This window comes from Lolium rigidum, chromosome 2 (assembly GCF_022539505.1).
Source record: "Lolium rigidum isolate FL_2022 chromosome 2, APGP_CSIRO_Lrig_0.1, whole genome shotgun sequence".
Taxonomy (NCBI): Eukaryota; Viridiplantae; Streptophyta; class Magnoliopsida; order Poales; family Poaceae; genus Lolium; species Lolium rigidum.
This window is the reverse complement of record NC_061509.1, coordinates 280,928,296-280,990,286: the sequence shown is the minus strand read 5'-3', so window position 1 is coordinate 280,990,286 and position 61,991 is coordinate 280,928,296. Positions and strand designations below refer to the sequence as shown.

General features: G+C 44.5%; 1 protein-coding gene across 1 annotated transcript; it reads right to left on the bottom strand.

Moving 5' to 3' along the window:
- Positions 1–18,086: 18,086 nt before the first annotated feature.
- Positions 18,087–20,203, bottom strand: LOC124688937 (protein CUP-SHAPED COTYLEDON 1-like). The gene is made up of 3 exons (XM_047222554.1): positions 20,011–20,203; positions 18,752–19,038; positions 18,087–18,633 (listed from the first exon to the last, which is right to left on the bottom strand). The coding sequence occupies exons 1-3, from the start codon at positions 20,201–20,203 to the stop codon at positions 18,214–18,216; spliced, it is 900 nt and encodes a 299-aa protein (XP_047078510.1). The 3' UTR covers positions 18,087–18,213.
- Between the last annotated feature and the right edge of the window lie 41,788 nt (positions 20,204–61,991).

Below are 61,991 nucleotides of genomic sequence, written 5' to 3'. Positions count from 1 at the left end.
AGTTAACTCATAAAGCAATAATTTCATAGTATAGGTATCGAAGCAACACAAAGGAAGATTAATTTTCAGCGGTTGCTTTCAACTTGTAACATGTATATCTCATGGATATTGTCAACATAGAGCAATATAACAAATGCAATATGCAAGTATGTAGGAATCAATGCACAGTTCACACAAGTGTTTGCTTCTTAAGGTGGAGAGAGATAGGTAAACTGACTCAACATAAAGGTAAAAGAATGGTCCTTCAAAGAGGAAAGCATCGATTGCTATATTTGTGCTAGAGCTTTTATTTTGAAAACATAAAGAGAGCATAAAAATAAAGTTTTGAGAGGTGTTTGTTGTTGTCAACGAATGGTAGCGGGTACTCTAACCCCCTTGCCTGACAAACCTTCAAAGAGCGGCTCCCATTTTATTTTATTTTTGGGTGGCACTCCTTCCAACCTTTCTTTCACAAACCATGGCTAACCGAATCCTCGGGTGCCTGCCAACAATCTCATACCATGAAGGAGTGCCTTTTTATTTTAGTTTTATTATGATGACACTCCTCCCCACCTTTGCTTTCTCAAGCATGGCTAACCGAATCCTTCGGGTGCCGTCCAACAATCACATACCATGGAGGAGTGTCTATTTTTGTTAATTAATTTGGGACTGGGAATCCCATTGCCAGCTCTTTTTGTATTGGATAAGCGGATGAAGCCACTAGTCCATTGGTGAAAGTTGCCCAACAAGATTGAAAGATAAACACCACATACTTCCTCATGAGCTATAAAACATTGACACAAATAAGAGGTAATAACTTTTGAATTGTTTAAAGGTAGCACTCAAGCAATTTACTTTGGAATGGCGGAGAAATACCATGTAGTAGGTAGGTATGGTGGACACAAATGGCATAGTAGTTGGCTCAAGGATTTTGGATGCATGAGAAGTATTCCCTCTCGATACAAGGTTTAGGCTAGCAAGGTTATTTGAAACAAACACAAGGATGAACCAGTGCAGCAAAACTTACATAAAAGACATATTGTAAACATTATAAGACTCTACACCGTCTTCCTTGTTGTTCAAAACTCAATACTAGAAATTATCTAGACCTTAGAGAGACCAATTATGCAAACCAAATTTTAGCAAGCTCTATGTATTTCTTCACTAATAGGTGCAAAGTATAGGATGCAAGAGCTTAAACATGAGCACAACAATTGCCAAGTATCACATTACCCAAGACATTATAGCAATTACTACATGTAGCATTTTCCAATTCCAACCATATAACAATTTAACGAAGAGGAAACTTCGCCATGAATATTATGAGCTAAGAACACATGTGTTCATACGAACCAGCGGAGCGTGTCTCTCTCTCACACAAGGATGAACTTATTCAGAGAATGAAAATAACAAAACAAAAATAAAAGCACACACAGACGCTCCAAGTACAGTACATAAGATGTGACCGAATAAAAATATAGTTTCAAGAGAAGGAACCTGATACTTTGTCGATGAAGAAGGGGATGCCTTGGGCATCCCCAAGCTTAGACGCTTGAGTCTTCTTAGAATATGCAGGGGTGAACCACGGGGGCATCCCCAAGCTTAGAGCTTTCACTCCTCTTGATCATAGTATATCATACTCCTCTCTTGACCCTTGAAAACTTCCTTCACACCAAACTTCAAGCAAACTCATTAGAGAGTTAGTGCATAATCAAAAATTCACATGTTCAGAGGTGACACAAACATTCTTTTCACTTTTGGACATTGCACAAAACTTCTGAAAGTTAATAGAACAAAGAAACTCATTCAACTTAACAAAAGCGGCAATGCGAAATAAAAGGCAGAATCTATCAAAAACAGAACAGTCCGTAAAGACGAATTTTAAGATGGCACCAGACTTGCTCAAATGGAAAAACTCAAAACTAATGAAAGTTGCGTACATATCGGAGGATCACGCTCGTAAATTGGCAGATTTTTTCGAATTTTCTACAGAGACTTAGGCCCAGATTCGTGACAGACAGCAATGCTGTTTCTGCGCAGCGATCCCAAATATAACATCAACTTTAGCATAGAAACTTTACTTGGCACAAAAACATGATAAGGAGAGGTTGCTACAGTAGTAAACAACTTCCAAGACACAAATATAAAACAAAGTACTATAGTAAAATAAACACATGGGTTATCTCCCAAGAAGTTCTTTCTTTATAGCCATTAAGATGGGCTCAGCAATTTTAATGATGCACTCGCAAGAAATAGTATTTGAAGCAAAAGAGAGCAGCAAGAGGCAAATTCAAAACACATTTAAGTCTAACATGCTTCCTATGCATAGGAATCTTGTAAATAAACAAGTTCATGAAGAGCAAAGTAACAAGCATAGGAAGATAAAACAAGTGTAGCTTCAAAAATTTCAGCACATAGAGAGGTGTTTTAGTAACATGAAAATTTTTACAACCATATTTTCCTCTCTCATAATAACTTTCAGTAGCAACATGAGCAAACTCAACAATATAACTATCACATAAAGCATTCTTATCATGAGTCTCATGCATAAAATTATTACTCTCCACATAGGCATAATCAATTTTATTAGTTGTAGTGGGAGCAAATTCAACAAAGTAGCTATCAAATATAGGAGGTATATTGTAATCATAATCAAATTTATCCTCCATAACAGGTGGTAACAAAAGACTACTATCATTATAATCATCATAAATAGGAGGCAAAGTATCATCAAAGTAAATTTTCTCCTCAATGCTTGGGGGACTAAAAATATCATGCTCATCAAAGCCAGCTTCCCCAAGCTTAGAATTTTCCATAGCATTAGCAACAATGGTGTTCAAAGCATTCATAGTAATAACATTCCCATTAGCATGCATATAAAGTTCCATGGGTTTCTTAATTCTTTCTTCAAACACATCATGTCCTAATTCAAGATAAAGTTCATAAAGATCTCTCATATTTTTGTTGTTTTCCATTATGCCCAACTAGTGTAAACAAGAAACCAAATGTCGCAATTGCAGAGTCTAAAGGAAATAGCTTCGAGCACACACACAATGGCGCCGAGAAAAGCATGTTACACCGGAACCGGAGTATGAGTGCCTTTTACCTTTCCTCCCGGCAACGGCGCCAGAAAAGTGCTTGGCGCGTAGTTGACGAGGGAGGAAAAGTGCTTAGTTGCCGGGCTTGCCAATGTGTGAGTGCCGTTTACCTTCCCTCCCCGGCAACGGCGCCAGAAAAGTGCTTGATGTCTACGTGTGCTTCTATTCTTGTAGACAGTGTTGGGCCTCCAAGAGCAGAGGTTTGTAGAACAGCAGCAAGTTTCCCTTAAGTGGATCACCCAAGGTTTATCGAACTCAGGGAGGAAGAGGTCAAAGATATCCCTCTCATGCAACCACCGCAACCACAAAGCAAGAAGTCTCTTGTGTCCCCAACACACCTAATAGGTGTACTAGTTCGGCGAAGAGATAGTGAAATACAGGTGGTATGAATAAGTATGAGCAGTAGTACGGCGCCAGAAAAGTGCTTGCTGGCGTGCAGTTGATGGTAGTAATATTGCGGGAAGTAAACATGCAGTAGTAACGCAGTAAAACAGTAACAAGCAACGATAGCAGTATTTAGGAACAAGGCCTAGGGAATAGACTTTCACTAGTGGACACTCTCAACATTGATCACATAACATAATAGATAAATGCATACTCTACACTCTTGTTGGGTGATGAACACATTGCGTAGGATTACACGAACCCTCAATGCCGGAGTTAACAAGCTCCACAATTCAATGTTCATATTTAAATAACCTTAGAGTGCATGAAAGATCGATACGACTAAACCAAGTACTAACATAGCATGCACACTCGTCACCTTCATGCTTATGTAGGAGGAATAATACACATCAATACTATCATAGCAATAGTTAACTTCGCAATCTACAAGAGATCATGATCATAGCATAAACCAAGTACTAACACGGATGCACACACTCGTCACCATTACATCGTGCGGGAGGAATAAAACTACTTTAATAACATTGCTAGAGTAGCACATAGATAAATTGTGATACAAAACACATTGCAATCATAAAGAGATATAAATAAGCACTTCACTATGCCATTCATAACGGTGAATAAGTATTCCGTGAAATATAGCCTAAGAGACCCACACGGTGCACACACTTGTCACCTTTACACACGTGGGACAAGGAGTCTCCGGAGATCACATAAGTAAAACTCACTTGACTAGCATAATGACATCTAGATTACAAGCATCATCATATGAATCTCAATCATGTAAGGCAGCTCATGAGATTATTGTATTGAAGTACATAGGAGAGAGATGAACCACATAGCTACCGGTACAGCCCCGAGCCTCGATGGAGAACTACTCCCTCTTCATGGGAGCAGCAGCGTTGATGAAGATGGCGGTGGAGATGGCAGCGGTGTCGATGGAGAAGCCTTCCGGGGCACTTCCCCGTTCCGGCGAGGTGCCGGAACAGAGACTCCTGTCCCCCAGATCTTGGCTTCGCGATGGCGGCGGCTCTGGAAGGTTTCGCGTACCGTGGCTTCCTCCGTAAGGGTTTTCGACGCAGGGGCTTTATATAGGCGAAAGGGCAGCCTCGGAGGGGGCCTGGGGCCACCACACCATAGGGCGGCGCGCCCCCCTCTGGCCGCGCCAGGGTGTGGTGTGGGGCCCCCAGGGCTTCCCTCTGGCGGCTCTCGGGTGTTCTGGATGGTTCCGGGAAAATAGGAACCTGGGCGTTGATTTCGTCCGATTCCGAGAATATTTCGTTACTAGGATTTCCGAAACAAAAAACAGCAGAAAACAGGAACTGGCACTTTGGCATCTTGTTAATAGGTTAGTTCCAGAAAATGCACGAATATGACATAAAGTGTGCATAAAACATGTAGATATCATCAATAAAGTAGCATGGAACATAATAAATTATCGATACGTCGGAGACGTATCAAAGCTATACCCACAAAAAGTGCTGATGGTGAGACTTCTTTAAAAATGCTTTTAGATATTATTTTTTCCTAGATTTGGAGTACCTAGATATATTATGACTGATGGAGGTTCTCAATTTATTCATGGAGGTTTTAGAAAAACTCTTGCTAAGTATGGTATTAATCATAGAATTGCTTCAGCTTATCACCCTCAAACTAGTGGTCAAGTAGAACTATCAAATAGAGAGATTAAATCTATTTTGGGAAAGAACGTTAATAAATCTAGAAAGAATTGGGCTAGTAAATTGAAGGAAGCACTATGGGCTTATAGAACTGCTTATAAAAATCCCATGGGAATGTCACCTTATAAAATGGTTTATGGAAAAGCTTGTCATTTACCTCTAGAACTAGAGCACAAAGCTTATTGGGCTGTTAGAGAACTAAATAAAGATCCGAAACTAGCCGGTAATAAGAGGTTGCTGCAATTAAGTTCTCTAGATGAATGGAGAAGTGAAGCTTATGAAAATGCTAAACTCTTTAAAGAAAAAGTTAAGAAATGGCACGATAGAAGAATTATTAAAAGAGAATTTAATGTTGGAGATAAAGTTCTATTGTATCGGTCTCGTCTTAGGGTTTAGGGTTTAGCTTTCCGAACAATGTTTCTGCTGTTTTTGGAAAATATAAAAAATTACGGAATCGAAACGGAGTGGAAGAGACGCGCGAGGGCCCGTCACCATAGGCCGGCGCGGGCCCCACCCTGGCCGCGCCGCCCTATGGGGACAGCCCCTCGGCGTCCCGTTTCCACTCGTTTTCGACCTGGAACCTTCCTTTTGTTGTAAAAATATTTGCTATATAATCCCCCGGACCCCTGGAGGTCCGTATATCGTTTTCTCGTCGTGTTTTGTTTCGAGCTGTTTTCTGCCAGGATCTGCTTTGATCTAGAAGCACCATGGTCTCCAACAACAAAGACAAGGAGCCTTGGAAGGAAGAGATGGATGAAAGGATCAATAAGGAGAAGAAGAAGAAGATAGCATCAGCAAAAGGAGAGTGGGAAACTACGGAGAGTAAGCCAATCTTGGTGGGATCGGTTAACACTGGGCGTTCTTTTTCTCATAACTTGCAGGGAGTTCTTCTGCCTGCTCTGGACCTCGACTCTTTCCCTTGTGTGGAGGAAGCAATACGGGTTGCTAATGAGTTTTGTGATCAATATCGTGCTCTAAGAAGGGAAGTGGAGATACTTCAGGAGGAGAACCAGCGACTTCGCGGAATGCTCGGAATATTACTCAATTCCCAGCACAAGGCCGTCACCGCCACATTCAGATAACAATGAGTCTCTTCAAGTTTTGGTACAGAATTGCAAAACTGAGAAGCTGAAGCTGAAGGAGATCCTTAAGAAACGCAAGAAGAATCCATCACCATCACCACCGAAGGAGTAATTCATCATCGGTATTGGCATCCCCTTGGTTTGTTCCAAGCTTGGGGGAGTGCCGCGGTATCACATCATCACTACCTTTATCTATTACTATCAAGTAGTGTCATATCATGAGTAGGGAAGTTATCATATGGAATAGTTTGCAATGTGGAAGTATCTCTCTTAGTTGGTTATCTATGTATCCGTTGGTGTGAGTTATCGTTATGGAATATTAATGAGAAGTCTTATCATTTACTTTTTGCACATCTTATTTTAGTTTGCAATCTCCATTATATGATTACTCTTGACATTAGTATTGATATCACTTTGGGAGCATCAAGTAAATCTATTTGGTTTTGGCAAACTTAGCATTGGTCAATAGCAACAACATCTTGATGTTTAAATAGAAGAGAGAAATACACATAGATATATTACTCTATTATCTCTATGCTAATGAGTTTAGTATTCTGAAGTTAAAATTGCTTGTGCTTATGAGAAAGATGCATGATTGTTTCTATCATATGTATATTTGTTTGTTTCCCTCAACCTCTATGCTTGCTATCAAATCTTGCTAGCCAAAAACCTGTATTGAGAGGGAATGCTTCTCATACATCCATAACCTTAGACCAAACCTATGCCATTTGTGTCCACCATACCTACCTACTACATGGTATTTTCTCGCCATTCCAAGTAAATACTTCATGTGCTACCTTTAAATAATTCAAACTATACTACTCCTTATTTGTGTCAATGTTTTATAGCTCATGAGGAAGTATGTGGTGTTTTATCTTTCCATCTTGTTGGGCGGACTTTCACCAATGGACTAGTGGCACATCCGCTTATCCAATAATTTTGCAATAAGAGCTGGCAACGGGGTTCCCAGCCCCAATTAATAACTTTCATTAATAATTCTCTTCACATGTTTTGCCCTGATTTATTAGTAGGCAACTTAATTTTGCAATAGACACTCCCCCATGGTATGTAAATGTTGGAAGGCACCCGAGGATTCGGTTAGCCATGGATTGAGAAAGCCAAGGTTGGGGGGAGTGTCATCCATAATAAAACTAAAATACATGTGTAAACAAAAGAGAAGGGGGATGATCTACCTTGCTCGGTAGAGATGCCGTCCCTCATGGGAGCCGCTCTTGGAAGGTTCGTTTGGCAAGGGGGTTAGAGTGCCCGCTACCATTCGTTGACAACAACAAACACCGCTCAAAATCTTACTTTTATGCTCTTTATATGATTTCAAAACTTGAAAAGCTCTAGCACATGATTTAATCCCAGCTTCCCTCTGCGAAGAGCCTATCTTTTACTTTTATGTTGAGTCAGTAAACCTATTTCCCTCTGTCTTAAGCAAGCAATTGAGTTGTTGTGAACCAACCATTTATGCTATGATTGAGCTAATTATGTCCTTTATACTTTCGTGTTTAGTACAAATTTTATCTGAATGAATATGACTTTGAAAGTTACCAATGATTATGAGAAGATTGTATGATTGAGAACGAAAGCCATGTTATATAGATTCTAATATGAAAGCTTTGCTTATTAAATAAGAACAATCCGTTAGTAGTTCTCTGACCAAGAACAAAGTTTGCCATAACCATCTATGATTTCCTATGCACCTTTATTTGTGATCTCTCTTTACTTATTTCAAGTTGAGTTATATGAAGAGAATGTATACTAGAATGTCTTGTGTGAATCAATATGATGCTTCTTGTCCGTATTTTATTTATCGACTCTTCACTCCATAAACATGTGGTCTTGTTTATTGAGCTCAGTTTCGCTTGGGGACAAGCGAGGTCTAAGCTTGGGGGAGTTGATACGTCCAATTTGCATCACTATTTTGTATCATAATTTGCTGTTATTCATTGATATATTTCATATTTGGACACAATACTTATGTTATTTCATCTATTTTGCATGTTTCATCATTATTGGAGGATCAAGCACCGGAGCCGGGATTCTCGCTGGAAAAAGCACCGTCGAACGCAATATTTCGGAAGATCAACCGTGGAAGGAAATTACACGTAAATTCCTATTTTTCCAGATGACGAAGGGAGCCAGAAGGGGGAGCCAGCTGGACCCAAGGTGGGCCCAGACAACAGGGCGGCCCGGCCCATGGCCTGGCCGCGCCACCTTGTGGTGTGGGGGCCCCACAGCCCCTTTCGCCTCCTTTTCTTCACGTACTCCTTCGTCCCGAAAACCTAAGCCACAGAGGGTACCTCACGAAGAGTTACAGCCGCCTCTGCGGGGCGGAGAACACCAGAGAGAAAAGAGCTCTCCGGCGGGCAGGAATCCGCCGGGGAAATTCCCTCCCGGAGGGGGAAATCGACGCCATCGCCATCATCATCGAGCTGGACATCATCTCCATCATCATCATCATCATCATCATCTCCACCATCTACACCGCCATCACCATCGCTGCACCTCGTCACCGCTGTAACGATTTGGGTTGGATCTTGATTGTTTGATAGGGGAAACTCTCCCGGTGGTTATTTCTACTTGTTATTGATGCTATTGAGTGAAACCATAGAACCAAGGTTTTATGTTCAGATTGTTATTCATCATCATATCACCTCTGATTGTATTCCATATGATGTCTCGTGAGTAGTTCGTTTAGTTCTTGAGGACATGGGTGAAGTCTAAATGTTAGTAGTGAACTATGGTTGAGTAATATTCAATGTTATGATATTTAAGTTGTGGTGTCATTCTTCTAGTGGTGTCGTGTGAACGTCGACTACACGACACTTCACCATTTATGGGCCTAGGGGAGTGCATCTTGTATTCGGTTGCTAATTGCGGGGTTGCCGGAGTGACGAAACCCGAGCCCCCGTTGGTATATCGATGCAAGAGGGATCGCAGGATCTCGCAGTTTAAGGCTCGTGGTTAGATTTATCTTAATTACTTTCTTGTAGTTGCGGATGCTTGCAAGGGGTATAATCACAAGTATGTATTAGTCCTAGGAAGGGCGGTGCATTAGCATAGGTTCACCCACACAACACTTATCAAAACAATGAAGATTAATTAGCTGTATGAAGCGAAAGCACTAGACTAAAATCCCCGTGTGTCCTCAAGAACGTTTGGTCATTATAAGTAAACAAACCGGCTTGTCCTTTGTGCTAAAAAGGACTGGGACACTCGCTGCAATTATTTCTCTCGCATTTTACTTACTCGTACTTTATTCATCTGTTACATCAAAACCCCTTGAATACTTGTCTGTGAGCATTTACAGTGAATCCTTCATCGAAACTGCTTGTCAACACCTTCTGCTCCTCGTTGGGATCGACATTCTTACTTATCGAAGATACTACGATACACCCCTATACTTGTGGGTCATCAGTGGCCGTTGGAGGTGGGGTTGGAGCCGAAGGCAAATCTTGGACACCCACCATGACTCGATGGCACGGCATGGAAACAACAGAGTCCGAGGAGATCACCTCCCCCACATCAAGGTAACGAGCATCAACCAGGATACCATCATCGTCCAGGAGGGCAAGGATCTTGGCATGAGGGCAGAGGTAGAGGAAGCCCGAATCCAAATCTGCCGAGAGGGGGCGTTGCGAGAGAAAGGAGCAGAATTTTACCTGCCATCTGGCTGGCGCAATCCCCATACCCGCCATGAGGAGTGGCTAGAGGAGAGGAGGACGTAAAGGTCCACCTCACCGGCGGGCGCCACCGACGGAGATCTCAGATCGCCAATCGCTTCTCATCGCCTCTAATAATCTTTGATTGTTGGCAGTCTAGATCTTGAGCCCATGTTTCCCATAAGACCATATTCACATTTTTTTAGATGGCATAGTGGAAATTGTGCTTCTTAATTTCTTGTAGGGCCTCCTTAATTGGTGAGATTCTAAAAGGTTGTAATAGGAAAACAAACAACTACAATATCAGGCGTCACTTCATTTCTAAAGACTTTGTATGTATATCTGTACCAAAAGTTTGTCTGATTGAATTATAGGAAAACAAAGGATTATTTCTAAGCGCTTTGAGTGGGTGGACTTATTTTTTTACGAAATCTATGGCTATAGAACTCTTCGGAAAAAAAACATGCTAACCCTATTACTGAAAAAATCCAGGCAGAAAACATTTCAAAGGATTATAGCAATGCAAAACCTACTGAAATCATATGAATGACCTTAAATCTATTTTTACAATTTACAACGTTTCTGATGAGTCACGAACATCGCACGTTAGTGCAAGTAGTTGCTAGCTTGCATCCGATCAACTAGGGTGTCAAGTGGGATATATTATATTTTACTTTTTCTAGTGTAATTTTGACACAAAATTTTGAACTAAAGAAGACAAAACACAATATAAGGACATCTTAAAAGGGCGTCGCAAACGGACACGACCACCCTATTGAAAAATGCATCCGCACCTAGGCCTAGCGGCCCGACACATAGTGACCGGGCGCGCCGTTCACGGAGACGCAAACGCGGCCTAAATATGCGTCTCGGATGCGTTTCTGCGGACGCTGTGCGGCCGCGTCGCGTGCCCGCTCTCGTCTGGGCGGACGTTTCGTTGGGCCCGCCTGGCAGCACTATCTCAATGCGTCTTCTCAGCAACATGAGTACTGGGGAAGAGGCTTCGCTTCGGCAGTTGATACGTCTCCAACGTATCGATAATTTCTTATGTTCCATGCCACTTTATTGATGATACCTACATGTTTTATGCACATTTTATGTCGTATTTACGCATTTTATGGAACTAACCTATTAACAAGATGCCGAAGTGCCGGTTCCTGTTTTCGCTGTTTTTGGTTTCGAAATCCTAGTAACGAAATATTCTCGGAATTGGACGAAATCAACGCCCGGGTTCCTATTTTGCCCGGAAGCATCCGGAACACCCGAGAGCCGCCGGAGGGGGCCCTGGTGGGCCCAGATGACATGGTGGCGCGGCCCGAGGCCCGGCCGCGCCACCCTATGGTGTCGTCGCCTCGTTGACCCTCCTGCGCCGCCTCTTCGCCTATTTAAAGCCCCCGCATCGAAAACCCTTACGAGAGGAAGCCACGATACGAGAAAAGTTCCGAGCCGCCGCCATCGCGAAGCCAAGATCCGGGGGACAGGAGTCTCTGTTCCGGCACCCTGCCGGAGCGGGGAAGTGCCCCGGAAGGCTTCTCCATCGACACCGCTGCCATCTCCACCGCCATCTTCATCACCGCTGCTGCTCCCATGAGGAGGAGTAGTTCTCCATCGAGGCTCGGGGCTGTACCGGTAGCTATGTGGTTCATCTCTCTCCTATGTAGTTCAATACAATAATCTCATGAGCTGCCTTACATGATTGAGATTCATATGATGATGCTTGTAATCTAGATGTCATTATGCTAGTCAAGTGGGTTTTACTTATGTGATCTCCGGAGACTCCTTGTCCCACGTGTGTAAAGGTGACAGTGTGTGCACCGTGTGGGTCTCTTAGGCTATATTTCACGAAGTACTTATTCACTTGTTGAAGAGCGTAGTGAAGTGCTTATTTATATCTCTTTATGATTGCAATGTGTTTGTATCACAATTTATCTATGTGCTACTCTAGCAAAGTTATTAAAGTAGTTCTATTCCTCCCGCACGTGTGTAAAGGTGACGAGTGTGTGCACCGTGTTAGTACTTGGTTTATGCTATGATCATGATCTCTTGTAGATTGCGAAGTTAACTATTGCTATGATAATATTGATGTGATCTATTCCTCCTACATATGCATGAAGGTGACGAGTGTGCATGCTATGCTAGTACTTGGTTTAGTCTTTTGATCTATCTTACACTAAAGGTTACTAAAATATGAGCATTATTGTGGAGCTTGTTAACTCCGGCATTGAGGGTTCGTGTAATCCTACGCAATGTGTTCATCATCCAACAAAGTGTAGAGTATGCATTTATCTATTCCGTTATGTGATCAAAGTTGAGAGTGTCCACTAGTGAAAGTCTATTCCCTAGGCCTTGTTCCTAAATACGCTATCGCTTGCTTGTTTACTTGTTTCTTGCGTTACTACTCGCTGTGTTACTACTGCTTGCAATACTACCACCATCAACTACACGCCAGCAAGCTATTTTACGGCACCGTTGCTACTGCTCATATATATTCATACCACCTGTATTTCACTATCTCTTCGCCGAACTAGTGCACCTATTAGGTGTGTTGGGGACACAAGAGACTTCTTGCTTTGTGGTTGCAGGGTTGCATGAGAGGGATATCTTTGACCTCTTCCTCCACGAGTTCGATAAACCTTGGGTGATCCACTTAAGGGAAACTTGCTGCTGTTCTACAAACCTCTCGCACTTGGAGGCCCAACACCGTCTACGAGGAAAGGAGGGGAACGTAGACATCAAGCACTTTTCTGGCGCCGTTGCCGGGGAGGGAAGGTAAACGGCACTCACACATTGGCAAGCCCGGCAACTAAGCACTTTTCCTCCCTCGTCAACTACGCGCCAGCAGTCTGCACTACATTAATGGCGATGCCTCGCCTGCCGAGCAACCGCCGCCCACCACTGCCAAGGCACTTAATGTTGATCCACGCGTGCCGCGCCCCTCGGCTGCCTCTGCCATATATGAACAGAGGCGCGTGCTAGGATGCCCAATTTCAGCTCCTCCACACAAACCCGAGCCGCCACACAACGTCTACCATAGCGCCGCCTCGCACTTGTACTTCACCTTTGCCATGAGCAGTGTTGGACTCGCGCAGGCTATTGTGCCTCCACCTCCATCTCCACCTCCGACTCAACCTTCCCTGGCTGACAACTCCGACGAGGATACCGAAGATAGCGCGGACAACGTCATTGACGCGACCGCGCGAAGTTCATGACTGACGCGGATCAGGAGGGAGAGGAGGAGCGGGCGGCCCACGCGCCGTTCAACCCGGAGCAGGAATGCCGCAGGGAGGCGATGGCCACAGAGGACGAGTCCGACGACGACGAGTTCGAGTTCGACTGGAACAGGCTTGACCCGGAGGGGAAGGCGGCGGAGCAGATGGTCTTAGTCGAGTCCTTCGAGACGCTGACGAAGGGCGAGGATGCTGACAACGAGGCGATGCGGCTACTGGAGGACGCGGCAGCCCACTGAGCTCGGGCGACCGCAAAGCGGATGGAGCAGTCGTGCAGCAGAAAAGCTGATGAGGAGGGAGGGGGGCAAAGACGGAGCTGGGCCATCAACCGTCCCATGGGGTGACAAGTAGTCTAGGGCTGTGTTCTTCCTTCTTGTTTTTTCGTATGTACATTATGCATTTGAGCTGAAAGAAAAGTATGTTCGAAAAACAATATGAGTCGCCCCGTTGGAAGCACACCCAGACGCAAACGGACGCGCCGTCAAAAACGAACATTTTCAGATCCGCAGTCCGACGCAAACGGACAAGCGCGATTATTTTAGACGTCCGAAATGCATCAAGCCGTTGGAAATGGTCTAAACTTGCTTGCCGGCTACGGGAGGATGAGCAGCGGCGGCGGGAGGGTGAGCAGCGTCAGCGCCAGTCTAGACTTGTCGGCGGCGGGATGGTGACCATCGGCGGTGCCGGTCACTTGCCGGCGGCGGGAGGGTTAGCAGCGGCGGCGGCGGGAGGGTGAGCAGCGGCGGCGCCGGTCCGGACTTTCCTTGGTCCATGGAAAACATCAATTTCTATGGTTTGTACATCCAAACATGATTTGGAATTAGTACAACTTCATAAATTCTAACAGCAAATTCCAAGCACATCCAAACAACCGAATTGGAATTGGAAGGCAATTCATTTCTATCATAGATTTGGAATTTTAGTCCAATTCAATTCCATGCCAACTTTCTATGCATCCAAACAGGGTAAGTGAAATCCCGGTGGAATCCCACCTTGACACTCACGGTCAACCATAGTTGTCTCTTACTTCCCTTACAAAAGTTACTGGGAGAATCTGGTCGCTGATCTAATTCAGGTCTAGCTGACAGCCGCTAGTGGCACCGTCCATGGATCGATATTGCTCGATGTAGGTATGGCCGGTGCAGAGAGCAAGGAGAGAGCGAGGAAACAAGACACGATCGTCTGGTCAGAGACGAGAAAGAGCCAAGGATGAGGGGCTGGGTATGTGGAGGCGCCCACTCTATCCAGTGACATTCATGCATGGTGGGCTTGCCCTTGCATGCAGACCACCACGGCAGCCGGAACCAGGAAGGCACATGCATATACGCAGCAGTACCAGTGGATGCTTTGCTAGCTAGTATCCACTACTGGGTCGTCGTTAGCCAGGTAAACCTATCCTGTGTACTGTGTTGATATAGTAGTCTCGTACGTTAAGTTAAACTTCCGTGTGGAAAAAAATGACATTCACGCAAGTGTAACGTACTTGCGTATTCTTTAGTTACGACTTGCAGGGCAGTGAGTAGTATATACTACTCCCTTGGGACCTAATACACGTCGCATACTTAAATAAGATGTAGGCTAAAATACGAAAATGCACGTTTGAACTTGGGAGCATATGTTGCTGCTACCATAAGAAAAAAAATTTAAATGTCAAAAAATATGAACAAACATTTGGCGCGTATATATCGATATTACATGTGTGCACGCCAAGTTTCGTGAAAAACTGATATTTTTAATGTTTCGTGTAAAAAAATAAAATCTCACGACAAGCTTTTTTTAGCACCAAAATTAATATTTTTTTTTGCACACGATGTACAATAAGGCCTCACATGCTAAAATATATCTTGATTCATTGAGCGCATGACAAACATATAGGGCCAGAGAAGTACACCCGTTCCAAAATAAATATCACAGTTTTCCTAAATACGACACATTTTAATAAGTCGACACATTTCTATCTAGACAAAACTGCGGCTCTTATTTTGAGGCAGATGGAATACATGGAGAAACACTTGCTGATGCATGCATATGCACGAGGATACAAAATATCAGTTATGGTTATCTACTTTAAATGTGGTGATGTTACCACCTCAAAGCTTACATCACACAAGTAGCACATATAACACACATAATTAATACGCATAGACATGTAACATCAGATTAGGAAGCAGGTTAATACATGCGCCTACAATCAGAGGTTCACACGAAGACCCTTGATCAAAAGCTATGATAATCAGGTGCATCCCATGCCTTTAAAATATCAAGGGTTAAACCCATGATCAAAAGGCAACACACAAGTTCAAAGGTTCATCTGTTCATACATAGAGAGATAAACAAGCAGGCTTTCGCCTAGCCATGGTCAAGGTAGGTGTACTTCCCAACGATGGAGCCACCGGACTTGCAGATAGTCATCTTCAGGCCAAAGGCAGGGATCTTGAACTCCACCGTGTCATTTATTGGATATCATACATGTAGACAATCTACGGCCCAAGTTCCTCCGCATCACCATTTGTCTGTCGTGATAGGCGACTTGTACCCACTCATTGCACTAGCTAGCGGCAGACGGACACCGCCACACTGTAGGGTAGCAGGATCTCAAACCACTACTTCAAAGACATGCTGGAATACTAGTGGAGTGAAGGGCATGTTCCTGTCTTTCGCGTCCAGTTGGACGTAGCACCGACGAGGAATGAGATCCCTAGGGATGTGCCTGAGATTTGACTGATGGCCATGGGTGTGCAGTGGCACCTCCAGTACCTTGCCCAATGCCACCGGCTTCAGCTCATCCATGCAGGGTTCATGGGGAGCTCGTCTTGGTACCCAGGTGGAGGATGCTATCCCCTCCCAACCTTAAGGTCGTCAACTTAACGATCTTGTTAGTACAGAGACAAAGACGTAAGAGCAATGTAGCACTACAACATTGCAAGCGTGTATATAAGTGATGCATGCGGGAAGAGCTAGCGTTGTTATACATACCCCCTAGCCCCCCTATTTAAAAAAAAATCATAAGAATTTTATCAAATTTGAAACAATCTAAACTTTGATGAAGATTTAATTTTTTTTATCAACTTCTAGAATATAAAATCAGTCTTTTTGATACATGATGAAGTACATATTCATTTAAAATATGTGATGCTATTATTTCTAATATTTTCTATAAATTGGGTCAATTTTTTAAAAATGGAGGTAGTACATTCCAAGGATAGCATTGTGATACATAAATAAATAAACTAAACCAGAGAAGATTTTTAGAATCTAGCCTTGCATGATCTTAAAATATCAAATTATGTGTCAGTCGACATTACAACTTTGGAAAACATCTCCTAACCTTTTCAAGTTTACACACTATGCCTACATGTTTAAGAGATTATGCTACAGTGGAGTGATGACTGGACCACTTTGTGATTCGGGCGATTGTATCTTTGGAACATTTTTAGAAAAGGAAACTGGTGGGGGAGACCCTCACATCAAGAGTTTTTTGTAATAAGATCCCAGATTCACGTTTGTGAGGATTTGAATCGGGTGGGTGGTTTCTACATCCACTCCCCTAGACAAGTTAGTTAAGCTCACTTCTTGAATTTTGAAACCTAGCTATGCATCTCCTTTAAATCTTAATCACACTTCACGATTCATACAAGGTGATATATGTAAACCCAGGTGAACCATAACACAATTAGGAACGCATCGCAAAATTTAGAAAATGAGAGTACCTCCTGTAATTATGTTTTGAAACTTAAATTACAGTATTCTCATTTTCTAATTTTTGGAAAACTAAAAAATTGATCATATTGTTCTATAAATCTACTTGAAAAAGCTTTACGAACTCGGTGCATCGGCCCCTATGTACTTTCTTTTGCATGAATCCCTAAATGAGATTGGATTAACGCTGATGATTTTGGCCAAATGTGTGGCTAGGTTTAGATTCATATTTTTCCTAAACAAACATACTTGCTTGTACTTAATACTTAACGTATGATCATAAATGTACGATGTTTCAAGACTACATTAATCATGTTTAAATTTGACCCGTGCACCACTGACCCAAAATTTTGAAGTTTGAATTTTCATATAGTCGTGGCACACCTGTATTTGCTTCGCCAATTGTACGAACGATACCCGTGGCGCACTACATTGAGATGCGCCACGGCTAATATGGTGGGTGGACCTGCCAACCAGGAAATGGAACAGGCGTGGCGCACGGCTATCGCAGATAGCCATGGCACACAAAATTCCCATGCGCCACCGCTAAGTAGTCGTGACGCACCACTCTCTTAATGTGCCATGGGTAGTACAATACTTGTATAGTTATTTTTCTAGTAGTGATTCAAGCATTCATCGCGCAAGCTAAGCTGATACGGTTCAGACACAATGATGAGTGGTGGTTACAAGCATGTGAGTGTTGGTGGATGATATATAAATAATTGGTAAAACAATTTCTTCTCGTGGTGAACTTTTTAGTGGTTGTTCTTGTTCCTCCAACTATTAAAGTTTGCATCTCATGTATGTTGCATCCGTAAAACCCTAAACCTCAGGTTGGGTACATAATACAAGAAAACGTGGGACGATTGAACCTTATATACTCTGAAAACAGGATTGAAGACCTTCCTGTATCATTTAAATCTCATCATGCTCACAATGCAATGCTCACAGGTATAGATTATTATTGGCCATATTATTTTCTCGAACAGCGGCTTGTTGTTTTCTCCATTAAAGAAACCACCCAAACAAAAAGGTTAGCCATCAGAGATATATGAGCAACAATAGAATATGTCCCAAATCGGTTTCATTCTCCAAGCAAAAATAATCGATCCATACATTACATATGTACATGACAACAGCGTCACTCTCTCATATATCCTAATCAATCCAGATCAATTATATAAGCCAATGCAACAGTATATATGTTTTGTATACTTCTACACACTACTACATTTACATGCCCAAACTAAATCTGCACAAGATCGATCATGAACGAATAATGAAAGCCAAGTTATTAATTACTACACACTACCGTGGGATGGATCGCAATAGGAGAAGCTTATGCAGCACCGATCCACATCACATATTAACATCTACATCAGGCTGTTGTAGTTGTACTCCTCCTCCTGCAGCCCTAGGTCCATCAGCACCCCGCCGCACTGATCCCCGCTGCCATCTCTTGAGACCGTGGCTGCACTGCCACCATCGAGTTGCTGGTTGAAATCGAGGATGCTGTCATAGCTAAGCAGCGGCGGCATGCTTGAGAAGGCGTCGATGCTGAGCCGGTGGTGATCCTGGGAAGACAGCGGTAGCTGGTAATGGTGCCCGCCAACGCCAAGGGAGGGGAATGAAGCCGGAGGCGTGTGGTAGTCCGGATCTTGGCACGAGGACGCGCTGCCATAGTCATATCCCTTCATGGTAGCGCTGCCGGTAATGATCTCCTGCTCTCTGTCCATGGCGTACTCCGTCTCGGCCTTTTTCTTGTAGAAAACTCTACATAGCACCCAGTCCTCCTGCTTAAACAAAATTCAGGTAGTACAATCCATGTGAACGTCGAAAATTGGTGTAATACTGCAAGAGATTATTTAGTGACGCATGATTGTTTGCAGATTAGATATTGGCAATTCATACCTTTGGTGGGGAGTGAGGGTTCTCGATGCGGAACTCGTGCATGACCCAGCAGGACTTGGTACCGTTGGGGGCTCGGCCGCGGTAGAAGACGAGGGTCTTGCGCATGCCCACGATTGCGGCACGGTTGGAAGACGACGATGACGACCTGTGGTTGCGGATGACGCGGTCCTTGCCGGTGGCCTTCCAGTAACCGGTCTTGGTGGCGCGGTTCGTGCGCAGCCCCGTCGCATACTTGCGGTCGCGAAAGCTGAAGAAGTACCACTCGTTCGTGCTCAGCTTCGCCACGTCTGCGTGCATACACCACCACCATGTCCGGTTAGATGAGTTAGCAACATAAGCTTCAGTAGTGTATGTTGATTATAAAGGAGTCTCAAAGTGTGTACACAAACGTATATGCTTAAGTAGGCCATGATGCACAATTGGACATGGAAGAGAGAAGTTGAGGGAGCAAAAGAAAGCATGCAATTGCCCTTTTTAATTTAGCAAAATTATGTCTAGGAAATTTCGAGACATTAGTTGTGGAGGTAGACTATACGGGAGTCTCAGAGTGTATACGCAAACGTATAATTATGTGATGTACAATTAGAGATGCGAGAGGGAAGTTGATGGGGGCAAAACAAAGCATGCACTTGTACTTTTTAATTAGGGAACATATGCACGAAATGTCGAAAAGTCAGGAAGTATATATATATTAGTTTATGCTGGTTGAATTGTTGAAAATCTTGTGAAACGCCAATCTCGAAAAAAACTGTGAAACTCCATGGTACCGGCTGGAAATTCTACTGTAAGATAAACAAAGGGACAATGAAAATTAAGCTCCACCTAATATGCTCAAGAAAATACTGATATGAACTGCCATATATGTAAGATCCAAACTATTTCAGGATACAAGTTTCAGCGTTGACAGGTTAATTGTATGGGGGATAATACTTGGCAATGGTAGCCCACTGAAAATCTTAAAGGAAACTTGTGCTAGGAAGCAACACGGTTACAAAGAGAAATAGAAGAGATGAGATATGCATCTGCACATATATATACGTAATCCGTGTCATATTGATTAATTAGTGATTAATGATTACCAATAACCAGAGCGGAGCCAATAAAACGGGGTTGCGTGTCCATGGAATAGAGCTGAGTTAATTAAGCGAGCCAGGCAGTAGCTTGCTGGAGAGGGACTGGTGTACGTACTTACTCGAAGGAGAGAGCAGAGAGATAGATCGAGTACCCAGTGAGTAGAAACTGGGAGTTAATGAACACACCTGGCAGCTCCCATGGCTCGTGGACGTGCAGATCGACCTCGACCATGGTCCCCCCAGCGGCGGGGGCCGCCGCTCCTCCGGCGAAGCGGTGGTTGGCCACCTTGTTGTGGAGGTAGTGGCACACAAGCTCCTCGTCGCTCGGGTAGAACCGGAACCCCGGCGGCAGCGTCATCTCGATGTCCCTGAGCCCCATATGCTATCACCTGATAATCTATGTATATGTCTTCTCCCTCCTCTCTCTTTCTCTCTGCAATTTGTAGCTCGTACTGTGATGATGTGTATGGAAGATATGGAGGATAGATGTCGCTGCCTAGCTATATGAACACACCACCGAGTCCAAAGCTAGCTCGCTAGATGCGAGATCGAATATGAGAAGATGATCGAGAGAGATGAAGCTAGCGCGCTAGTAGGAAGCAAGAATTAGGCAGGGCAGGGGCATATATCTATATCTATGTTGCTGTAGCTTGAGCGGCGTGTGATGGTATATGAGGTTGGGAGGTGGGCAGGAAGGAAATATATATAGCTTGGCGCTGCCGGAACTCGGAAGAATAATTGTATGCAGCTAATAAGAGCCTAGCCGAGCTAGAGAGGAGGAAGTGTAGGGGAGCAAGCAACCAGGCCGGGAGGGCGGGGTGGTAGTACAGGGGGGAAGCGAGCTCTACGGCCGGGCGGGGCCGGGCATGCAGTCTCTATCGCCGTCCCGGGTCCCGGCCTGCGTGCGTGCGCCGGCCTGAGAAGCTGACGAGGATACGCGCGGCCGGCCGGAGAGGACGACAGCAATGGCGAGGCAGCTGCTGTTAACTCGCACCGGTATGATGATTAACCTTTCTCCTCCCCTGTAGCTGCTGCTGTCCCATCACCGGACCGGAGCAGGGGGGAACGGAGGCGGGAGCGGAGGAAGCGGGGGAGGAGAGGACGCGTGCGCGGCCGTCGCATTCACGGCGATGCTTGCGCAGCACGAACTCGACCGATGGATGTCTAGAGGTGGTGGCTGTAGCAGTACCAGGGTATAGCTATAGGCTAGAGAGGAGAGGAGAAGAGAGTGGGGAGGAAGAGGAGATCCAGCCTCGCAAGGAAACGGCTTTGCTAGATCGAAAACCCCAACCGGAGCCCCACTTGATGTGCACTGGCTCGATTATTCGATTTTATGTATGTATGCGGCAACATATGTGCCACCGTCGACGCAGACACATTCAGCAACAGCCAGCCAGGGCTGGGCTAATTATTAATACATCATCATATACTCCATATAGCGCTGTTCATCCATCCATCCATTCGGCCAGCCTCTCGCGCCCTCTCTGGCTCTCTCCGCCCCCCCTACTAATGTAAGAATAATTTGCTTACAAGTAAGTGTATCTGTTGTACACGTGATTACTTAATTAAGCAACCAATGATTCGACCAAAATAGGGTGATTTGTTGGTACACTAATTATAATTTAGCAAGGGACGACGAAGGAGAGAGCTACGGACAGTGTGATTAACTTAAAGCAAGGCACAGTTGTACTATATGGCAAGCTAGATTGCAGCTAATTACGAGTAGTAATCGGGAAGAGCCTATATAGAAATGTAGGTGATCAATTTCCACATGTTTTCATCGCTTCAATAAACACATACTGTTTGGTGTTAATCTCATGTGATAGTACTGTACTGATCTTATTCTTTCTTCTGCTAGGAGAGAAAGGGGGCCAGAGCTAGAGGGAGCTACAGGAGGTAGGGGCGTACGTACGTGCATATTCCCGCGCTAAGGAACTGCGGCGTCAGCAATAATTTCATGGTTTCAGCTAGGCCCAGTCGATCGTCACCTTTTGCTCTCTGCAATGAAGCGGATAACGATATGACGACGGCAGAGACGATCGATCGCCCCAGTTCATCAGTGTGTATGTGTCCATGCTATCGGATTCTCTCCAGGAGAGATAGAAGAGATGGATATGGAACGGCAACCGTCCGTGTAGGTACGTTGATTAGGGCACATGCAGCCACCCTGTTGAACCACAGTGTGTACGATCACGCCAAGGAATAAAAGGGGGGATGTACGTCCCTGTATCGATCATCAGTGATCAGTGCAAATCATGGTACGTACATCAGGTGTACAAATGCAAGTATATATGGCTGTTGGAGCATACACATCCTACATATACAGGTAAATATCCATGTCCCGTTTGGTGATCTTTCTCTAGACCGGTAAGTACACATGTACTACATGCCTACATGTGTACCGTCCTTCGGCATAATGTACCAGCTCGGATTACTATTTTCTTTCTGGAATAAATTAGTGAATAGGCACAACTGTACGGAGGTTTAATTCAAGATGCGTGTCTAATGACTTCACATGCATATGTATGTACGCGCTTGCAAGTTGCATGTACTCACGGACGTACAAATATTGTAAGGCTAAGTACACATGCACATTAGGGAATTGAGTACGCAAAGGGTATGTCCTGATGAACGCGATGCAACTTGGTACATACATACATGAACCTTACATTACATTATTCGCAAAAAAAAAAAACCTTACATTACATTAATGATGTGCTCGATCGATTGATATCGTGCAAGTGCAGCTACAACTACATATATTTAACAACATGCTTTCCAGTTCCGCGGAAAACTAATTAACAACCTTTGCTTTGGTAACTTTAATATTTAACAAGAAACGTATCACGAAGACACGTTCTTATGCACTAGCGGCACCAAGGAAGATGCTCCACAACTCACCACGTAGGAGGCCTAGCGCCGAATAGTGCGCGCGTTATGCAGAATAGGTAGCATACGATTTTCTAACCGAAATGCACAGTTTTTTCTGGAGGGATCCGCCAGGGATTCTCACGACTACGCCTAAGCTAACTCGGCATGACTACCCCGGCCTGTCTCACACTACGGGAGAATTGCCGTACGCCGACGGCCAGGCGATGTGCCGACGGCCAAATGTCGGGGCCGTCGGCACAGGAGCCTCCGGAGCGCGGCGACAAGGATGGCCGTCGGCGTTAAATTGGCCGTCGGTACAGGCAGGAGGTACCGACGGTCACCGTCGGCATAGTTCTGGCCGTCGGCACAGGACCAGTCGAGCCGTCGGCACAACATTTTTTTTCCTTTTTTTTCTACTACAGACCTGTGCCGGCGGTTATACCGTCGGCATAGCTTTTTTCTATTTCTCCACGGCAGTCTTCAAAAAAGCATAACTAAATCATTCTAACCGTGAAAAATAAGTATAATATATCAAATTTTGTAGAAAAACAAGATCTATCATAGAAAAATATTAAAAATGGAATATTTCAAATACCAAAATAAATTTTCTTAGAAATGAGCTATAATGTTTGAGGTTTCATGGCTTTCACACACGCCAAAAATGAAAAAATGGTCGCTTGTGGGTCGGATTAGAAATCCGCGTCCGACGTATTGCTTACCATCATAGGGCCCACACAAGTGCCAACTATGACCTTGTTTCGGCAAACTATGTCATGCCGAGACTGTTTCCCACCTCATTTCCCCTGAAATCCATAGAACTTCGGACGTGATAGCTCTTTTTGTGACGGATTTTTCAAAATAATTGTCATATCCCAGTTTTGACAAACGGAATAGTTAGTATGATATATAAAATGACGCCACACGGCTCCGTGGGATTTTTTGACTTCGTTCAAATTGCCATCTGGCCAAAACAGCCCCCCGGGACATGCGGTATCGCCGTACCGGGCGTGCGGGTGCACCCATTCGCGAACAAAGTGAACGGACAAAAAATAGCACATATAATTATGCGTCGTAGAACTAAAAACATTTTGTTCAGAATTTCTGGAGCGACGGATAGTTGAGCCCTAGTTCAAATCCGGCCAGTTTCTAGCGGATTCAGCGGGACACCGCCGGAAGCCGCATGGGTTCCCAAAAAGCTAACACGTGCACATGTCATGTGATAGGTGGTGCGTAGGTGGTCTACTATCATCGCACAGAGGTTTCACGTCATACTAAAATGCGCCTCATGTAGCTGCTTCATAAATAAAAACCGTTTGGGCACGCTAAAAATGAAAAGATGGTCGCTCGTGGGTCGGATTAGAAATCCGCGTCCAGGGTCTTGCTTCCCATCCTAGGGCCCATACACGTGCCAAATATGACCTCATTTCGGCAAACTATGCCATACCGAGGCCATTTCCCACCTCATTTCCCTTAAAATCCGTAGAACTCTGGACGTGATAGCCCTTTTCGTGAAGAGTTTTTCAAAATAATTGCCGTATCCCAGTTTTGACAAACGGAATAGTTACTATGATATATAAAATGACGCCATGCGGCTCCGTGGTATTTTTTTTGACTTCATTCAAATTGCCATCTGGCCAAAACAGCCCCCCCCCGGGACATGCGGTATCGCCGTACCGGGCGTGCAGATGCACCCATTCGCGAACAAACTGAACGGACAAAAATTAGCATATATAATGAGGTGTCCTAGAACTAAAAATATTTTTTCCGGAATTTTTGGAGCGATGGATAGTTGACCCCTAGTACAAATCCGGTCAGTTTCCAGCGGATTCAGCGGGACACCGCTGGAAGCCGCATGGGTTCCCAAAAAGCTAACGCGTGCACATGTCATGTGATAAGTGGTGCGTAGGTGGTCTACTATCATCACACGGAGGTTTCACGTCATACTAAAATGCGCCCCATGTAGATGCTTCACAAATAAAAACTGTTTGGGCACGCTAAAAATGAAAAGATGGTCGCCCGTGGCTCGGATTAGAAATCCGCGTCCGAGTTCTTGCTTCTCATCCTAGGGCCCACACACGTGCCAAATATGACCTCATTTCGTCAAACTATGCCATGCCGAGGCCGTTTCCCACCTCATTTCCGATAAAGTCAACCAGATTTAAACTAGAGGTACTTGATCTAATGTTCATGATTTTTGGGTAAATTAACTTTGTAGGTTCTAAATATGATATGGATTTCACATTTGTATTCCTCTCATTTTTTTGATCAATTCAGACATATTATTTGCCAAATTCGTATTTACTGATATTAATTATTCCATATTAAATAAAAAAGACAAAAAATAAAATCATATAATTGTTTTTCAAATTCTATAGTATTATTATTTATATATATTCATTGTTGTTTACTTAAGTAATTGTTTAGAATTCAAAAATATAGAGGTGTGGCATCACGGTCAAAGGGTTAATATGATTGATATGGTAGTATTAACAATAAGGTGTCATTTCTTTCATGAAAGCTCATTCGAAGAGAACCAAGAAGTTAAGTGTGCTAGGGCGGGAGTAGTGTGAGGATGGGTGACCAGCTGGAAAGTTTGACTTAAGTGCAATTTGACCTAAGAATAGGTGTACTAAGTGTGATTGTGAAAGATTAACAAGTAAAAAAAGAATAAGAAGAAAATTGAAAAAAATAATTTTTTTTCAAAAAATATAATTTGTATATTTTTTCAAAAAATAATTTGAAAATTTCGAAATACTATGCCGACGGTATAACCGTCGGCACAACAATCTGTGCCGACGGCCAGTCTGTGCCGACGGTGATAGGCCAGTCCCCGACCAAAACTATGCCGACGAAGCTACGCTGACGGTCACCGTCGGCACAGCCTATGCCGACGGCCTTCCGTGCTGTGCCGACGGCTGGCGGCCGTCGGCATACTGCAGCTCTCCCGTAGTGTCAGTTGTGTATTGGACGGACGAAACATGTGTAGAGTACTAGAGTCATCGAAGAAATGGAATAGTGAAATTTCAGGAGATAAAAATAGTTATATTGATAGTTTGATGATACTTTACATAATTTCACTGATCAGCTGTCACCTCTTACATACATATATAAAAGCGGACGGACTTCATGTACATGTTTAGGATCTCTCTACACCTTACAATACATGATTATAAGTCGAATTACTACTAAAACTAGGGCATGTCCTCTATCGGCTTCATACTGGACCAGGGCTACAAGGGTTCGTGCAATTCCTTCCAAAGAGGCTTTGTTTTTCCATATTGAAGTTGATCTCCCCTTGGTTATCGCTTGACTGGTCTACTTCATGGGCTCCTAGGCATAAGCCAAGCCACATCTGGCTTTGTTTGGCGCGGCTTGTAGAATCCCTTTCGTGTAGGACCTTTTTCCTTGACATCTAAGTCAGCCCACCACGCGACTCCTCCTAATTTCAGAGCATGACCAGGCACGCCCGATCCTTAGTCGTCTTCAGATCTTCCTCGTCTTAGCCAGCTACCTACTAGCAAAAATGGTTTCTAACATATGTCCCAACGTTTTCTAGAAGAGCTTGCTCGGTACAAAATAACCACTTAGAATGTTTGTCTAATGACGATGCTTAAACTCACCATTCTTGTTTTAGCTAAAGCCATTATATGCATATCAGCCATAAGCAGTGTGTCTTAAGCGGATTCCTGTACACTTAGGTAGTTAGGTGGATTTTTTTTCACAGAACGTACACTGATGGTTAGGGTCAGCAGACACCCTCTAGTTTGGGTGAAAACGCCTGCGGATTGGGTGTGCGCGGTCTGTTTTGACTTTTGGGCACTGCAAATACTAGTGACATTCTGTAGCCCAGTATTCTGTACACGTCACAAATAATATCAGGCGGTCAATTAGCCCCACTGCTTTCTTCCCCTTCTTGCCTCCGAAAACCACCAAAGCAACGAATCGCCGGTTCATCCCCCACCCAGCAGACGGAGATGAGCCCCCCCCCCGATGTTGTAGCACGACTTATTTATCATCGAACCCGACCTCAACCCCAAGCAGAAACAGAACAATGACAACATCGTCGACTCCGATGAGACCCAACAACAGCAGAAGTAGAAAAGAGACCTGGATTTGGACTGATGTGGCGCATAAGCAGCAGAAGCAACACGACGACCTCGATGTGGAATCCGACATGTCCCATCAACATGAGAAGGAGCACGTCGACCTCGATGTGGACTCCGGCGTGGCCACCAGGCAGCAGCAGCACGACAAAATCGCCGTGGTTTCCAACATGCCCCCAGCCGACACAAGGCATCTGAGGTCAGTATTGCTTGGTCGACTAAATTGGCAATAGTAGATCTACCTCATTAATCCGATGTTTCAAACTTTTAAATCCTAGGATTATTGTTTAGTTATCCGATTTTCATCTACATGATTTAGACATATTTGGATATGTTAAAAATTTCATGTCTGAACCTGGATTCCTTGATTGTTCATATGTAAAGTTGTCTATGATTTATTTTGCTTATAAAGTAGTGGCATTATGTTATGATGATGATATGCATGCCTTATTATTCAATCTATTTACGTAAATTTAGTAGAGATAATTGAATGGTAAATAAGATATACTGTTTGTGCCAAACCTATAGGCCTCTATTAATTTTCTACTAGCTCACTAGTAGAAAAAGGGGCTTCAGGCCCGGTTCATTTGGGGCTATAGGCCCAGTTTTCAAACCGGGACCAACAAGGCGGGACTAAAGGGTCCTCCCTTTAGTCCCGGTTTAAATATGCACCGGTTCCGAAGGCCCCGCCACGTGGTGCAGCCAGGGGGCTCGTGGTTTCCCGGTTCGTGGTACGAACCGGGCCTGGAGACTTTCTGCCGCGGCAGAGAAACGCCCAGTTTCTCTGCCGTGGCACAGGTTTAGGGTGGAGCAGCGTTTCTCTGCCGCGGCAGAGAAACTGGGCGTTCTCTGCCGCGGCTGAGTTTCAGCAATGCATATATACATCATTCAAGAAACCACAAAACATCCTCTTGTATAACAAAACATTGTCATGAAATACAGTACAAGTAATGCATGTTTACAATATATAAAGCCGGGACCAAAGGTATCATATCTATATATTCATATCCCTAATAGTTCATATATATGAACTCCCGATGGTATTCTCTATCTTTGGCAATGGCCTCGTCAAGAAAGAATCTCGCGAGTTCCTCTTGGATTGCTCGTATGTGATCCTCCATTATGAGAGAGTCCCGCAAGCGTAGCATCTATATTAAAAAAAGGAGATTAATATATATGAATGGAACTCAATACAATTGATGGTAATAAAATAAGCTTAATTGTGAATATTTGTTCAGGTACACGAGAGTGGTGTATAGCGTCGTCCGCATCCCTGTGAACAGCCATCTCACGAACAAAGTCGCAGACGTAGTATCCACATAAGTTATTCCCTTGTTCCTGCCTCATACACTTTACGAAAAAATAGTTCGATCAAACTAGTAATCAAGCATCGTATTGAAACTAAATATCAAAGAGATTCACGGACATAGCTATATATATAGTACTACTTACAGGGTAATCTTTAAATGTAAGCTCCAGTTTCCATTGACCCGGAACAATATTGATGAACCGTTTCCAAGCCCTGCCCGGCAAAGAAAAAATGAGTAAATGAGTTATTGATTAGTTGATGATATCGTCGAATGAGAACAGATGAACATGCCGATACGAAATTGATTGAAATTACCTCTGGAGCAGCGCATCCATGTTCGCCCATTCCGCATGTTCTTTGTGTTTCGAGTCCATGACAAGTACGACTCCTTTCTTAAGCTCAATGATTAGGAGAATAAAGTGGAACCTGCACAAGCATAGCTCAATGATTAGCAGAATAAAGTGGAAGCTGCACAAACATAATGTATGTTATAACACTCACTTGAAGTTGTAGGGAAAGAATATATCCTCTTTGTCTGCTTGCTTCTGTAAAAACAATAGCATGTTGTCCTCTGTGTCCTTGTCGTACTGTCGAACCGTAACTTCATGAACTGTGTTTGGGTCAATGAACCCGATATCATGGAGCTTGCCTCTTTTGCATTCGAGCATCTTCATTCTGCATAATTAATATATAGCATACACAAATAATATAGTGAGGATAATTGTTAGTGCAAATGAATGAGCTAAGCTACAGAGTTAATTACATAAATAAATCACTTACAGGCAGTAGCAACTGATGACAGCTTTGTCGAGGGCGTCTTGATTGAATAACTGAAATAGTTCTTCAAGCTCAAGGTTTATCTCCTCCTTCCCCCAGAAGTAATGCTCATCTCTAACTGCGACCGTGAGGTAGCGTTCAGACTTTCGACAGGCTTGCAGGTACCATTCATGCAACCTTCGCATTTGAGACCCTAGACGCGCGAGCTGGCCAGGTTTGACGAGATCATTTCCGTATCTATACGTGTTTACGACTTGAGCCGTTGGATAGTAATCTTCGTACTGAACATCTGCTCCCTGACCTCTAGCCGCCCGTTCGATCATCGATGCCGTCTCTGGATCATCATAGGAATGTACGACGAAGGGGGGTATGGACTGATTTTCTGTTGTCCAAGCTAGGCGACCTTTTTTCGCTTTGCTCGCTCTAGAGGACTGTCCAAGAGAGCAGTCATAATCACTTCTCAGCTCAGCTCTCTTTTTTCTCGTCTCGGCAAAGTGCTTCACTGTATTCGGTGGTATAAAAAACTTTGGAGGCTTCTTCGGCGCAAGAAACGCCTTTTGCTCATCAGTCATCTCATTTGGTAACAACTGTGGAGTCTTGGCCCTCTTCGGAGCTGATGATTTGTTTGGAGCTGATGATCTGTTTGGAGCTTCAATACTTGCCGCGGTACTACTCTTCCTCTTTTGCTTAGGAGACGGCTCATGCATAGGACAATCATCACGCACAGGAGAATCATCATCGTGCAGAGGAGAATCATCACGCGGAGGAGACTGTGGCGGAGTATTCTCATGCGGAGGAGGCTCCGGCGGAGTATTCTCACGTGGAGGAGGCTTAGAACGAGATGGAGGTGGCATGCTTGGCTTCGAACCTGGAAACACAATGTTCTCCTTCCGCCATTGAACGGTGGTTCTACGGGCTTGTCCCAGTTTGATGATTTCCCCTTCTTCACCTGCTGGTTGCTCAAGGACCAACTGCTCATAATCTGCCATCACTTCATCCACCATCACAACAGCAAAGTCGTCTGGGACCGGACGGCAATGGTAACTCCTTGTAGGTAAGAAAATGCCGACCGCCGCCTTGAAGGATAGGTTGAAACATTTAACATGTAGCTCACAAGGACGGCTCTCAGTGAGATCATCCACGGGGGGGGGGGGCGTAGCGAGGAGGCTCGACCACCTCATCATCAATATGATCCTGCTGAGTGGAAGCTACGCTGCTTTTCCGGTGTTGAGATTGCAGCGGAACGATAGCTTCAAGCAATGCAGCATCTACATGTTGCCCCTTGATACGTCTCCAACGTATCTATAATTTCTGATGTTCCATGCTTGTTTTATGACAATACTTACATGTTTTGTTCACACTTTATATCGTTTTGATGCATTTTCCGGAACTAACCTATTAACGAGATGCCGAAGTGCCAGTTCCCATTTTCTGCTGTTTTTGGTTTTAGAAATCCTAGTAAGGAAATATTCTCGGAATTGGATGAAATCAACGCCCAGTATCTTATAATTCCACGAAGCTTCCAGAACACCGGAGAGGGGCCAGAGGAGAGGCCCAGGGCCACCATACATGGTGGCGGCGCGGCCCAAGGGGGGGCGCCCCCCTGGTGTGTGGGTCCCCCAGACCCCTTCCGACTCCGACTTTTCGCCTATAAGATGCCTCGTGACCTAAATCCTCGACACGAAAAAGCCACGATACGAGAAAAGTTCCAGAGCCGCCGCCATCGCGAAGCCAAGATTCGGGGGACAGAATTCTCTGTTCCGGCACGCCGCCGGGACGGGGAAGTGCCCCCGGAAGGCATCTCCATCGACACCACCGCCATCTTCATCGCCATCGCAGTCTCCCTTGATGAGGAGGGAGTAGTTCTCCCCCGGGGCTGAGGGCTGTACCGGTAGCTATGTGGTTAATCTCTCTCTCTCTGTACTCCAATACAATGATCTCATGAATTGTTTTGCATGATTGAGATCCATATGATGAGCTTTGTATCGCTATTAATCTATGTGCTACTCTAGTGATGTTATTAAAGTAGTCTATTCCTCCTTCATGATGTAATGTGGACAGTGTGTGCATCATGTAGTACTTGGCGTAGGTTATGATCGTGATCTCTTGTAGATTGTGAAGTTAACTATTACTATGCACTCTAGAGTTACTTTATATGAACTCCGGAATTACTCTCTATGGTGTGACAGTGACAGTGTTTGCATCTTGTGTGATTCCTTTATGACGTTGTGGAGCTTGTTTACTCCGGCTTGAGGGTGCTCTCGTAGCCCTACACAATGAATGGTATTTGTTATCCAACAATAGAGTCTTTGAAAGTAGTACAAAGGAAGAGAACTTATTTATTATGTGATCAATGTTGAGAGTGTCCACTAGTGAAAGTATGATCCCTAGGCCTTGTTTCCAAGCACTGAAACTCCGTTTATTGACTGTTTTGTTGCATGTTTACTCGCTGCCATCTTTATTTCAGATTGCTATTACCAGTCATATTCATCCATATCACTTGCATCTTACTATCTCTTCGCCGAACTAGTGCACCTATACATCTGACAAGTGTATTAGGTGTGTTGGGACACAAGAGACTTCTTGTATCGTGAGTGCAGGGTTGCTTGAGAGGGATATCTTTGACCTCTACCTCCCTGATTTCGATAAACCTTGGGTGATTCACTTAAGGGAAACTTGCTGCTATTCTACAAACCTCTGCTCTTCTACAAGAATAGAAGCACCCGTAGACATCACCCCTGAGCCATCTGGGATGTAAGTACTTTGGTTACTTTGGCAAATTGGGCTTGCATGACGCTAAAAGAACTCTCTAAGCACGCTATGCGGTCTGTTTCCCTTGCCTTTCTCCTCTCATGGCTTTTATCAGGAAATCTCTTCCTTTCCGGAGCAAAGCCGGCTTCCATGGAACGGAGCCTTCTGTGCCACGTGTTCGTCCGTCGTGTTCTTTGTTACCAAGGGCTCGTGTCAGCTCATCATCTTCTCTATCGGGCCGGAACCTCCCCTCCTACACGTCCTTATGTGCTTTTTCCAGGGCGTCAATGGGGTGCTTCAGATGTGCTTTGTTATAGATACACTTCCCTGTTTCTGGGTGTAACCTTCCCCCAATCCCGTAGAACCACTCCTTCATCCATTCGATCCAACCGTGTGTCCCTAATCGGATCCCTTTCCTGGTCAGTTCCGCCTCAGCTGCCTGCCACTTAGGACGGTTAGCCCTGTAGCCACCTGGACCCAAAATTTGGTGATATTTCTTCAACGCAGCATTTGCCTTATTTGTTTCCGACCTTTTCTTAAATTCTTCTGACTCCGTGTTGTACTTCACGAATTCGTTCCAGTGATCTTTTAACTTCTCACTGTTCGGAGTCTTATTTTCCTTGATAAGGCCGCGCAATCTTTTCTTGTATGCCTTGAATAGTTCGGCCATCTTCTTCAAAGCAAATTTCCTCATTGCCTCCTCCATCTCTGCCTTTTTAGCGGCATCCTCCTCTGCAGGTACTAGGTTGAAATGTGCCATGAGCTTGGTCAGAAGGCTGCGTTTGGCTACATCATCGATATAAAGACCTTGAGCTGCTTCATCTGCAGATAGCCCTAGTCCCTTCGGCTTGTGCCATTCTTGAACGGTGATCGGGATGCAGTCCCTAACAAGCACTCCGCATTGACTTATAAATAACTTTGCATGCTTGTCGGGAGCAATCGGTTTACCATCCACATCGATCTCGGTGATGTCACGCCTAACACCGCCGCTCAACATTTTGGCCGGGCCTCGCTTCGACTTTACAGAAGAAGTGCTCGATCCGGAGGGCTAAAAAATAAATAATTCATTGTCAGTACAAATTAGTTAATGCATCTAGTCAGCAGCGGCTTAATTTATATACCTCGGTGATAACTACGGTTCCATCACCGGTGCCATTATGATATTCTTCCTCACCGGAGCCCTGTTCTCCTCGGTCAATATTCTCCGCTCCCTCACCGGAGTCATTCAAATAAGATGCAGTGATATCGTCACCGCCATCATCCGGAATATCGTCGCCGCTATCATCCAGAGTACCTTTGGCCATGAGGTCAGCCATGAATTCTTCTTGGGCTTCGTCTCTGTGTCCATCCAAGCTTTCTGCAACGACTTGCAAAGTTATAGGCCAGAAGCATCATGTATGATCACATATATAGATATTAAGTAATTAAGGATGATGCAGAAAACTGAAATTGGAGTTACATATATAGTTATTAATTAAGGATCGATAATGTAGTGCTGAAAGCTGATAGTGCAGTTACATGCGTACATAGATCTTATTTAACCCTAATACATCGATCACTACTAGAACCTCTCAACGGCGCCGACCGGGTGCTGAACCGCGCCGGCTGAACACCCAAAGCCACCGAACAGTAACAGAGTCATAGCTAATGTGAGAACCCTGCGTAACTGACCATCCGGTCCTATACATGGTGTCTAACGCATACATGTAACGGCGAACGTGCTCGTCCTCCTCTATAATGCGCTGAGCTACCACCTCCGGCGGGGCCGGCTCCCTCTGAAACGACCGTGGCCCACGCGACCTCCACCAGAGAATATCCGGGTTGACGACGGGACCCGGATTCCGCACCAAGGTGCGCGCCCCGGAAGATAATACCTCCCAGTGCCACCCCGGCGGAGCCCAGTCCCGGACCTCCCCCATCGACAGCATCTGCTCCAGAATGGACCCTCCACGACCCGGCGGCTGGCGTGGCATCATAGCTATGAAACTATTCATATATGTACTAATATAAATAAAAAAACATGATATTATGCTAAACAAAAAAACTTTACTACTTTTTTACTAACAAATATTTCTAACATATAATTTCACTGCTTTTTTACTAACAAATATTTCTAACTAATATAATTTATCTAACAAATATTACTTTATATTCTAACATGTAAATATTTCTAACATATAATTTTCACAACTTTTTAAATTTCAATATTTGAATTTGAATAACTTATTTCTAACAAATATTCTTTTCACAACTTTTTTCTAACTATAATATACTAATTAACAATATAACTAACAATAATATAACTAATTATAACTTTTTTTTAACTTTTTTCTAACTATAACTAACAGTATACTAATTAACATATATACACTAATTAACAAATATAAATAATAATAATACATATGAGAAAAAAGGGGGGGCCAGGGGGCGGCTCACCTTGCCGCGGCGGAGAGGAGAGGCGGCGGTCGAGGGGGCCGACACGGCCGGCGGCGTCGTGTGGTGCGGCGGTGGTCGAGGAGGAAGGGGTCGGCGCGCGTGGACGGTGGCGGTCGAGAGGAGGAAGGCAGCGTCGGCGGGCGGAGAGGAGGGCGCGCGGGCGGTGCGCGACAGAGAGAAGAGGAGGGCGCGCGGGAGGGGCGCGGGCGGCGGCGGCGGGTGGAGAAGACGAGGCGGAGGGCGGCGGCGCACGGCAGCGGCGGTCGGCAGCGCGGCAGCCTGGCGGCGTCTGTGGCGCTCGTCTCCGCGGGATTGATCTCTGCGGAGACGAAGGGGCGACAGTTATACCCCCCCCCCCCTTTGGTCCCGGTTGGTGGCATGAAAGGCCTATTTTCGCGTCCCGGTTGGTGGCACAAACCGGGCGCAAAGGCAAAAAATTTAAATTGTTTTCACTCCCGCCTTATTTCAAATCAAAAAAAGGGCTATGATATATCAAAAAAAGGTCTATACAATAAAGGGATTTCTATTTTCGTGCCCTCGGGTCCTTAGCTGTACTCAGTTTTCCCCAACTCCTTAGTTTTTCCTCAGTTTTCCCCAAGCCCTTGTCTGAACCAGCAGAAGGAGCTCGGACGGAAGGAATCCATTAAGTTGACCGTTCCGTGCTGACGAGTGGGGTCGTGTCGTTTGTGGGGTCGCGTCGTGTGGGACCGCGTCGTGTGGGGCTGGTAGGAAGGGACCGCGTAGGACAGGACGAGACCGTGTTTGTGTGGCCGTAGCGTGTGGTGCCGTAGCGTGTGGGGCCGTAGCATGTGGAGCCGTGTGGGTCCGGGACGGGAGCACGAGTGGTTTCTGTCTCTTTCACCCAGATTAGCAGTTTTCAATGTACCTTTTTCCTCTCTCTCGCTCGATCTCATTTATATTTGATAGCCCAAATTGGTAGCAAATCTAGAGCAGCTTCTCCTTCTATTTTTTAACGCCATTCATTTCTTTATGCCTTCGTTTTTACCCAATCAGGTAGGAAATCTAGGGCACAAATCCAGAGAGAAAATATAGGATAAGTCTGCATACGACAACCAACATAGCATAGATATATTCAGGACAGATCCAAAAGTAGTACCGATAGATCCAACATAAGCTACATTTTACATGAATTTAAGCTGCTCTACAGATAGAGCAGTCACATACAGAGAGTGTAGTAGGCACGTTCAACGTCTCCAGGTAGCGCGTGTGACTCGCTTGGAGGTTGCGCAGGTGAATCCCAAGTGCTTTGTGTTTGGCCATGAACACATGCACATTCACGGTCCTTCCAACTCTAGCGCCACATCTGCCAATGGATTCAGCATGGTTCACCAGGGAGTTGAAGTCGGTGGCGCGGAGCTTCCGTTGCGTAAGGGGCACTTGTAAATGCCTCGAGCAAAGGGGCCATCGTAATGGCCGGACTGCAGCCTCCCGAGGACGTGGCGAGTCTTGGTGTGGAAGGACTCGTCGCCGCTGCCGACGTCGCTGCTCGCACCTCGTCACGTAGCACCAAAGATCGTGCAAAAAACACGGAGTCAATTGCAACGATGATGGAACAGAGAGTGAACAAAAAATCATGCATGATAATATGGGCTCGAAAAAAGAGGTAGCCTCGCTTACATTGAACACACTTATATCCAGGATTTGAGTCAGCAAACCAAAGATCATGCACAACAAATTTGTACACACCAATTGTTTACTGACCAAATCCTGAATCAATTTATGCCCAAATATTCATCATCATCGGCACAAATCTTAAACAAAAGAAAATCAAAAACACTAATAACGCAAGATCTACCACAAAAGGATTGAACTAGGAACAAACGAACATTAATAACGCAAGATCTAACACAAAAGGATTGAACTAGGAACAGACGAATAGTAATAACGCAAGATCTAACACAAAAAGATTGAACTAGGCAGACAGATACAAGACTAACCAAGTAATAACGCAAGATCTAACACAAAAGGATTGAACTAGGAACAGACGAACCCTAATAACGCTAGATCTAACACAAAAGGATTGAAATGAGATAAGAACAAGGGAACAAAGGGTTACCTCCGGCTCGTTGTCGACGATGCTGGTGTCGTAGGGGTTCTCCGGCGCGTCGTTGCTCGCACTCGGTTCGTACCGGTCCCAAGCGACGGGGCCCCGACGGGTGGCGGCGGCCGATGCGCCGGCGCTACGTTGGAAGCAGCCGAGCGGGGCCTGGACGGGGCGGCGGCCGATGCGCCGGCTGCTACGTTGGAAGCAGCGACGGGGCCTGGACGGGGCGGCGGCCGATGCGCCGGCTGCTACGTTGGAAGCAGCGGCAGTGGGCCTGGACGGGGGCGGCGGCTGATGTGCCGACAATGGGCATCTCATTCTTCTCCATCGTCGGCGGTTTTCTTCGGGGTTTTTTCTTTGGTTGTGGAGAAGATGATGGGACAGGAGAGGCGGTTGCAGTGAGCCAGTGAGAACGTGCGTCAAGGGAGAGAAAGAGGGGCTCTATAAAGACGAAGGTGGCATGTACCGCAACACGCGTCCGCTATGCACGGCTGCAGAGTGCACCGCTACACGAGTCTAACCCTGGGACGTTTGGTGTACTCAGTTATAACCTCAGTGCCTTATACGTAAATTTTATCCGTACTCGCTTTTCCCCTCGAGGACTTAGACCGGCAAGTGCAATATACTCAGTTTTACCCTCAAGTAGTTGGTCAACAGAGAGTCAACAAATAAGATTAACATAGCTAATTGAGTCATTTCATGCGCAAAAAAATCCAAAAAAATAAAAACATAGTGGAAACTACTCATGGAGTCTTCCTACGCAACCTGCCACCTAGAAAACCTTAACAAACATATATAAATCAAGTTTTACCACAAATTGCCACTTCTCAGAATCACTAGTGTAGCTATGAAGATGCATGGTTTTCCACCCAAACCCCTTTGCAAAACATCTTTCCCAAAAACATAGTTTGTCTAAATGATGCCATAATTGTCACACTCATGTATATTTGAATTGAAAATAATTTGATGTAGCCCAATATGAATTATATTGTACAAAACACACATTTTTTATTTTGTAATTCTTTTGTTTGAATCCCTTAGTCTATTTACTATTTATGTGCCCTTGGATTCTTAGTACTACTCGGTTTTGCCCTCCAAGCATCGTCACAAATGCTCTGAGAAGCCCAAACTTATCCTGATTGGTTGAGCCGTTGTCACACGGATCGACTCCACGAACCGTTGATCCACTGATCAAACGGGCAGTATACCCCTATCTGTCTCTTTGTGGCAACCTCTCTCTCTCTCTTCATGGCCACCCCTCTCTCTCTCTCTCTGTCGGTGGAGAGTGCCCACCTCTCTATTTATGTGCAATAACGAGTTTGCCACTTAATATAGTTTGGGATATAGTATTGGTATAAACATGATGCATACATATTTGCGGATTTCGGTGATCGCATTATTTGTCACCCCTCTAACAATTATCAACTATCTTTAGCTGTCTTTTTCTTTTAGGGAATATAGTTTGGGATATAGTATTGGTATTTTGAAACGGCCTAAAAGTGGTATAATTTTGGTATAAACATGAGGCATACATATTTGCGGATTTCGGTGATTGCATTATTTGTCACCCCTCTAACAATTATCAACTATCTTTAGCTCTCCTTTTCTTTTAGGGAATATAGTTTGGGATATAGTATTGGTATTTTGAAACGGCCTAAAAGTGGTATAATTTTGGTATAAACATGAGGCATACATATTTGCGGATTTTGGTGATTGCATTATTTGTCACCCCTCTAACAATTATCAACTATCTTTAGCTGTCCTTTTCTTTTAGGGAATATAGTTTGGGATATAGTATTGGTATTTTGAAACGCCCTAAAAGTGGTATAATTTTGGTATAAACATGAGGCATACATATTTGCGGATTTCCGTGATTGCATTATTTGTCACCCCTCTAATAATTATCAACTATCTTTAGCTTTCCTTTTCTTTTAGGGAATATAGTTTGGGATATAATATCGGTATTTTGAAATGGCCTAAAAGTGGTATAATTTTGGTATAAACATGAGGCATACATATTTGCGGATTTCGGTGATTGCATTATTTGTCACCCCTCTAACAATTATCAACTATCATTAGCTTTCCTTTTCTTTTAAGGAATATAGTTTGGGATATAGTATTGGTAATTTGAAACGGCCTAAAAGTGGTATAATTTTGGTATAAACATGAGGCATACATATTTGTGGATTTCGGTGATTGCATTATTTGTCACCCCTCTAACAATTATCAACTATCTTTAGCTTTCCTTTTCTTTTAGGGAATATAGTTGGTAATTTCGGTGAATGCACACACTAACTTTGAAAACAACTACAAGTACATGTAATCGAATAATGGATTTGTAACAAGGTATCCCTTGTAACAACTTCTAGCGCCCGGTGAGCAATGATAAGAATCCGATCGTAATTATACAACAAAAAAACAACCAGCCATTAGATTAGCTTGCTTCTTCAACTCGATCAGCCTGCCTTAACTACTTGTTCATTTTCTTCGCTCTCCCTTCACTTCCACCAGTTCCGCATTGGGAGCATTAGGCATAATCGGAACGGCTCCTCTCTCCGCCGCATTCTCTACAGCAAGTCCCCCCCTCCCAAATTGCGCCCCCAATAGCGCCAATTGATTCCCGCAACCGAAGCCTCCGAACGTACACATCGATCCACTCGAAATGCCCGCATTTCTTCAAGATCCGAAAACAACAACGTGAACCCTAAATCCCAAATTCGAGGGAATAACAAGAAAATCGAGAGAAAACAGAGAAATTGGAGCGAGATCTAACCTTATCCCCCTCTCTATATGGCAAGCTCTCGCATGCAACGAACTCACGTCCACGGTTGCCGTTCTCGTCCGTCTTGCTGCATCGACCGCTTCGAGGCTCCCGGCGTGGGCGGTCGGGGCATCTTGTCAAAGGCACGGGTCCATACTGCGCCCATGAAGAACGGGAGGTCGAAGAGAAACTAGACATCACCCGCCTACCGGAGAAGGGCTGCCGCTGGCGGAGAAGAAGAACAATGGGGTGCGGAGAAAGAAAGGGGAAGCAATGGCACGGGCACGGGCGCGGGGCTGGCTCGGGCTCCCATTTTGCAACGGTCACCTGGGTAAGCTGTGGGTCCGGCGCGCTAACGTGGAAAAGTTGTGGGTCCCACGATGATCTGGATAAGTGGAGACGTGTCCATCGCGGGGCACCAACAGCGGCCCCACTTGCCAGCGACCAACCAACGTCAACTAAACAGGATTCCTTCCGTCCGAGCTCTTCTCGCGGGTTACACACAAGGGATTGGGGAAAACTGAGGAAAAACTAAGGAGCTGGGGAAAACTGAGTACAACTAAGGACCCGAGGGCACGAAAATAGAAATCCCTACAATAAAACTGTAATTTACATATAATTTTGAATATAAATTGACATAATAGATGAATTTGAATTTGAAGCCATGTACTGGCCACCGCCACCGCCGCCGTGCAACACGTGTCCCTTCTCCGTGGCACGTGTCGCTTCCACGTGCCTCGCCCCGCCGCCGCCAGCGTGCGACGTGTAGACGCCGCTTCCACGTGCCATGCCCCGCCGCTTCCCCGCGCCACCTGTCGCCAAACTTGCCGCGTCGCTTCTCGTGCTATAAAGCGCCGCATGCGCAAGAAACCACACGTCGCCGTCGCCTCCGCTCATTCGTCTCCGGGGTGTCTCCGCGCCGTCGCGTCTCGTCCGGTTTCCGTGGCGTCCGAGCGCGTCCGAACGGTAGGTTCTACACCGAGATGCGTGCCGGTGGCTTCCGCCTCACCCTTGGCACGTACAACACAACGGAGCTGGCGGCGCGCGCTTACGACGTGGCCGCGTGGCGATTTCGGCGGCCACGGCGCGACATGAACTTCCCAGACGTCGAATCGCTAGAGGAGGCGGAGTTCCTCGCGCCAACGCCGTGCCTCGTCGACGACGAGGACCGTCGTCACCACTGCCAGGTGCAGCGCTGGATCGCCATCGCCGAGCACGACGAGGAGTTGATGCGCCAGTGGAGGGCACAGTTCCCCAACGATGTCGACAACACCGACGCGTTCTTCGCTGACCTCAGAGCACAGCGCAGGTCTGACAGGCGCCACCGTCGGGCCGTCGCCGAGTTCGATCTCGACAACCCGAATACAACTTGGGCCGACAACGACCCTCGGTGGGAAGACATTTAGACCGAGACAACCTCCGACGACGAGTAGATCGACTAGACTAGTTGTTTATCTATTTTGATTGTATTTTCAATAATGTCGTTGTCGATTGATTTAGTTTAAATTTGATGAGGAAGCTTTCCCAAGTCGGGCTGTAGTCGAGATGCCACTGGGGATTCCTCCGCTGCTCTGGCGTGAGCTCGAAGTAGTAGTGGTTCGTGATGGCCATCTCGCGCGCCACACCTAGAGGGACAGGAGGGACCGGTATGCCTCCGACGCTCATCAACCAGCCGGTCGGGGCACGGTAGCCCGGCGGGCAGGGGTAGTTTGAGGCGCAAAGCGCCTCCGCCTCCCGGGGGGTTAGAGATACGATGGATGCCATGTGATAGAGTGATGAGGTTTGCATATATGAGTCTAGAGATGTGATATGTAAATGGAGGCCAACCCTACATATATATATATACTGAAAAAATGGCGGGAAGACGGAGGTGGGAAGCGGTGGAACGCGCGGGAAGAAAAAGGCGGGAAACTTTCATCCCGGGTGGAGGCTCAAACCGGGACAATAGATGGGAGGCTTCATATGGGGAGGCTTATCTGGTTTTTGCATTATCTGGGGGGGGGGGGCTTACTTGGGGAGGATTAGTCAGGCAAACATTAGTCTCGGCTGGTGGGTACAACCGGGACTAAAGATGTTTTTTTTGTCATCTAACAAAACTGTCGGTGGGATAAGGACGCGTGGATAACCTTTAGTCCCGACTGGTGGGTGCAACCGGGACAAAAGATGTCGGACGGATAAGAACGCATGGGGTTACGCACTGCTCGATGAGATAAAGCATGTAGCGCATGACGCGTTGTCGAAGAACAAGACAAAGTAGAAGCGGTGACGTGCCTATAAAAGGAGCATCGATATGCCTTGCCAAGCAGATCAACAAGCCAAGAAGAGTTTCATTCCCATGGATGAAGGAAAGGGTTGGGAAATCTCCCATGGCACAGCTTCTCGAAGATGTCGTTGGTGCACACGCCCTACGGCATCTTCGGAAGCTGTGCCTCGGAAAAGTTTTCCAGCAAGCCCGTGAACGACTACATCTCCTCTATCAGTGTTGGGGAAAGGGTTGGGAAATCTCCCGTGGCATAGCAGAAATACCTTTTGCACCGGTTCGTGTTACGAACCGGTGCTAAAGGGTAGACCTTTAGCACCGGTTCGTAACACGAACCGGTGCAAAAGGGTTCGCGGCTGACGCCAACCCGTTAGCACCGGTTCGTGTTACGAACCGGTGCAAAAGATAGCTCATTTGCACCGGTTCGTAACACGAACCGGTGCCAAAAGGTCCCTCGAAACACGAAACGGTGCTAATGACCCCCTTTAGCACCGGTTCGTGCCAAATTCGGTTCAAAAGCTCTTTGGGGCGAAAAACCAAAGCCCTTGTTTCTACTAGTGTGTTCATACACGCACATGCATCACCTTTGATAAATGGATCAATTTACCTACCAAAACAATCAGCGACGTCAATTGTAGATCGGTCTATCTGTTAGACGAATTGTAGGTAGTACAAATGTCAAAACTATCGGCGATGTTTGTTCTTGTACCGCTCATCAATAGTAAAATGGAAAGGTAGGTAAATGTGAGATAAAATTAAGTATCAAGTCTTGTAAACGTGTCTTAACCATTGATACGTCTCCAACGTATCTATAATTTCTTATGTTCCATGCTAGTTTTATGAAAATACCTACATGTTTTGTTCACACTTTACAATGTTTTTATGCATTTTCCGGGACTAACCTATTAACAAGATGTCGAAGTGCCAGTTCTTGTTTTCTGCTATTTTGATTTCAGAAAAGTTAGTTTACAAATATTCTCGGAATTGGACGAAACAAAAGCCCACGGCCCTATTTTCCACGGAGTCTTCCAGAACACCGAAGGAGAGACGAAGGGGGCCACGAGGCGGCCACACCATAGGGGGGCGCGGCCCCACCACCTGGCGCGCCGCCCTATGGGGTGGGCCCCTCGGGACTCCACCGACGCCGCCCTTCCGCCTATATATTCTCCCAGAAGTAAAAACCCTAGGGAGATCGGTCTTCCTCCATGAAAAGTTACGTAGCCGCCGACATCGCGAAGCCAAGTTCGGGGGATAGAAGTCTCTGTTCCGGCACGCCGCCGGGACGGGGAAGTGCCCCCGGAATCCATCTCCATCGACACCACCGCCATCTTCATCGTCGTTGCTGTCTCCCATGATGAGGAGGGAGTAGTTCTCCCCCGAGGCTGATGGCTCTACCTGTAGCTATGTTGTTCATCTCTCTCTCCCATGGTGTGATCTTTATGTGATCATGAGCTTTGTAATCTAGTTGAATATGTAGATGTTACTCTTGTCTATTATGCACTCTAGAGGTTACTTTAATATGAACTCCGGAGTCACTCTCCACGGTGTGATGGTGACAGTGTGCGCATCGTGTGTGATTCCTTTATGAAGTTGTGGTGCTTGTTTACTCCGGCTTGAGGTGTGCTTTTGCAGCCCTACACAATGAATGGTGTTTGTTATCCAACAAGAGAGTGTTTGAGAGTAGCATTTATTTAATCAATTATGTGATCATTGTTGAGAGTGTCCACTAGTGAAAGTATGATCCCTAGGCCTTGTTTCTAAGCATTGATACACCGTTTCCAACAAGTTCTGCTACATGCACTACAAGAAAAACCTTCCATAGAGACATTTTACTAGAGACACTTTCTACTTTGTCTTTTTAAAAATCACATTAAGACACTTTTCATGTTGTAGTGGCACTTTTTGAGACACTTCAGAAATAGTCTCATATGTAGAGACGTTAGTTGAGACATTTCTGTAAGGGGTTGCAGTTTTCATTTTATAGACAAATTATGAGACACTCCAAAGTGTCACAGATAAGTTATCAAGAGGCAACCCGTGAGACACTTTGTTGTATGTCTTTAATTTTTATCTAGAGGCAATGTTTGAGGCATTTTGCTTGTTCTCTAGAGACATTTGTTCTATGTTTGGGTCATGGTGGATAATACTAATTAGAAATTTGTTCCAAGTATCAACATATACTTGTGAAAGGGTGAGATGGTTAATGGAATAAGTCTCAATTAATCACTAAGGTCATGAGTTCGAGTATCGCTTTTCACATTGTTTCTTTTCATTTATTTACTCTAGAGACACAATATAATGCCTCTTTTATGTCTTCTAAAATGTAAAGACATTATTACTATTGTCTCTACCACGTAGAGACACCGCCCGTAGTGACAGTTTTGAGACAATATGGAAAGTGCCTCTATAACTATGTAGGAGCAATTTAAGTGTCTCTACGGGACCAAAATAGTGTCTCTACATGCCAATACTCTTGTAGTGATGTTCGCTTGCTGCCATTTTTATTTCAGATTGCAATTACTACTTATAATCATCCATATTACTTGTATTTCACTATCTCTTCGCCGAACTAGTGCACCTATACATCTGACAAGTGTATTAGGTCTGTTGGGGACACAAGAGACTTCTTGTATCTTAATTGCAGGGTTGCTTGAGAGGGATATCTTTGACCTCTACCTCCCTGAGTTCGATAAACCTTGGGTGATTCACTTAAGGGAAACATGCTGCTGTTCTACAAACCTCTGCTCTTGGAGGCCCAACACTGTATACAGGAATAGAAGCGTGCGTAGACATCAACCATCAACAAGTGTTTCCCAAGGTTCGATAAACCTAGGTCTACTAGGAAAAAAGCTGACGAGGTATCGACTCATCAAGCCTACAGATTGTAGACTTAGAGTTTCGTGGAAAATAGAGGGCAAGTAGAACTCGAATGTTGTCAGACGAACAAAGGCATCCAACTAAACAAAAAACGGTGGCTAGGGTTTGCAATGATTCGATCCTTATTTCAACCTCGGCTTCCCCTTTATATAGGAGGTGAAACCGAGGTTTTTCCATGTCTCACAAGTACAGAATGTTCGGGCCGCACTGGGCCTTTCTTTATATTGTTACAAGTTTCCTATACTAACTCTGCCTTCTTGATCCGAACATCTTTATCTTCCTAGGCCTCCAAAGCTTCGTGTCCTTGGGCCTTCGACTTCAATCATGGACCAAGGGTATATATACGACATGCCCCTTAGGCATACCCATGTCGGTAGCCCTCGAGATTTTACTCAAGTCGTAGAGTCGGGCAAAATCTCCATCCTTCATCTTTCTTGATAATACTTTCGAGTCACACATAATTTTTGCTTGGTATCTATATTTTACAGGAATACAGGTAAATGAGGCTGGTTCATCTGACGGAACATGTACCATTTAATTGCTCTTGTAGAAAATCTGCATAAACCTACTTCAAATTCCAGTCCATGGACTCTAACTTGGGATACTGGTGTAATTCAGGACGTGCCGGTTTAGGACTTACCGAAAACTGAATTCCAGCTATTTTATCAAGTACCCAACGCGTCCGCTGGGATTTTCTTCACATCTGTTGATGCGGATAAATTGGGAGAGCGCATTCGGGTGCGATACCACGCTACACAGGATGGGTCCTGGGGGTCTTACCTTCGTGACCTTTTTATAAGTCATGATTTCGAGAGTTTTTATCGCGGCGGATGCGCTGTGAGAATATATTGTCGAGTGCCTTTGTTCGGCTGGTGGAATGCTCCATTTCTTCCAGCTAATGTATTTCACCGAAAAATATCTTGACTCCCGATGGGAGTACATGATGAGTTTTCAAAACTCGAAAATGGCTGCCCACAGCCGAAATTCTTTGATTTCGTTCTATATTGTTTTGCTTCATTGCTCTCTTTATTATCAATTTTTATCGGGTGCGCGACCAGCGCTCCCGATGGGAGTAGCCCCCGAGGCGACAGCCGAGTGTTTGCACTTAGGTGTAGGCCATATTTTGTCATTATCTTTCTCGTCTTATCTGCAGTATAACTAATACTGCTGATAAGAGTAGCCCCCGAGCCTATGATTGGGTGCTTGCAGCTAGACATAGGCTCCAGATTTTATACTTCCCATCGTATATTGTCTTGTCAACTCAAATATTTTCTCATCCTTAACGTCGATGCTGACGAAAACCGTGTGTTGTTGGCTTGGGAAGCCACGACTATTGGTAGACCACTGTTTTTTGGGTCCAAAGTAGCTGCTCTTTCCCCACGTTGCACTAAGTGGGGCTTGCACGTTCTCCGAAATTCCCGGCATGTGCGCAGTAACTCCGTCATTTCCAAAAAAAAAATTGTAAAAATAATTTTACTTCCCTGGCATGCGTAAGCCCAAGATTGTTCCACGCACATCTAACGGTCCAACCACTTCATCTTCCAGGTTAAAAGGGGTTAACCCTGGACCTCATTTTACCCTTCTCACTCCGCCGCACAAATCCTCTCTATGCCTCTGCCATTGGATGTGCTCTCTTCCACCATTTGCGCTCTCTGCTCTGAGCTTTCTCGCTACTCCCCAACGCTGCTGCTCCGCGGCCATGCCGAGGTCCAAGCGCGTTAAGAACATCTCCGTTGTCGCCGCTGCCGCTCGAGCGGAAAAGGAAAAGGTCTCTGGATGGGAAAGATCTAAGTTCACATCGGCGAACCAGCGCAAGCTGAAGAAGCTGGGCCTGCTGACGAACGACGAGAAGATGAAGATCCCTGGAGATGAAGCAATTCCTAATCCTCCTGAAGGTTATCAGGTAATATTCACGGACTTCCTCATTCACGACCTTTCTCTCCCCATTCACGAGTTCCTTCGGGGACTTCTCTTTGTTTACGGGATTCAGCTGTACCAGCTGACTCCCAACTACATCCTCCACATCTCTATTTTCATGCCTCTTTGCGAGTGCTTTCTTGGCGTCCATCCCCACTGGGGCTTATGGAAACGTATCTTTTTCTCCGCCGCAACAAATCGAGAAATTCCATCTACGACGTAGGTGGTGTTTGCATCTGCGTGCGATCAGAAGCTGGGTATTGTGACCTGAAATTCGCAGACTCGGTCCAAGGCTAGCGCAAGAGGTGGCTTTATGTCAAGGATGAATCAACTGGCAACCAACAATATGGCATTGCTCCCTTTGATATGTCGCAAGAAATATTAAGGCGTAAATCTTGGGATGCTGAAGCTACTCCAGAAGAATTGACAGCTACAGAGTGTCTGATTACGCAGATCAAGGCATTGCAGAACACTCAAGGACAAGAATTGTCGGGTGCAAATAATAGCACATGTTTTTGTAGATTCGCGTGCAACCTATCCAGGCTTGATCAAGTCCCCTCTAGCTTTACTATGGTACTGGTGATGCTTCTAGGATTTCTGAAGATCTTTCTGTGAAGGATTTGGAGAAACTGGTTCGCCGCCTCACCTCCCTTGGCAAGAAAGTTGAAGTCCTTGCATCTTGCCGCGTGGGACCATTCAGTGGTGCACACGCCCTTCTGATGACCCACAAGTATAGGGGATCGCAACAGTCTTCGAGGGAAGTAAAACTCAAATTTATTGATTCGACACAAGGGGAGGTAAAGAATACTTATAAGCCTTAACAACTGAGTTGTCAATTCAGCTGCACCTGGAAAAACACTAGTAACAGGGGTGATGTGAAAGCAGCAGTAATATGAGAGCAGTAGTAATAGTAACACAGCAGCAGTAGTAGTAATATGAGAGCAATGGTACCAGAAAATAGTTGACATGTAGAACGAGTATATGATGATGAAAGATGGACCGGGGTTCCCAGCTATCTACACTAGTGGCAACTCTCCAATAACAAGTGTTGGGTGAACAAATTACAGTCGGGCAATTGATAGGCATTAAGAAAGAATATCAATTCATTAATCATGTAGGCATGTTTTCCATATTTAGTCGTACGTGCTCGCAATGAGAAACTTGCACAACATCTATTGTCCTACCAGCCGGTGGCAGCCGGGCCTCAAGGGAATCTACTGGATATTAAGGTACTCCTTTTAATAGAGCACCGGAGCAAAGCATTAACACTCCGTGAAAACATGTGTCCCTCACATCACCGCCATCCCCTCCGGTTGTCCCGATTTCGTCACTTCGGGGCCTTTGGTTCCGGACAGTGGACATGTGCATACAACTTGTAGATACAATCTGAGCAATAAGTATAGAGCTCAAATCTAAGATCATGCCACTCGGGCCCTAGTGACAAGCATTAAACATAACAAGATTGCAGCAACAATAACTTCATAAACTTTGTAGATAGACAATCATAATGTAACAATCCATCGGATCCCGACAAACACAACACCGATTACATCGATGAATCTCAATCATGTAAGGCAGCTCATGAGATCATTGTATTGAAGTACATGGGGGAGAGTATACCAACTAGCTACAGCCTAGAACCCGTAGTCCATGGGGGAACTACTCACGGAGCATGATGGAGGCGATGGCGTTGATGGAGATGGCTTCCGGGGCACTTCCCCGTCCCGGCAGGTGCCGGGACAGAGACTTCGTCCCCCGAATTGGAGTTTCGCGATGGTGGCGGCGCCCCGGAGTCTTTCTCGGAGTTTCGTCAAGTGGTACGGTGTTTTTAGGTCGAAAGGGATTTTATAGGCGAAGAGGCGGCGCAGGGGGCACTGGGGGCTCCACACCACAGGCCGGCGCGGCCCGTGCCAGGCCGTGCCGCCCTATGGTGTGGTGGCCCTCCGGCCCCTCTCCGACTCTTCTTCGGTGTTCGGATGCTTCCGGGAAAAATAGGAGGTTTGGTCTTCGTTTCATCGAATTCCGAGAATATTGCCCGAACAGCCTTTCCGGAACCAAAAACAGCAGAAAACAGAACCGGCACCGTGGCATCTTGTTAATAGGTTAGTTCCGGAAAATGCATGAAAACATTATAAAGTGCGAGCAAAACATGTAAGTATTGTCATAAAACAAGCATGGAACGACAGAAATTATGGATACGTCGGGGACGTATCAGCATCCCCAAGCTTAGTTCTCGCTCGTCCCGAGCAGGTAAACGATAAAAAGAATAATTTCCGTAGTGACATGCTACTTACATAACCTTGATCATACTATTACAAAGCATATGAAATGAATGAAGTGACTCAAAGCAATGATCTATAGTTGCTAACAAGTAGATAACATATAGCAAAACTTTTCATGAATAATACTTTCAAGACAAGCATCAAAAGTCTTGCGCAAGAGTTAACTCATAAAGCAATAAGTTCAAAGTAAAGGCATCGAAGCAACACAAAGGAAGATATAAGTTTCAGCGATTACTTTCAACTTTCAACATGCATATCTCATGGATAATTGTCAACACAAAGTAATATGATGAATGCAAATAAGCAAGTATGTAAGAATCAATGCACAGCTTGACACAAGTGTTTGCTTCTAAGATGGAAGGAAGTAGGTAAACCGACTCAACATAAAGTAAAAGAATGGCCCTTCACGAGAGGAAAGCATCGATTGCTATATTTGTGCTAGAGCTTTGGTTTTGAAAACATAGAGAGAGCATAAAAGTAAAGTTTTGAGAGGTGTTTGTTGTTGTCAACGAATGGTAGTGGGCACTCTAACCCCCTTGCTAGACAAACCTTCAAGAGCGGCTCCCATGAATTATTTTTATTTTTGGGTGGCACTCCTTCCAACCTTTCTTTCACAAACCATGGCTAACCAAATCCTCGGGTGCCTGCCAACAATCTCATACCATGAAGGAGTGCCCTTTTATTTTAGTTTTATTATGATGATGACACTCCCCCCAACCTTTGCTTACACAAGCCATGGCTTACCGAATCCTCGGGTGCCGTCCAACAATCACATACCATGGAGGAGTGTCTATTTTGGTTAATTAATTTGGGACTAGGAATCCCATTGCCAGCTCTTTTTGCAAAATTATTGGATAAGCGGATGAAGCCACTAGTCCATTGGTGAAAGTTGCCCAACAAGATTGAAAGATAAACACCACATACTTCCTCATGAGCTATAAAACATTGACACAAATTGAGAAGCATTTTGAATTGTTTAAAGGTAGCACTCAAGCAATTTACTTTGGAATGGCAGGAAATACCACATAGTAGGTAGGTATGGTGGACACAAATGGCATAGTGATTGGCTCAAGTATTTTGGATGCATGAGAAGTATTCCTTCTCGATACAAGGTTTAGGCTAGCAAGGTTGTTTGAAGCAAACACAAGTATGAACTGGTACAGCAAAACTTACATAAGAACATATTGCAAGCATTATAATACTCTACACTGTCTTCCTTGTTGTTCAAACACTTTTACCGTAAAATATCTAGACCTTAAGAGAGATCAGTTATGCAAACCAATTTTAACAAGCTCTACAGTAGTTCTCCACTAATAGGCTTAGACTACATGAAAAAAACTTAATCATGATCTACTTGAGAGCTCAAAACAATTGCCAAGTGTCAGATTATTCAAGACATGATGAGGCATTTTCTGTTTTCAACCAAATATAAATAAGTGCAATAGCTTCCAACTTTTATCATTGAACATTAAAAGTAAAACGAAGAACACGAGTGTTCATATGAAAAAGCGGAGCGTGTATCTCTCCCACACAAGGATTGCTAGGATCCGAATTTATTCAAACAAAAAAAATAAAAGCACACAGACGCTCCAAGTAAAGCACATAAGATGTGACCGAATAAAAATATAGTTTCAATAGAAGAAACCTGATAAGTTGATGAAGAAGGGGATGCCTTGGGCATCCCCAAGCTTAGACGCTTGAGTCTTCTTGAAAAATGCAGGGATGAACCACGGGGGCATCCCCAAGCTTAGACTTTTCACTCTTCTCGATCATATATCATCCTCCTCTCTTGACCCTTGAAAACTTCCTTCACACCAAACTTCTCATAAACTTCATTAGAGGGGTTAGTACTCAAAAAAACTTGAATCCACCTTGGTCCTGTAGTGGCACATTGCAAGAACTCAATAAAACATTAGCTACAGCTCTCCACATCTAGAAAGCCTCACATAAAGTCCACAAGAGACAATGCAAAAAACAGAGACAGAATCTGCCAAAACAGAACATCCAGTAAACACGAATTTTAAAATGGTACTTCCGTTGCTCAAATCAGAAAACTCAAAACTAATGAAAGTTGCGTACATATCTGAGGATCACGCACGAAAATTGGCATATTTTTCTGAGTTACCTACAGGGAAAACAGCCCAGATTCGTGACAGATAGAAATCTGTTTCTGCGCAGAAATCCAAATCTAGTGTCAACCTTCGATTAGAGACTTCACTTGGCACAACAAAACACAAAACTAAGATAAGGAGAGGTTGCTACAGTAGTAAAAAACTTCCAAGACACAAATATAAAACAAATTACTGTAGCAAAATAACACATGGGTTATCTCCCAAGAAGTTCTTTCTTTATAGCCATCAAGATGGGCTCATCAGTTTTAATGATGCACTCGCAAGAAATAGTATTTGAAGCAAAAGAGAGCATCAAGAAGCAAATTCAAAACGCATTTAAGTCTCACATGCTTCCTATGCAAAGGAATCTTGTAAATAAACAAGTTTATGAAGAGCAAAGTAACAAGCAAAGGAAGATAGAACAAGTGTAGCTTCAAAATTTTAAGCATATAGAGAGGTGTTTTAGCACCATGAAAATTTCTACTACCATATTTTCCTCTCTCATAATAATTTTCAGTAGCTTCATGAATAAACTCAACAATATAACTATCACATGCAGCATACTTTTCATGATCCACAAACATATAATTTTTATCAAGCTCGAAAATAGTGGAATTAAAACTTTCGAACACACTTTTATCAATAATATAGCAAGATGAATGATCAATCTCAAGAGATATGGGACCCATAGATAATGTCAAGAACTCTCCAATCCCATTTTCATTAGTAGTACAATTAATATTATCAAGTAACATAGGACCATCATCTAGAGCTTTATCATAGACATTTGCCAAACAAAATTCTTTAGTACCATGCATTTCGACATCAGGCACAAACAAAGCATTATCATAAGATTTATCAAAGTAGCATGGATTATCATATATAACAGCAGCATAATTATTCTCACAAGTTTTACTTATAGGAAATATTTCAAGAGAATCCACAGGAACATAACATTCAACCTCTTTCGGTAAGCATGGAGGACAATCAAATAGTGTAAGAGATGAAGAGTTACTCTCATTAGAAGGTCGGCATGGGTAGCTAATCCATTCTTCCTCCTTTTGTTCATCACTCTCCTCTTCTTTTTCATCCAATGAGCTTTCAAGTTCATCAATTTCTTCCTCTTTTTCATCCAATGAGCTTTCAGGTTCATCAATTTCTTCTTCCACGAGTTCCCGCAAATTGTAAGTGCATTCTTGTGCATTAATGCGTCTCTCTTTATAATCAAGGATATAAGGATTCCTACTGTAACATTCTATGCAAGAATTAAGGATAGTAGAGACATAATCTTTAAGGTCCTTACAAATAGCACAAGTTTCATAATTCTCAACCATGAAGGATTCTATCTCGGAGGCTCCCATAAATAAGACAAATTGTTCTACCTCTTCGAACCCATAATGAATATAGCAATTCCGATTATAGTTCTTAATTAAAAATTCCTCACTAAAGCCACATTGAATTTTAAGATGTTTAGTATCCTGTTGAGAGCAACAGTTTATATTATGGCGTTCAAGCAAGATTTTAGCAATTGTATTCAATTTTTCTATCATAGCACTCATTATTTTACCAGTTCTTGATTCTCTATAATTATTATAACATTCTATAAGCTCCAAGTAAGTGGTAGGTTCTCCCATAACAGCAATTTTTAATTTTTAGATTTTTCAAATTTTTACGGATTTTTGGGTATATGAGGAAAATAAAACAAGACAAAAAGTAACTAGGCAAAAGTAACCTAAGCAAAATAATACTAGACAGAAATAAACTAAGCACAAATAAACCAGACAGAAATAAACTAGCAAGACAAAATAAAATAAAAGCGGAAAGAGAGGTAGAGTGTACTCCCCAGGTGAACTTATGAGTAGAGCTATGCCTCCCCGGCAACGGCGCCAGAAAATAGTCTTGATGACCCACAAGTATAGGGGATCGCAACAGTCTTCGAGGGAAGTAAAACCAAATTTATTGATTCGACACAAGGGGAGGTAAAGAATACTTATAAGCCTTAACAACTGAGTTGTCAATTCAGCTGCACTGGAAAAACACTAGTAACGGGGTGATGTGAAAGCGAGCAGTAATATGAGAGCAAGTAGTGACAAGTAACACGAGCAGCGAGTAGTAGTAATATGAGAGCAATGGTACCAGAAAATAGTTGACATGTAGAACGAGTATATGATGATGAAAGATGGACCGGGGTTCCTGATACGTCTCCAACGTATCGATAATTTCTTATGTTCCATGCTACTTTATTGATGATACCTACATGTTTTATGCACATTATATGTCATATTCGTGCATTTTCTGGAACTAACCTATTAACAAGATGCCGAAGTGCCGGTCTCTGTTTTCTGCTGTTTTTGGTTTCGAAATCCTAGTAACGAAATATTCTCGGAATCGGACGAAATCAACGCCTGTGTTCCTATTTTTCCCGGAACCATCCGAACACCCGAGAGCCGCCGGAGGGAAGCCCTGGGGGCCCCACACCACACCCTGGCGCGGCCAGAGGGGAGGCCGCGCCGCCCTATGGTGTGGTGGCCCCAGGCCCCCTCCGAGGCTGCCCTTTCGCCTATATAAAGCCCCTGCGTCGAAAACCCTTAGGGAGGAAGCCACAGTACGCGAAACCTTCCAGAGCCACCGCCATCGCGAAGCCAAGATCTGGGGGACAGGAGTCTCTGTTCCGGCACCCTGCCGGACGGGGAAGTGCCCCGGAAGGCTTCTCCATCGACACCGCTGCCATCTCCACCGCCATCTTCATCACCGCTGCTCGCTCCCATGAGGAGGGAGTAGTTCTCCATCGAGGCTCGGGGCTGTACCGGTAGCTATGTGGTTCATCTCTCTCCTATGTACTTCAATACAATAATCTCATGAGCTGCCTTACATGATTGAGATTCATATGATGATGCTTGTAATCTAGATGTCATTGTGCTAGTCAAGTGAGTTTTACTTATGTGATCTCCTGGAGACTCCTTGTCCCACGTGTGTAAAGGTGACGAGTGTGTGCACCGTGTGAGTCTCTTAGGCTATATTTCACAGAATACTTATTCACTCGTTATGAATGGCATAGTGAAGTGCTTATTTATATCTCTTTATGATTGCAATGTGTTTTGTATCACAATTTATCTATGTGCTACTCTAGCAATGTTATTAAAGTAGTTTTATTCCTCCTACACGGTGTAATGGTGACAGAGTGTGTGCACTCGTGTTAGTACTTGGTTTATGCTATGATCATGATCTCTTGTAGATTGCGAAGTTAACTATTGCTATGATAGTATTGATGTGTATTATTCCTCCTACATAAGCATGAAGGTGACGAGTGTGCATGCTATGTTAGTACTTGGTTTAGTCGTTTCGATCTTTCTTGCACTCTAAGGTTATTTAAATATGAACATTTAATTGTGGAGCTTGTTAACTCCGGCATTGAGGGTTCGTGTAATCCTACGCAATGTGTTCATCATCCAACAAGAGAGTGTAGAGTATGCATTTATCTATTCTGTTATGTGATCAATGTTGAGAGGGTCCACTAGTGAAAGTCTATCACTAGTAGGAAAACCCTTATAGGCGAAGCTTAGTTCTGTGGCGCACCGTTTTGAATGCGCCACAGAAACTTATTTTGTGGCGCACCAGGAACGGTGCGCCACAGAAATAGCTTAATTTTGTGGCGCACGCTTGGGCACTGCGCCACAGAAACTATGTGGGGCCCACATCCTGCCACCACCATTTATTATCGTAGGTATTTCTGTGGCGCACATGTCGTGCTGCGCCACAGAAATAACTCTTTCTGTGGCGCACTTGCTTTGGTGCGCCACAGAATTAAGGGACTTATACATCTCTCGCCCGTGCCCTCCCCCGCCTGTTCACCTCTCTCCCCTCCCGAGCCCCGGCCTCCCCTCTCCCCTCTCCCCTCTCCTCCGTGGTCGCCTGGATCCGCCGCCGCCGCCTTCCTCCGTGGTCGCCTGGAGGATTCCTCCCCTCTCCCCTCTCCCCTCTCCTCCGTGGTCGCCTGGATCCGCCGCCGCCGCCTTCCTCCGTGGTCGCCTGGATCCTCCATGGTCGTCGCCGCCGCCGTCGCCGCCGCCTTCCTCCGCGAGGGGCGCATGCCGCCGCGGTCCTCCCATCCCCGCCACCTGCAGCACAAGCTGCCCCTACGGCGAAGAGGGGCCGCCGCGAGGAGGGGCCGTCGTCGCGGCAAGGTGGAGGATCCGCCGCCTCCTCCTCCTCCTCCACCCCTGACGTCATCTTCAAGCTCGTCCTCCACCCCTGTCATCGGTGCTCTCTCTCCCCTCGATCCCTCCTCTCCCTCTTAATTCCTCCTCCGCTGCCCCTATGGCTTGTTGCAAGCTCTGGTGATCATTTGATCACCAATTGGTTGATAATTACTTACTACTTTCTCTATCTATGCATGTTGCTTGATATACTGTGTTGTTGCTTGATTTGTATAGCTTCTCACCATGTACTGGTGGTTGCTTATGCTTTGAAAAGCATATAAATGGATGCATGATGCTTGCCAAGCATCCCTGTTGCCTAGCAGTTGACTAATTCATTTATCTGTGAAACTTTATCTTGTTAATGTAGATAATTGAGATGAACTACTTTGCAGTAATGATTCTATTACTGTATTTACTTAAGCTAGATGGATGCCAACTATTGTTGGGGACCCTAGCTTCATTTTGAATCCCTGTTGGGTAATGATAAGTGTGTAGGCTTGGTGGTTTGGATGGTTTGGTGGTTGAATTGGCCTTTGCAGTCATGAACTGCTGGCTTGGTAAATCATCTGGGATAGGTTGGCTGTCAAGGTTGGTTTTATCTGGTTAACTTGGATAGGCTATGTGCTCTTGCTTACTTATGCATATCCATCTCTACTGGATTGACTAGCTCAGGCTTGGCCTCTCTCTTGCCAGCATCACTTTGTTACTACCAAGTGATGAGTAATCCCTTATGGACCCCAGCTTTGTTTTGAACTCAATTGAGTAATGATAAATTTCTTTTTCTTGTTGGCTTAGATGAAAATAGAGATATTCACAGTAGGGGATCATGTAAATGAATGCCACTGTGGTATCCTTTGAAGAAAAAGGACTGTTTCTGATGGTTTTAAAAGGCTAGGTGGTGCTAGGTGATTAAGTTGGCTACCAAGACTTGTCTCATCTGGTTAGCTGGGATATGCTATGTGTTGTTGCTTGTTTAGGCATATCTATCACTTACTGGATTTACTGGTTCTTGATTGGCCTCTCTTTTGCCAGCATCACTTGGTCTATATACCAAGTGATGAATAATCCCTTTGGAGCATATGTTCCATGCATGCTATATATGTGTATTTGACCATGCTTATGATGGATTTCTTTTAAGGACTCTAGCTAGATTAGAGGGGAAAAAGTTGCTGCTTTGTTGCCTATGATAATGGATCATCAAATGTTTCCCTTTGTCCCTGGTTGCCTCCTTAATTGATGCCTTATGATCCAAATGACCAAAGTCCCTTGCATGATCCCATTTGTCCCTAATGTTGCTTAAGATGAATAAAATTCCCTCTAATCACCATTTGGAGATCAAGACTAGTTCTTGATTTCCATTAGCTAGACTCCAATATTAAAAATGTCTCCCAAATATGGAGACAAACATTTTAACATTACCCCAATGTTATTTCTCTCAAATGGACAGTTTCTGATTGGCCTCTCTTTTGCCAGCATCACTTGGTCTATATACCAAGTGATGAATAATCCCTTTGGAGCATCTGCTCCATATGCATGCTATGTGTGTTTGAGCATCTTGACTTATGTCACCATTTAGTTCATACTAGCTAATTCTTAATTGCATTGGCCTTTCTTCCATTTTAGTGCCGATGATTAAATTGTTTGGTCACTTGTACACTTCGGGGTGGGGCCACCGAGCCTGGTGCGATGGCACAAATATCAATCTCTTGTGCATCCTACCCGGCCTCGCTGACCCCATCCCCGAATGTTAATATTTCTTTCGACCAAAAAAGTATGAGGCATATGATATCTAGTTGAGATACCACTTGGCTCTTTCTTCCATTTTAGTGCCGATGATTAGAATGTTTGGTCACATATACGCCGCAATATACTTTGTAGACGGGCCCCCCTTTCCCCGGCCGCCGTTCCGTGAACGAGTCTTTGACGAGACAACAACGCCGACCTGCCTCTCCGGCACAGAACCACGCCAGTCCCAGCCGCCTCTCTTGTGGCCGCGTCTCCTGCGCCCTGCGCTCTTCGCCTTCTTGCTCGGTGAACAATAGACTTATCGTTGGAATAAGGAAGCCGACGACGGTCGATCGCAATCTAATCTTGCGACCGGCCGTCATCGGTTTCCTTATTCCAACGATCAGTCTATTGGTTCATCGGGCAAGAAGGCGAACAGTGCAGGACGCAAGACACACGGCCACAAGGGAGGCGGCTGGGACTCGCCGTGGTTCCCGCGCCGGAGAGGCAAATCGCGCGTTGTTGTCTCGTCAAGGACCCGTTCATGGAACGGCGGCCGGGTAAGGGGGCCCTTCCGCAAAGTATATTGCGGCGTATACTGCAACTATGGTTTCGACCATAGTATTTTGTGTTGACCAACAATGTATGAGGCACTTATTCCATTTTGTCATTCCATTTGCTTTGATATTTTCAAAATGCCGATGATTAAAATGTTTGGTCCCCGTACACTGCGGGGTGGCGTAAGTGAGCATGGTAAGATAGCACAAATATCAATCTCTTGTGCATCGGACTTGGTCTCGCTTACGCCATCCCGGAATGCTAATATTTGTGTTGACCAACAATGTATGAGGCACTTATTCCATTTTGTCTTTCAATTTGCTTTGGTATTTCCAAAATGCCGATGATTAAAATGTATGAGGCATTTATTCCATTTCTCTTGTGCATCGGACTTGTGTTGGTCTCACTTTCTTCCATTTTCATCATAGTAGGAACTCGGATATGAAGACCCGATGCAAGCGAGCCCGGTGGGTAGAGAGGAGGGGAGCAAAGGAGGAACCGGATGAAGACTACTTTGTATCTCGAAATTGTGAAATTTGTATGAATTAAGAGTTGTATGCAAAACATTTGTATATATTGTTGTATAATGTGATGATGATGTATAATGTTGCTATGTTATATGTGTTCACATTATATCTGTCTATATTATATCTGTATATAACCTCGTATATCGTGTATAAAACCCGTATAATACACCGAGGCAGTATAAAATCGAGTATACCGTACAATGTTCGTGGCGCACCAAAATGTAATTCGGTGGCGCACCTGCTACGTGGCGCATGGGTAACCATGTGCGCCACGTAAACCTTAATTCCGTGGCGCACGGGCACCTGCGCCACAGAAACCTTATTTTTGTGGCGACGTTTCTGTGGCGCACCACCCGTGCGCCACAGAATCACTTTTTCGTGCGCCACTGATGAGGCTTTTCCTACTAGTGTATTCCCTAGGCCTTCACTACAAGAAAAGTTGCCATGGCCGACGAAGTTGAAGTCGCGCCGTGGTTGCTGGTGTACCATGGCCGACGATTTTGGTCCCTCCGTGGTGCATGTCAAAACTTTTTTTTTTCTCGTTTTTGAGGCCACCTAGCCCGACGAAAGCGGCCAAAACGTGGCGTATGGTGGCCCGGGACGTGGTGCATCTCGAAATCTCGGGTTCGCCGGCCGAGTCAACGCAAATCCGCACCGCCGAGGGATGTAGGGCCCAGATGGCAGCCTCTCTGGCATTGTTTTTTTCTACATCGCGCCATCTCGTTCAACGAGCCGTTTACGATGCAGGATCATGGGTCCCGCATGTCATCCTCTATGAACCAAAATTCTTTCTATTCTTGGATTTTTTTTGACCCCCTGATTTATGGCTACTTCCTTTTTCTTTTGATCCCTTGCCGCCTTGGAAACGTTGAGACCGCTGCTCGCTAAATGGGACCCGCATGTCATCCTCTATGTGCAATCAACTTTCTTTTCTTGGAGTTTTTTTTGGCACCTCAAATTTGGTCACTTGCCTTTTTCTTTCGATCCCCTGCCGCCTCTCAAACGGTGATACCGCTGCGCTAACTCGGGACCCGCATGTCATCCTCTATGTACTATAAAACTTTCTTTTCCTGGATTATTTTTGGCACCTCAAATTTGGTCACTTGCCTTTTTCTTTCGATCCCTCGCCGCCTCTCAAACGGTGATACCGCTGCTGCTAATCGGGACCCGCATGTCATCCTCTATGTACTATAAAACTTTCTTTTCTGGATTATTTTTGGCACCTCAAATTTGGTCACTTGCCTTTTTCTTTCGATCCCTGCCGCCTCTCAAACGGTGATACCGCTGCTGCTAATCGGGACCCGCATGTCATCCTCTATGTACTATAAAACTTTCTTTTCCTGGATTATTTTTGGCACCTCAAATTTGGTCACTTGCCTTTTTCTTTCGATCCCCTGCCGCCTCTCAAACGGTGATACCGCTGCTGCTAACTCGGGACCCGCATGTCATCCTCTATGTACTATAAAACTTTCTTTTCCTGGATTATTTTTGGCACCTCATATTTGGTCACTTACCTTTTTCTTTCGATCCCCTGCCGCCTCTCAAACGGTGATACCGCTGCTTCTAAATGGGACCCGCATGTCATCCTCTATGTACTATAAAACTTTCTTTTCTTGGATTTTTTTTGGCACCTCATATTTGGTCACTTGACTTTTTCTTTCGATCACTCGCTGCCTCTCAAACGGTGATACCGATGCTCTGCTAAATGGGACCCGCATGTCATCCTCTATGTACTATAAAACTTTCTTTTCTTGAATTATTTTTGGCTCTCGATATTTTTTCACTTGCCTTTTTCTTTCGATCTCATGCCACGTTTGAAACGTTGAGGAACCTGCAGGCTCATGGGACCCGCATGTCATCCTCTATGTACTATAAAAGTTCTTTTTCTAGGTTTTTTTCACCATCTGATTTTTGGCAATTTCTTTTTTTCTTTTGATCCCCTGCCACCTCTCAAACGCTGATACCGCTGCTGCTAAATGGGACCCGCATGTCATCCTCTATGTACTATAAAACTTTCTTTTCTTGAATTATTTTTGGCTCCTCATATTTGGTCACTTGCCTTTTTCTTTCGATCTCATGCCAAGTTTGAAACGTTGAGGAACCTGCTGGCTCATGGGACCCGCATGTCATCCTCTATGTACTATAAAAGTTTATTTTCTTTATTTTTTTCACCCTCTCGATTTTTGGCTATTTCCTTTTTCTTTTGATCCCCTGCCGCCTTGGAAACGTATGGTAAGCTGGCTGACTCATGGGACCCGCATGTCATCCTCTATGTACTATAAAACTTTCTTTTTTGGATTATTTTTGGCACCTCATATTTGGTCACTTGACTTTTTCTTTCGATCCCCTGCCGCCTCTCAAACGGTGAGACCGCTGCAGCTAAATGGGACCCGCATGTCATCCTCTATGAGCAATCAACTTTCTTTTCTTGGAGTTTTTTTGGCACCTCATATTTGGTCACTTGCCTTTTTCTTTCGATCTCATGCCACGTTTGAAACGTTGAGTAAGCTGTTGGTTCAAGGGACCCGCATGTCATCCTCTATGTCCATCAAGTTTCTTTTCTTGGATTTTTTTTCACCCCCTAATTACTAGCTACTTTCTTTTTCTTTTGATCTCAAGCCGCATTACAAACATTGAGACCGCTGCTTGCAAAATGGGACCCACATGTCATCCTCTATGTACAATAAATCTTGGATTATTTTTGGCTCCACGATATTTGGTCATGCCTTTTTCTTTCGATCTCATGCCGCCTTTGAAACGTTGAGTAAGCTGCTGGCTCATGGGTCCCGCATGTCATCCTCTACGAACAATAAAAGTTTCCTTTATTGGAGTTATTTTTGACCCCTAATTTCTGGCTATTTGCCTTTTTCTTTTGATCCCCTGCCTCCGTTGAAACGATGAGGACGCTGTTGGCAGGTCGGTCCCACATGTCATCCTCTATGAACAATAAAAGTTTCCTTTGGTGGATTTATTTTTGACCCCTAAATAATTTACGGCTATTTCCTTTATTTTTCTTTTGATCCCTGCCGCCTTGGAAACGTTTGAGAATGCTGCTGCCTCATGGGTCCCGCATGTCATCCTCTCAGAATGATAAATGTTTTCTTTTCTTGGATTTTGTTACCAATCGACTTTTGGTTTTTTATTTTATTTTCGATCCCCTGCCGCCTTTGAAACGTTGACGACGCTGCTGGCTCATGGGTCCCCGATGTCAGCCTCCCGTACAAGAAACATGTGATATCTTGATTATTTCGCTCTGAGCTATTGCAAACGGATAAATTAAATCTTTATTTTTACATAAACAAACTTATATGTTGAGTGTCCTTGTTTTTTGTTTTTGCGATGCATAGGACTTTCCTGTTTTTTTTAGAAAAATCCGAACTTTCCTGTTTTGGAGTGGGCTGAAATTGTACGAGACAAAAGGCCCAGCAGGATAGTTCGAAGGCCCAGATGTCCAGATACGGCCCAATTGAAATCTTTCTTTTCTTGGATTTTTTTCACCCCCGATTTACGGCTACTTCATTTTCTTTTGGTCTGTGCCGCCTTGGAAACGTTGAGACCGCTGTCTGCAAAATGGGACCCACATGTCATCCTCTATGTAACATAAAGTTTCTTTTCTTGGATTATTTTTGGCTCTTGATATTTGGTCACTTTCCTTTTTCTTTCGATCTCATGCCACGTTTGAAACGTTGAGGAACCTGCTTGGCTCATGGGACCCGCATGTCATCCTCTATGTACAATAAAAGTTTCTTTTCTTGGATTTTTTTCACCATCTGATTTTTGGCTATTTCCTTTTTCTTTTGATCCCCTGCACGACTGCCGCCTTTGAAACGTCTGAGTAAGGCTGCGGGCTCATAGGTCCGACATGTCAGCCTGTATGAACGATAAAGCTTTCCTTTCTTGGAGTTTTTTTACCCCCTAATTTACGGCTATTTTCTTTTTCTTTTGATCTCAAGCCGCATTTGAAACGTTGAGACCGCTGTCTGCTAAATGGGACCCGCATGTCATCCTCTATGTACAATAAAGTTTCTTTTTTTCTTGATTATCTTTAGCTCTCGATATTTTGTCACTTGCGTTTTTCTTTCGATCTCATGCCGCCTTTGAAACGTTGAGTAAGGCTCGTTGAATCATGGGTCCCGCATGTCATCCTCTACGAACAATAAAAGTTTCCTTTTTGGAGTTATTTTTGACCCCTAATGTCGGCTATTTGCCTTTTTCTTTTGATCTCCTGCCCCCTTTGAAACGATGAGGATCTTTGTTGGCACGTCGGTCCCACATGTCATCCTCTATGAACAATAAAAGTTTCTTTCGATTGATTTATTTTGAACCCCTAATTAATTTCCGGATATTTCCTTTTTTTCTTTTGATCCCCTGCCGCCTTGGAATCGTTGAGGATCTTGCTGCCTCATGGGTCCCGCATGTCATCCTCTCAGAACGGTAAATGTTTCTTTTCTTGGATTTTGTTTACCAAATGATTTTTGGCTTATTTTATCGTTCGATCTCGTGCCGCCATTAAAACGTTGAGGACGCTGTTGGCTCGGAGGTCCCACATGTCGGCCTCTATGAACAATAAACCTTTCCTTTGTTTGATTTATTATTGACACATAATTTACGGCTATTTGCCTTTTTCTTTCGATCTCA

Bases quoted from the DNA above. Each gene is read 5' to 3' on its own strand.
- LOC124688937 (XM_047222554.1), bottom strand. From the start codon at position 20,203: ATGGGGCTCAGGGACATCGAGATGACGCTGCCGCCGGGGTTCCGGTTC. The intron at 19,039-20,010 runs GTGTGTTCATTA...GTATGCACGCAG, and splicing joins CGAGCCATGGGAGCTGCCAG to ACGTGGCGAAGCTGAGCACG. The intron at 18,634-18,751 runs GTATGAATTGCC...TTGTTTAAGCAG, and splicing joins ACCCTCACTCCCCACCAAAG to GAGGACTGGGTGCTATGTAG.